The 69,200-nt window shown below is 37.3% G+C and overlaps 5 protein-coding genes and 1 non-coding gene across 7 annotated transcripts; 3 read left to right on the forward strand and 3 right to left on the reverse strand.

The window, feature by feature from the left end:
* On the forward strand, positions 19,044–37,734 carry LOC18783489 (protease Do-like 7). Of its 2 annotated transcripts, none has more exons than XM_007217022.2 (24): positions 19,044–19,574; positions 20,275–20,345; positions 21,401–21,535; positions 21,635–21,693; positions 22,909–22,945; positions 24,719–24,844; positions 24,953–25,042; positions 25,518–25,583; positions 25,685–25,741; positions 25,847–25,912; positions 26,439–26,546; positions 27,721–27,801; positions 28,175–28,224; positions 28,938–29,103; positions 30,030–30,542; positions 30,884–31,066; positions 31,144–31,249; positions 32,569–32,739; positions 32,830–32,909; positions 33,011–33,238; positions 35,125–35,340; positions 35,550–35,707; positions 36,361–36,472; positions 37,204–37,734. In XM_007217022.2, the coding sequence occupies exons 1-24, from the start codon at positions 19,292–19,294 to the stop codon at positions 37,378–37,380; spliced, it is 3,339 nt and encodes a 1,112-aa protein (XP_007217084.1). In that variant the 5' UTR covers positions 19,044–19,291; the 3' UTR covers positions 37,381–37,734. The 2 variants fall into 2 exon arrangements, with proteins under 2 accessions (XP_007217084.1, XP_020414945.1); XM_020559356.1 differs by having other exon boundaries at positions 19,152–19,574; positions 32,830–32,956; positions 33,028–33,238.
* LOC18783724 (probable aquaporin NIP-type) lies at positions 38,219–40,409 on the reverse strand. The gene is made up of 5 exons (XM_007216058.2): positions 39,983–40,409; positions 39,597–39,818; positions 38,773–38,970; positions 38,598–38,659; positions 38,219–38,425 (listed from the first exon to the last, which is right to left on the reverse strand). Exons 1-5 carry the CDS (start codon positions 40,127–40,129, stop codon positions 38,263–38,265), a joined length of 792 nt encoding a protein of 263 aa, XP_007216120.1. The 5' UTR covers positions 40,130–40,409; the 3' UTR covers positions 38,219–38,262.
* LOC18782767 (U-box domain-containing protein 4) lies at positions 40,511–43,475 on the reverse strand. Its single transcript, XM_007215464.2, has 2 exons — positions 42,743–43,475; positions 40,511–41,639 (listed from the first exon to the last, which is right to left on the reverse strand). The coding sequence occupies exons 1-2, from the start codon at positions 43,039–43,041 to the stop codon at positions 40,787–40,789; spliced, it is 1,152 nt and encodes a 383-aa protein (XP_007215526.1). The 5' UTR covers positions 43,042–43,475; the 3' UTR covers positions 40,511–40,786.
* On the reverse strand, positions 47,306–49,008 carry LOC18784069 (transcription factor bHLH83). The gene is made up of 5 exons (XM_007217773.2): positions 48,466–49,008; positions 48,116–48,223; positions 47,926–47,991; positions 47,765–47,830; positions 47,306–47,671 (listed from the first exon to the last, which is right to left on the reverse strand). The coding sequence occupies exons 1-5, from the start codon at positions 48,973–48,975 to the stop codon at positions 47,549–47,551; spliced, it is 873 nt and encodes a 290-aa protein (XP_007217835.2). The 5' UTR covers positions 48,976–49,008; the 3' UTR covers positions 47,306–47,548.
* Positions 54,613–56,610, forward strand: LOC18784462 (benzyl alcohol O-benzoyltransferase). The gene is made up of 2 exons (XM_007217471.1): positions 54,613–55,071; positions 55,666–56,610. Exons 1-2 carry the CDS (start codon positions 54,613–54,615, stop codon positions 56,608–56,610), a joined length of 1,404 nt encoding a protein of 467 aa, XP_007217533.1.
* On the forward strand, positions 56,665–56,738 carry TRNAT-AGU. Its single transcript has one exon. It is a non-coding gene; the product is annotated as a tRNA-Thr (tRNA).

Raw genomic sequence — 69,200 nt, forward strand, 5'->3', positions numbered from 1 at the left:
AACATATGAGCAAATTGATTTTCACTTGCAGCATTACAACAAAATAGGCCACCTAATAACATATCCACTTGCAGCATTACAACAAAATAGGCCACAGAACAGCATTTACAACCTTCCAAACTAACAGAACCTGTGTTCCAAAAAAAAAACAGAACCTGTTTTCCAAAACAAGAGTACATGTTTTCCAAAAAAACAGAACTTGTCTTACATATTTGATCACAAGCTATCTTCCTAACACAAGGCAACTTGGCTTCCAAAATAACATTATAACATAACTACCTAATCCAACTAGCTAATAAAGGTAAAACTGTCTCATGCTCAAAATAACCAAACCAGCTAATACAACACAAACCATCATCATTCCTTGCTTAAGTCTGATTCTCCCACAACCATAGGTCGTTTCCTCAATAAATAAGAATGTCAGTTGAAGCTTTAGTTGATGCAGGAAGGGCAGATCCAATTGCAAGAGAGGCAGATCCAGTTGCAGGTGTTGAGGATGGAGCAGCTGAATCAATTGGTGGTGCATTTGAACTTCCAGCCGCATTGGTGGCATTTCTCTTCAATTTTCCTTTCTGCACAGATCTTGCAGGCTTAGCTAGCCTTGTTTTTGTACTAGGACCAGCTTCACTTGTTTGAGTAGTTTGCTGGGATGAGACAACAAACCTGTTAGTTGCATCATATTCCAAAAACATTAACATTTATAACATTAATAAATGTTCATCCTTAGATGTTTATCTCAGCCTTCCTCTTTTTGATTTTTGTTTTTGGGGGGAGATTCCTATGACAAGTCCTTTTATTGTGGCCATTTCTTTCACATTGGCCACACCTTAGTGAGTCTTGAACTTTTGTAACCACATTGGCCTTGTTGCTACATTCACCTGCTTCCTTCCTTCTAGCCTTTTTTGGCCTTCCAGGTTGTTTGGAGTATAAAGGAGGCACGCATGGTGGCATATTAGTTCTCTCCCATAACTTCATCCCATTCATTGGCAGAATGAGGTTTTCATATGCCTTGAAATATGTCTAAGTGTGATAACATGCATCCACATAATCCATTACGTTGAGGGCCCCGTTGTAATTTATAGCTGCCACTCTATGAACACAAGGCCAACCAGCCAAATCCCATTCTCTGCAAGAACAGGTCCTCAAATCCAAGTCCACAATATACTGTGAAATCCCACCACTGCCAACTTGGAATTTTCCTCCACCTGACCACATAGTCACACAACCACCTGCTTTTACTTTATTAATCTCTACCTTCTTAAAAATCTTGGGCAAATTTCCTTTGTCCAATTCTTCATTTTGTCCCTTCTGCCTTGTATCCCCATCAACTTACACCTAACTATCTCAAGCATGGTCAATATTGGCTTATCTCTGCATGCTAGTATGAATGAGTTGAAGGACTCACACATATTGTTTAAAAGCATATCAGACTTCACATGAGTGCTGAAGTGTGATCGAGACCAATGCCTGGGAGGTTTTCCTGGTTCAGTCAGCCAAGCATAAGCATCCATATCAAGGTTTTTCAGCTCTTCCATCTGTCTTGCAAATTGTGGAATAGTTGTTGCTTTTGCAGCACCCCAGAATTTGTCAGACAAAGATTTCCCTTTGAATTGTAATCTGAAGTTGGTGAACAGATGCCTTGCACAAAACCTATGTTAACTATTAGGAACAACTTGCTCAAAAACTAGTAATAATCCTTTTTGCTTGTCTGATATGAAAGTGTATCCAAACTGGTTAACAATCTCTACATCCTTTACCAACAATTCCAGAAACCAAACCCATGACTCCTTGCACTCAGACTCAACCATTGCATATGCAATCACCCATGTTTCATTATTAGCATCTATACCAACTGCTACTAAAAATTGCCCTCCATATACACCCTTTAAGAACCAGTCATCCAATCCAATAATGGGTCTGCATCTAGCAATAAACCCTGCTTCACATGCACCTAGGCACACATATAACCTTTGAAACACTTGATGATCCAATTGTTCATTGAAATCACATTGAACTTTGGTTGTTGTTCTTGGATTGGTCTTCCTTAACTCTTCACAATAATCCCAAATTCTGGAGTATTGCTCTGTGTATATTCCCTCAATCTGCCTCAATGCCCTCTCTTTTGCCTTATAAACTTGTTGCCTAGAAACTCCAGTGTTATAATCCTTCTCCACAGTCTCCATGAATGAGTTAACTGGCCAACTTGGATTGCTCTTCAATGTTTCCATATATTTGGCACTCAGCCAACTAGACTTCACAGTGGGTTTCTCCCAAACTGCCTTTAGCTTTAAAGCCTCACTTATCACAAATACAACATCCCTATTCCTCTGTATAAATTGTTCTCTCACAGCCGCTCTAAAAACTTTACAATCGCTAAACTTCATCCCAACCTCAAACTCTGGATCTGCCATGTCAATTGCCAGATTGAACTCTGGCCATCTATCCGTCATTGGAGTGTCATCATCAGAGTCATATTTAGGCTGCACATTATCAAAATCATACTCCTCTGAATCCAGTTCAACATCTGCACCCCAATCCCAAGATTCAACCCCAGCATTTGTTGACTCTGGCTCTTCTCCAACCCACTCAGTTTGTTTGTCCACACATTCATCAAAATCGACATCATCATCATTATCATCACAACTGAAGTTAGGGTCTGCACAATCAAAGTCAAGACTGTCTGTTGACTCCTCCTCATCATGACAGACTGTGGTCCTTGTTCTTGCTTTTCTTGTCTTCATTGGATGACATCTTGATAAGTTACTCTTTTTTACACTTCCTTCAACAACCTCTTTCTGAACTAGTCCCTTAGCCACTGTATTGGACCTTTGGTCTTCTTTATCACGTGTCTTTTTTACATTTTTGCACTTCCTTTTACCAAAAGTTTTTGCCCTCCTTTTCCCAAAAACAGAACTGACTTTACTTTTCCCTTTGTCTACAGTGGCAGGAGATTCCCTATCAACAACTCTTTCTTTGTCTTTTTGCACTGCAGAAGATTCCCTCTCTATTGCCTTTTCTTTGCCTTTTTAAGAAATACCCTGTCCTGCACAAGATTCCCTTGGCTTTTGCGTACCCCCACCATTTTGTTCTCCATTTTGGTCTTCATTGAGCTCTTCTATCACCACATTAGTTTTTTTTTTGTTGCCTCCATTGTTTGCATTTCCCACCAACATGAACAATAGCCCCATAATTGTCATCAAGCTCCTCAATCACAACCTCTCTGTTAGGCACAATATCAGCTTCTACATCAACAAACATATTTGATCCTGATTGACTATAAAACCAACCCTCATTACTATCAACCCCATGATGTAGGAAAATGTCTATTAGCCTTGCCTCTGTTACAAATACAAGCATGTCTATGACATCTTGATCATCATTAAGCCTTGTTAGGCCACCATTGCTATAGACAGAGATACTATACCAGTAACTAATCACCCCATCATAGCCTAACTCCCCCACCACATTGTCTATCTCAGTCATTGACATTCTATCCTTGTCACAATAATCAAACCAAGCTACACTGCCAGAAGCATAACAGTTACAACAGATTTGACCACCATGGTACATTCGAATAGAAAACAATTCAGGATCACCTATTTATTACATGTCCCAAACATGGGTTATTTTCAGTTCAAACATAAAACACAGTATTCAAACATTACACAAAAACCATAATTGACTTTTCAATTTTTTCAGTTTAGGACCATTATACAAAAGTCCAAATTTTTATTAAACAACCTTTTTCACACCCTTCCACCTAACACTTTTGCATTCTTGAAAGCAGACGCTTAGAGTATTAAAGGCAGATATTGCACATGCTTAGCTTGAAGGACCACCTATATTCAAAATCTGCAAGAAAGCCATCTATATTCGACAAAATCTTTCATACTTCTCCCACTATTCCACTAAATCTTATAAAACACAACATTCAAACCAACTTACCGTATGATGGATGCGGAGCGCCTGGAGCCCTGAAATCCCAACTCATTTCTTCTCACTTCTTCGAAATCGTAGGACTCGCTGTCAGCTATGGAGATTTAGGATTTAGGTTAAACTAAGGTTGAGGACGAACGATAGTTTGGGGCTTTTACTTCAGTCGTCTTCTTGCAAAACATGCCCAATTTTGGGAGCGATGTTCAGTTTTTTTTTTATAAAAAAAAATTGTAGAAACCCAAAACTGCCATTCAGATGGCATGAGAGGAATGGTCAAATCACTAGTGGGGAGGGTCCCACGTGTGCCACGTCAGCAGTTAACGATTGACCGTCTGGTCAACTTAACAAAAGGATGAAATTGGACGATGTTCAAACCATCAGGGCATAAATTGATAAAATTGATATTGTGGGGTCCAATTCGAGAATGACCCTAAACCAACATGGTGTCTTTTGTCGTTGGCCCTATTTTATATGTAATTAAACGATGAATTTTTTTTTTATTGGTTGCAGTACGACTCTAATATAGAGCAGATGCGACTTGCTATTGAGTTGATGAGACATTAAAAAAATCAATTGCATGATGTGATACTAAGTGAAGCATCAAAAGTGATGGCAAATGCATCTCTTTTTACGGCGATGAGGAAGAAGATTGGTAACGTTGAAGGTAAAAAAAAGGATGACTTGGATGTCACCGTTAGACAAAATAGTGTTTATATTCAGAATATGGGAACTCTAAGACTGTTGATATTAATTTTGAAATTTTCATTACTAGTTTTATAATTTCTAGAAAAGTCTACTATGTTAATGTGTGTTTGAAAGTTGGATAGCAATTGGTAATTAGCATTTAATTCTTGTTCTAGGGAGTCATATGTCTTGCTTAATTGACTTTTAAATACACAAAAAAAAAACATAGCTGCAACCTAAAAATAGCATTGTAATCAGCTTTTCTTATTAATCAAAGAAGGAATTTCAGCAACCTAAATCTCATACCAATCACACCTATTCCATTGCTTTCAAACCCAACAGTGATATCAGAGCATTTACTTATCCTTCCATTTTCCTATCATGGCTCTAACCATCATCTAGAATCAAAATGCAGTCCTTGTGTTTGCGTTCACTCGTTTCGTGTTTGTTCCTGTGATGGTAGGGTAAAGTTCCCCATTGCCTTGAAAACCATTGTTTGGTCAACAAGTCAACTTTCTTTAGTGTGCGAGCGTGCCACAATGAAAAATCCTAGCGGACTTCGAAAATAGATAACTTGCACCCTAAGTTACTGATTTATAAACAAACAAATGTGAATTTTGGTGAGGAATATCTCCCAAGTAAGTTATTTTCTTGCTTCAGACTGGTGAAGACTTCACAATTTTTCACAGTACAATATTGGTAGTTCTGGCCAGAATAAATGATGAGAAAATGAACTGTTTTTAGGTAGAACTGCCTTTACAAAACTCAAAAGGGAAAAGCCAACTCTAGAAAGACGAAAAGAAGGCTGGACTTCCATTTCTGCCTAGATAAATGCTTCTGATCCGGGCTAGACTGGGTATGTCTATGCTGGCTGGGCTGCCAGCAATTTCAAATGTCAAGTTTCAGCTGTAAATCGATACCAACGTTCGAGTTTGGCAGAGCTTTAATCTATTTCAAGCCCTAGAAGGCTTTTTGAACGGACATAATTGTGGCCTCTTCAGTCTGAAGGGGGCAGAAGTGGCTGGATTCAAGGATTATTGAGCTGGAATTGCACTATGATACATGTTCTGCTTGATCAGGGCTCTCCATAAATTTGTTGAGGTTTTCATATTTGTAAAAACCTAGACTCTGCTTGTTTTGGCTTTTGCTGAACCAAATTTGTAACGAGAGGAATCTCATTTTGAATGACTTATTTCTCTAAGTCTAAACTGGAAGTTATGATCTATAGTCGGTTTCTTTTGTGGCTCAAATGAGCTTTTGGTTGCTTCAGTCTGTTTGAAGGTTCTCAGAGATCAAGTGATCATTTTGAGTTTTTGTCTGTGGTTTATTTTTTGGTTGTTTGATTTGAATGTCTCGATCTGTTCACCTCCTCTCATATTTATAGGAAATACTGGAGTGGGTATTTTAATCTTTTAAAATGGGCGGTAGATTTTCTAAAAAACAAGATCTTTATTTTTTAGAAAAGGGAAGTTATCTTTATCAAAAATAGACTATCAATAGTCAGTTTTAAGTCAATCACTTTCCTACTTTTCTTTAAAAGACAACCTAATCTCTTTGCTCTTGTGAGATTTCAATCTGCCGTGATGGTTAGTTTGATTTTCCAAATGAACAACCCTGCACCCTACTTATCTCTTTAAAAAATATAGACTGCTTATCTCATGAAAATGGTACCTGCTTTGGAGCAGAATTTTTCTGAATATAGAAAAAGGATTGTGATATTCTTTTGCCTGAAAAAGCTAGAGACTTTTGCATGTTTTAAGACCTGCCTTCATTAACTCCTTAGCAAGCCAGTTGAAATTGCTGACTTTTCAAAGTCAAGAAGTCACATGGATTTGCCTCTGTTTTGGGTTTTTCTCTTTTTCATTTGATCATGTCAGGCCCATGTTGAGTTTTGGAACTTGTGGGCTGATTTCTTTTTTTGTTTTCCGAAGCCCAAGTTTATTTTCATAGGTTGACAGTCCTGGGCTGGGTTGGGCGTGTAGGTTTTTTTTTTTTGGCCCAATCGTAAGGGGAGTGCTGGTGGCTATCCGAAATTGATATGGGCTTTTTGATATTTGGACTGGGTGTGCCAAATTAGGCCCAAACAATGCCCCCTAAGTTTGAATCGTTCTGGAACGGTTCCAGACTTAATGATTTGATCAGATATTGGTGCGCACCATTTTGTTCCGTTAGCCCACGTCTGCCACGTCTGCCTACTGTGAACTTTGAACAAACCCTACCTTCTTTCAGTTTGACTCCTCCTATTCCAGCTCAAAAATTTTAAAAAATTTATTCTCCAAATACTCGTGCCAAGGGTTAATCTTCTTCACGGGCTCCTGCTTATCTCACCGGAGATGGTGTTAAGAATCATGCCATAGAGGTCCGTAGCAAGTTTCACCCTTTTGCCCAAAAGAATCTGGACGAAAATGTCCTTCACCTTTTCGAAAACACCTTGGTTCTAGGCCCCCACTGGTTTGGTCATGTTCCTGCTGAAATGGCGGAATTGTTCAAGGGTGACGCTGAAGCTCCTCTGTGTTTTCAGAGTTCTTCTGCACTGGCATCCCATACTTGGGTCAGCAAGAACCTGAGACGCTCATTTCCTTCTAGTGAAGTGAGGAATAGTCTAGTGAAGTGTGCTGACTGGATTGACAGGCTCTTCCTCAAGTATGGAGCTCACTGGAAGAGGGCTAGCATATATGACACCATTCTTGAAACCAAGCAGTCGATAAATAGGGATGAGAACCTTCTGGCTGCTGCTCTGTGTTACTGGATTTCTACAAACTGGATTCCTAATTCTACCAGTACTTCGAGGTCAATGACTGAAGCTTCGTATTCAGCCCTATTGTTGGTGCATTGGAAATCTAACTGGAAAGAATAACAGTGTCTGATCCCTAGTGGTTCTTCCAAAACAATCCCTGCCCAAGAGGCTACATCAGTCTTTGATCCATCAAAATACAGTTTCTAAGGTGTGAGGTGAACTGAATAGATAGGATTGTTAAGGCAAGTACAAGCTCTGGTCAACAGATCGGCATTTGCTATATCCAAAGAATCCATGTTTTCAATCTCTTCTCCTGGGTGATCTGCTAGGAAATCTGCTACAGCTTGTCCTTTGACAGTTTTCTGAGGAGCATATCTGAAAGCAAATTCTGTCAAAGCCAGAGTCCATTTGCCAATTTTGCCTCTAAACATTGGCCTTGTTAGCATGTATTTGATTAGGTCTGTCTTGGCAATGATGTAGATGGTGAATGGCAGCATGTAGTGTCTGAGTTTCACAGCAGTGAAGTATAAGGCTAAACAAAGTCTTTTAATTGCAGAATACTTCATTTCTACTTCTATCAAAGTTCTGCTCAAATAGTAGACTGCCTATTCTTTTCATTCCTTATTATCTTGAACCACCAGACTACCAATGGATACTTCTGATGCAGAAACATAGAGTTTGAGCGGTCTGCCTCTCTTTGGTGGGGACAGAACTGGTGGATTTAAGAGGTAGTGCTTGATTTCCTCAAAAGGCTGTTGGTGATATTCCTTCTACTTAAAAGTCTGTTCCTATTTCAACCTTAGCAATGAGAAGAAAGACTGGATTTTTCATGTAGAATTGGATATGAATCTCCTTAGAAAGTTAATTTTTCCTAGAAGACTCTGCAGCTCTTTCTTGTTCCGATGTGGTAGAGTTTCTATGATGGATTTTGCTTTATTTTTATCAATCTCTATCCCCCTTTGGTGGACCAGGAAACTTAAGAAATTTCCTGCATGAACTCCAAAAACACACTTCTTGGGATTCATTTTCAACTTATGTTGTCTCATTCTTAAGAATGCCCTTTTTAGATTTGATAAATGATCTTCTCCTTCTGGGGATTTAATCACCACATCGTCTATATATACTTCTAGAGAATGCCTTATCATATCATGGAAGACAGAATTCATTGCTCTTTGATAAGTGGCTCCTACATTTCTTAAGCCAAAAGGCATTATAGCGTATTCAAAAGCACCTATATGTTTTAGGCACATGAAAACTGTCTTATGGATGTCTTCTTCTGCTACCATAATCTGATTATATCCTGCGTTGCCATCCCTAAAAGATAGCATTTGGTTATGGGCAGCTCCCTCTACATGCATGTCTGTCATTAGTATATGATATTCCTCCTTGGGAGATGCCTCATTCAGATTCCTGTAGTCCACACAGATCCTAACTGCCCTTGTTTTTCTCTTTAGAACTGGCACAATATTGGCTAGCCAGTCAGCATAAATGGCTGGTCTGATGAACCCTGCCTTGAGCAATCTTTCTATCTCTTCCTTGACTTTCAGTTCTGTTTTCATAAACATCATTCTTCTGGCCTGTTTGACTAAAAGGTAGCCTTCTTTGATTGGCAACTTATGTTCTACTAGTTTTCTGTCCAGTCCAGGCATCTCATGATAATGCCAAGCAAAATAGTCTCTAAAATCATGCAAAAGTGCAATGATTTCATTATTGAGTGGTTCTTTTAACAGTGCACTAATGAAAGTGGGCCTTGGATCCTCTTATGTCCGTAAGTTTATCTCCTGTAATGGATCTTCCACTTCTGGTAAAGAATCATCTAGTGATGCTGGTGCGAATTCTAAAACTTCATCCTGTAAACTCTTATCTTCTTGTTCTTCCGTGCTCTCATGAGTAAATTCTGCCATATTGATGGCTGGATTCTGCATAAAGAGCTTCCTTTCTTCCCAATATATCAAAAATCTTTTTGTAATGGATCGGATTGTTACAGCTCGATCATTTTCTTGTTGATTGAGACTAAACATCAGAGTCCTGGAGGTTTATTTCAAAAGGTCTATTCCAGTCTTCTAGAGAACTAGCTAGACCATCTTTAATGAGTCTCTGGGCCGTGACACCATGGGGCGGCCGTTCTGGTTGACTCCAAGGAAGGTGAAATGACCAAGGTCATCATGATAATACCTTGCCTCAAAACACATGACAGAGAGCAGAAATGGCCGTGGATCGGCCTCTACTATCTCTATGTAACCTTCTTCATTCCAAAGGGCTAGTTGCTGATGCAGAGTGGAAGGAACGCATAGGCTTTGGTGGATCTAGTCCCTGCCAAGCAATGCATTGTAAGTGGTAGAAGTGGTGTCTACCACAAAGAATGCAATCTTCAGCTCTTTGGTTCTAACTATGACGTCCATATCTAGGATTCCATTGGTCTTGGTGATGACCTCAACGAAGTTGGTGACCGTTAAGCAGGTTGGAATTAGATCTTTCTCTGTTCTGCCCATCTTGCTCAACAATTTGTGAGGTAGAAGATTAATGGCTGCACCTCCATCTACCATCACCTTGAGAATAGGAATACCCCCAAAGTTTGCTGTTATGAACAGAGGCCTAAGATGATTAGCCATCTCTTTGGTTGGTTTGGAGAAACAAAGTTGTTATGTAGGCAGTTTCATGGCAGTTTTGCTTGTTTTGACAGTAGGTGTTTGTTGTTCTGGTGCCTCCTATACTTCTGCCAATCTGCATGTAAAACTTTCCTGGGAGAACACGTCTCCCTCCAGAGTGTTTTCTTGTCCTTCTGCTGCCCTGAATTTTTCTAGTAAGATGAACACCATGTTGATGCCTAGATTACCCTACAACAGGCTATCTAGTTCTACACCAAAAGCCTCAGTTTCTTCATCCAACTCTTCATTGTACTCCGTATGTTCTTCCCCATACTCTTCTGTCCAGTCTTCTTGTTCTTCTGTTTCGAGAAGCCCAGTCTGGTCGTCTGCAGATGGTTCATAGTCCAATTGCTCCTTTTCATATTCTTCAGTCTAGTCTGATCCTTCTATTGGAATAGGTTCGGATTCACCTTGTACTTGTGGGGGTCCAGCCGATTGACTGAGGATGAGGGAAGATGGATAGAAGGTCTGTCTGGAGATTCTGTCTTCATCAGCTCTTGTGGCTGATATGTTGTTTGTTCTGCCTGAGGAGCTACTTATGGACTTTTCCCTCTTCTGGCAGAACTGGTCTCTGGACGTACCTGTGTGTTACTCCTGTTTTTTATGAAGAAGCAGTATTGCCTTTGAACTCTCCTTTTCGGCGTTCTGGTTAGCTCTAGAGTTGGTCTACCGCTTTTTCCAACGGAATACCATTTGCCTTCTATGATAGTTGCCAATGGCTTGTCATTTCCGAGCATCTTAATTGGTATTTCCTTTTTTGGCTGCTCTGTCATTCTTCTGCTACGTTAAGCAAGCCTAAGATAGTCTTTTTGTCTGGTTCTATCTTTAGATGAAACTGGAACTGGATTCTGTTGGTATAATGTTCCAATCCTGTCAAAAACACTAAGTGTGGGCTGATTCCGTCTGTCCATAGTCACTTCTAATTCACTTTCACACTTGCACTTGCTGCACAGCACTACCTCAGCCGAGATGGTTGCCTTTGGCCTTTGATTAGTCTCCCTTATGACTCTTCTGTCTCTGCTGGTGCTAGCCTCTGTCGCTATTTTGCCTCTCTTCTGCTCTAGCCAATTGAAGTTGACCATGTTGACTTGAGGTTAGAGAAAATGATCTGTTGTAACTAAGGGAGGTTTCTCCTCCAATTTTAGCATTACTGCTGTTATTCCTTCCTGTAGAAAACAACACAACTGTTGGTGAAATGGTTCCAAGAGTTGTGCCACCTGCAATACTGTCTGCCCTTGAGTTCTTCTGGCTTGGGCAACCTGTGAGGTATCTCTATTGCCTTCTATAGCAACATCTCATCAAACAAAGCATCAACCTTGGTTAGGTCGAAGGAATAAACCTTGTTATGTGTTGGTTTGTTTGGAACAAACCCTCTTGTGAACGGTGGTGGCTTTGTAAAAGCTTTGCAGCTTATGGGATGTTTCAATTTTGCCATTTCTGCCACTGCAATTTCTCTTTCCTCCGAACCCTCTGTGTCCTCTTCTGACTCTGCCTCAACCAGGTGGACTAACGAAGAAGGGGTTCTGTAATATGTGCCTTTGGAAGAGTTCATCTTCTGTTGTTCTTCCCTAAGCAGCTCCTCATATTTAGATGTTTTATCAGCTAGTTCTACCAGATCTCCAAACAGCATCCCATCAAATCTCTTTCTCATAGATATTTTAAGGGCGGCTTGAGCTATCTGGATGAAGTGTCTTTCTTCCATAGGTATTCGACATTTCATCTTGAGCTTTCTGAATCTGGTTATAAAGTCCTGAGCAGGATCATCTTCACTCTATTTGAGGGCAACAAGATCGCTAATGGTGACTTCTGGCTGGATCCTGAAATAGAAGTCATGAAACAGGTTTGAACAGAGTTAGGTGGTAGACTGGTGTATCAGGTGAAGGCTTGTCCAAAGAGAGAGTTTCCAAAAAGCCTCAGTTTTAATAGAGGGTTATTTTCTATGGCTGTGCACTGGATAGAGAACCTGCCTATATGCTCATCGGATGAAGCATAAGGATCATCTCCGTTAAACAAGGTGAAGTTTGGTGCCTTGAAACCTGGGGATAGAGGTATCTAATCTATATAAGCCGGATATGGCTTTCTGTAGGTAGGCCTTTCTCCTCTTCTGACATCAGGCTCCATCATCTCCCTGATCATTCTCTGTAGTGCCCCCATGTCATTCACAGCATTAACAGGGTGCGGATTTCGCCCCTATTCTGGCTGGATGTGGTAAATCCTATGCTCTATTCTATGTGGCCTGGGCAGAGCTTCCTCCCTGTGTTTTCCTCTTCTTCAAAATCTGGATTATTCCTCTAATTTGCCCTTGGTCTATTCCTGTCATTGTTGGCGAAAGGGTTGATTCCCCTTTTGCCTCTTCTGCCTCTTACTGGTGGAGGGAATGGAATGGGATCCATCCTTCTGGGTTTGTAAGGCAACACAGCTGGTGTCTCAGGCAGAAGTGCCAGGGGCTGATCACGTGGGGCCATAAGTTGTGGAATAGGTGGAGGTTCTGGCAGATTCTATTGGACCTGAACTGGTGCAGGGCCTTCTGGCCGAGCTGGACCTTCCTGCTCTTGGATGGGAGGGGCTCATCCCTTCTATCCAGCTTGGATCTCTCCATGCCCTTATATTCCAGCTATTTGTACGATGAGAGGGTTCTCTTGATATGGCCATGCCAATCCTAGTGGAGGGCTGTAAGGGAGGTCTAGTTGCTGGACCACAACATCAGGATTTGGAATTCCGGCCATGGCAGCCTCACGACCCTTGTTGAACTGCCTATTAACTTGTCATTGCATCATGACTGTCATGTTATTTAGAGTGTCCTGGCTCCTTTGTGCTGTAGCCTTCTGTCGGAACACAGCTTCCTGTATTCGATTCAATCTTCTAGAGCCAGACCTGGAACGTCTACTCTGGGTACTGCCATGGACTGATTGCCTGGCATCACTTTCTTCTGACTCTAGTCATTCTCGGAGAACTACTTAATCTCTTTGCATGGTGCAGCGTGGGTATTGGCTAGAACTTCCAATATTCATATACTTTTGATAAATTTCTCTAAGAATATGTATACTGAGAAGTCTCACTGGGGGTGCCAAATTGTTCACCCGTTTCGTGTTTGTACCTGTGATGGTAAGGTAAAGTTCCTCATTGCCTTGAAAACCATTGTCTGGTCAACAAGTCAACTTTCTTTAGTGTGCAAATGTGCCATTGCTAGTAATGAAAAATCTTAGCGGACTTCGAAAATAGATAACTTGCGCCCCAAGTTACTGATTTCTAAACAAGCAAATGTGAATTTTTGTGAGGAATATCTCCCAAGTAAGTTATTTTCTTGCCTCAAAGTAGTGAGGACTTCACAATTTTTCATAGTACAATATTGGTAGTTTTGGCCAGAATAAATGATGAGAAAATGAACTGTTTTTAGGTAGAACTGCCTTTACAAAACTCAAAAGGGAAAAGCCAACTCTAGAAAGACGAAAAGAAGGCTGGACTTCCATTTCTGAAGGGATAGATGCTTCTGATCCGGGCTAGACTGGGTATGCCTGTGCTGGACTGGCCTGTCAGCAACTTCAACTGTCAAGTTTCAACTGCAAATTGATACCAACGTTCGAGTTTAGCAGAGCTTTAATCTATTTCAAGCCCTAGAAGGCTTTTTAAACGGACAGAATTGCGGCCTCTTCAGTCTGAAAGGGCAGAAGTGGCTGAATTCAAGGATTATTGAGCTGAAACTGCACTATGATGCATGTTCTGCTTGATCAGGGCTCTCCATAAATTTGTTGAGGTTTTCATATTTATAAAAACCCAGACTCTACTTGTTTTGGCTTTTGCTGAACCAAATGTGTAACGAGAGGAATCTCGTTTTGAATGACTTATTTCTCTAAGTCTGAACTGGAAGTTCTGATCTGTAGCCAGCTTCTTTTGTGGCTTAAATGAGCTTTTGGTTGCTTCAGTTTGTTTGTAGGTTCTCAGAGATCAAGTGATCATTTTGAGTTTTTGTCTTTGGTTGATTTTTTGGTTGTTTGATTTGAATGTCTCGATTTGTTCACCTCCTCTCATATTTATAGAAAATGCTGGAGTGGGTATTTTAATCTTTAAAAATGGGAGGCAGATTTCTAAAAAACAAGATCTTTATTTTTTAGAAAAGGGAAGTTATCTTTATCAAAAATAAATTATCAATTGTCAGTTTTAAGTCAATCACTTCCATGCTTTTCTTTAAAAGACAACCTAATCTCTCTGCCCTTGTGAGATTTCAATATGCCGTGATGGTTAGTTTGATTTTCCAGATGAACAACTCCCTGCACCCTACTTATCCCTTTAGAAAATATAGACTGCTTATCTTTTGGATATGGTACTTGCTCTAGAGCAGAATTTTTCTGAATATAGAAAAGGGATTGTGATCTTCTTTTGCTTGAAAAAGCTGGAGACTTTTGCCTGTTTTATGACCTGCCTTCATTAACTCCTTAGCAACCCAGTTGAAATTGCTGACTTTTCAAAGTCAGGAAGTCACGTGGGTTTGCTTCTGTTTTGGGTTTTTCTCTTTTCCATTTGATCATGTCAGGACCATGTTGAGTTTTGGAACTTGTGGGCTGATTTTTTTTTTTTTTTAATTTTCCGAAGCCCAAGTTTATTTTCGTAGGTTGACAGGTCCTGAGCTGGGCTAGGTGTGCAGTTTTTTTTTTTTAGCCCAATCATAAGGAGAGTGCCGGTGGCTGTCCGAAATTGATATGGGCTTTTTGATATTTGGATTGGGTGTGCCAAATTAGGCCCAAACAATTTGATGGTGATTATTATGACCACTGGAGCATTCAAATTAAGACTGTATTTCCCTCTCAAGAATTATGAGAGTTAGTGGAAGATGGCTTTGATGCACCAGAGTTTGCGACAGCTCTTGCTACATGGACAAATGCAAAACAAAAGGAGTACATGAAAAATAGAAAGAAAGATGCAATGACCCTGAAATGCATTCATCAAGGAGTAAGCAGATCTACATTTCTAAGAATCATGGGAGCAAAAATTTCTAAAGAGGCTTGGGAAATTCTAAAGCAAGAGTTTGGAGGGTCAGAAAAGCAATTACAATCAAGGTTCAATCTTTATGGAGAGATTTTGCCAACTCATCCTTGATAGACAATGATAATATTCAACAACATCTCTCAAGGGCATAACATTAGAAAAATACCATGTAATTGAAATTACATCCAACAAAGTAATATTAATTTTAATTTTTCTTTTAGGTTGGTTAAAAATAACTTTGTTAATTAAAAAGACCCAAATTTTGTTAAACAGTCCCACGACTAATAATCCCCTTCAAAATCATGTCATTGGAAAATAGACTTGTAAGAAAATAGCTATTATATCTCCTTCCCAGATAGGCTTGAAAACTCACAACCTCAGAGCTTTCAAGTCTTCTTCCCACCAACATCTATATGTATAAATAGATCCAATCCATGCTCAACATAATCAACCATATCTCTTAAATTTATTGTTAAAATTTGATTAAGATATTGCTAGTCACATAATTAATTAAATTGACAGAAAGCGAGATTTGATTAAAAGTTGGGTTTATAAGATGTTAATTTTCTCACATATCCATTAGATATCTGCTTTTAATTTATAAAATCTCTATTATCATAAAGAAAATACTTCCCACTGTACTAGTAAGTAGGACCACTAAAAAAAAAAAAACTCACTTAACGACATAGTGGGCCTTCCTATTACCATTACACACTGAATTTGGTTGCATATATTAACTAATGAAGAATATGAAATTAAAGAAACATATATTATAGCATTAAATTAACCAGAAAAATAATATAAAACGGATACATTCATATTTTATCAGTTTCGCTCACCTAAGGACTTAAAAATGAGGAGCTGCGAGTTCTTCTTTACTAAAAGCCCTTGTAGTAATCCAATGACACATAATTAACCCTCACTTATACTCCTTGTCTTACTCAAATAATTCTTTTAATTATTCTAACCCAAAAAAGAAATTAGAGATACACGTTCTGTTAAGAAGGTCAATGATTTCCTAATGTTCACAGGATGGATTAGGAAACAAATATGTAATTATATGTTGTAGAATATTTCTTTTCCTATTGTAATTTAGATTCCTAGAATAGCTTAGCATCATTATAGGAAATCTCTTGTATAAGGTTACACTCTCAGACTCAATGAAATTCATTCAGGCAAATATCTTTCTTCCCTATTTTACACGTTCCCCATTCATCTTCTTCCCCTCCTCCCATTCCTCTCTTATTCTTTCTTCGTTTTGTTCAATAAGAAGAAAAAGGTTTTTTTTTAAACTGTTTTATGTTTTCTTTTTCCTCTTTTTTTCATTTATGAGGAAAGATTATAACTAAAAATAAATGGCCACCTGCATGCATGAGTATGAATAGCTCGTGGTGGCTATTTGGCATGACAAGAAGATGAATAGGTCGCGGTGACTATCTTGGCTTTATGGCCATGGCATGATCCCCTAAAGAATAAAAAATCAGATACAAATCCAAAAGGTCAAGCATTCATTGGGAAAAATCCACGGGTTTATGTTGGATCAATTTAGACCTACTTTTTGGGTTTACATAAAAAAAAAAAAAAGCTTTTTATCACAAATGGTTTATGAGATTTGCGAAATTATTACTTTTCGTCCTTAAGGTTTTTCTGTGACTCTAATGGTCCTTAAAGTTACCCTACTCTACACTAGGGGTGGCAATTTCGGATACGACCCGATACACGACTCGAAACCCGCACGAGAAATTAGCGGGTTCAACCCGCACGATAAAAAAACGGGTCAATTTCGAGTCAACCCGTTCTGACCCGTTTAATAAACGGGTGGGTTTCGGGTCAACCCGCTAACCCGCTATAATACCTATCTAACCCGTTTATTAAATGGGTCGTGTCACGGGTCGTGTCAACCCGTGTACAACCCGTCAACCCGTCTCTTCTCCTCTTTTTTTTTTTTCCTCTCTTCAGTTTTTTTTTCCTTCTTTCTTCTCTTCTCTCTTTTTTTTTCCTCTCTTTTCCTTTCCTCTTCTCTCTTTTTTTCTTCTCCTCTCTTTTTTTTTCCTCTCTTCAGTTTTTTTTTTCCTTCTTTCTTCTCTTCTCTCTTTTTTTTTCCTCTCTTTTCCTTTCCTCTTCTCTCTTTTTTTTTCCTCTCTTTTCCTTTCCTCTTCTCTCTTTTTTTTTTTCCTCTCTTTTCCTTTCCTCTTCTCTCTTTTTTTTTTCCTTCTCTTCAGTTTTCTCTCATCTCTCTTTTTTCTTTCTTACTTTCCTTCAATCTTCTCTCCTCTCTCTCTCTCTCTCTCTCTCTCTCTCTCTCTATTTTTTTCTTTCTTTAGCTTCTCTCTTCTCTCCTCTCTCTATCTTTTTTTTTCTTTCTTTTCCTTATATTTTCTCTACTCTCTCTGTTTTTTTTAATTAAAATTTTTTCGGTTGTGAGTTTTGTAACATGCATGTTATTCTTTATGAACCCGTTACACGACTCGAAACCCGCACGATAAAAGACGACCCGAACCTGACACGACACGTTTATTAAATGGGTTGGGTTCGGGTTGAGCATTCTTGACACGTTTATTATCCCGACACGACACGAACCCGACACGACACGACCCATTACCAGCCCTACTCTACACATCAAAATGGTCAATACTGTTAACTTTTGTTATATTTTAAGTTAAAATGCTGATATGGCACATTCCCCCTCTGCTCTCTCTCACTCTTCCTCTTTCTTGCTCTGTACCCGACCCCCTCCCCCACCAACCCACTTGGGGCAGCCATCATCTCCCTTGCCCCTTTATCTCTCTCTCTCTCTCTCTCTCTCTCTCTCTTAGTCTCTCTAGTTCTGGTGAGAAAAATAATCAATATGGTGCAGAACTTTTGGTATTTGGAGACTTTCTGGTTCCCAAATCAAATAAAACACAACAATATGGGAGCTGATAATAATAAAGTTTTCTTATCCCTTTAATTAAAAAGTTAAAAACCATAAAAAGGAAAATAAAATGGAAAAAAGAAAGAGAAAGGAATGACTCCAGTCCAGTCGAGGCTCTCCTCCCCAACCCCTACACACTCACACACCCTTCTTGCAGCAAACCTTCCCTTCAATGGGGGACCAAATCCATGGTAAAAGCCCTACACCCCATGAATTCAACATAACTTCTTGTTCAAAAAGATTGTATATTTTGGAGGGATTTGTTTTCATGGAGAAGAGAGTAAATCAGGGTTTTCAAATTTTTTTTCTAATAACTTTAATTTTCTTTTCTAAATATGTTATATCTTTTATTTAAAGCCACATGGCTCTATATGATTGGATGTGTGGCCATATATATGCAACGACAATATTTTAACAGAAAATGTAACATAAGTTAACGGCATGGACTATTTTGATTTATAGAGGGTAATTTTAAGGACCATTAATATCATAAAAAACCCTTAAAGACGAAAGATAATAATTTGGCTTTTTATCACAAAATGTCCTTAATGTTTGCGAAACTATCAGATTGCATCTTTAAAATTTTTTTGTATCACTCAAGACTATTTGTGATAAAAAGTATTAAAAAATTATTATTTACCATGCTGAGTTGAATAGTTTGACTTTTCTCGATGCCCATCTTAACCCCAATAATATCTCTTGATTATCTGTTCTTGAAGTAAATAGAGAAACAACTTTTACCCCATTATATATTGGCTCTGAATAAATCTATATATATAAAGCAAAAGACAGAGAATGGTGAAACATTCAAAATACCAGAAAATGCCCTTGGTTAATGCAAACATTTAGAATTAAAATTATTAATTAAAAGAGGATAATATGGTAAATTCACAATTTTTCATATTAAAAAAATTAAAATTAAAAGAAAATTCAGAATAGATCCTATTTTTATGGAACACAACTATCCATTATCTTTTTTAATTCTAAAATAAATTTAAATTTTTTAAAAAAAAGCCTCTCACAGGCGCAGAAGCGCGTGCAGAGAGGCTAGTGTTTGTGAATGACATAACATTATTCACAACATAAAAAAATCCTTCTAAGGTAAATTTCTTTGTTTGGTCAATGGTAAAATTTGATTGACAGTTGAACTCGGGTCATCGGGGAAATTTGGACTCGGGTCATCGGGGACATTTGGACTCGGGTCCGTTGCTATTTTTCTTTTTTCCTCGCACTCACACTCACACTCACACTCACACACGGTCAGAGTTCACTCACCCACGGACTTATATTCAAAGGAGCTTCTCAGGCAAAAGGACAGAGAAAGAAAGTAAACCCTCTCTTCACTTCATTGCCATTCATTCAACTCACTGAGTCAGCGAGCGAGTTCGAATGGGCGATCCTCTGGAGAGGCTGGGTTCGGAGGCCATAGGGCTTGAATCGAGCATCAAGGACGACCTCTCCATGGAGATCGATCCTCCTTTCAAAGAGAACACGGCCACAGCCGACGACTGGAGAAAGGCGCTCAGCAAGGTCGTCCCAGCCGTCGTCGTTTTGAGGACAACCGCGTGTCGTGCCTTCGACACTGAGGCCGCTGGTGCTAGCTATGCCACTGGCTTTGTCGTCGATAAGCGCCGCGGGATCATCCTCACCAATCGCCATGTTGTCAAGCCTGGTATTTTTGTGGTTCTCAGATTTCTTTTTCGTTTGGTTCCTGAGGAAGTGTGAGAGAAAGAAACAGAAACTAATGATTTTGAATGTTTAAGTTAATTGGAGTTCAGAAAGTTTCCTTCTTTAAGTTTCTTCAAGTTCAAGTGCTTGGTAATGATTGTCTAGTCTGTTAATTTTCTGCCTATTTGATAGCTGAAAAATGTGCGAAGTGAAAATAAAGGGATTTTCTCTTTGGGACAGGAGTAAAAGAGTAAATCTTGTCTTTCTTGGATTTGAAGAATTTTTAGTTACGGAAAGTATTGCTACTGTACGGTCAATATTTACCTTGTGAGAAATTGGATTGTTGCTTGTCCATGGTTATTATGTTTACTGAGAAAATGGGAGTTTGATAGTTGTATTTCGTTTTCTAATATTAAATTTGAAAATATCGATGGAAATGATTTCCACAATCGATACTGGTGCAGAACTTGGGTTTTTAATTCAACAAACTAATCTGGAGTCTCTGTAATTTATTTATTTATTTTTAAAATCAGATAAAAAAAATGTAAGAAAAAATGTCAAAACTTCAACTTTCAATTGTGTAATAATTGTCTGGACAGAACAACATTTAGTTCCTTTTCTTTTCCTGTCTTTTCAACTGAACCTGATATAAGGATCTTCAACTGCTTTGCTATCCTTCTAATTCTGTTTCTTTGGTACTGTAGGACCTGTAGTTGCAGAAGCCATGTTTGTGAACCGTGAAGAAGTTCCAGTATACCCTATATATAGGGATCCGGTGAGTGAATTCTTCTTTTATGTTTGATTTATGATCTACCATTGCACGATGGTTTGGAAATTTTTTCTTGTTTTACACCATTAAATAATCTCATATCCACCTGGTGTGATTTGGTTCCTCACTCCTCTGCCATTCTCTTACTTACCGTAGAAAATGAAAGATTGGTATTGCAGATTGATCAGTTTATTTCTTTAATTGATTTAAGATTTGTCAAATTTCCAATTCAGTTCTTCAAATCGTAAGACATCATTGTGATTTTGGTAAAGCAAAAATAAGATTATCTGTTTATATTGTTCCTCATACAAGTATGACCACAATATGCACATGCAGTGGCGGATCCAAGAATTTTCTTTCCCTGGGGCAAGAAACCAAGTCACTAAGAATGAAGATCAATCTATTCTTAAATGTAAAAAGACACATCATATAAACATATCCATGCACAAACTAGATACAACAAACTTTACACCTTCTGCCTAATTCCTCTATTGCAAGAAGCAAAGAGAAGAATGAGATATGAAATAGTGAGTCCAGAGAACAATAACATAAGTAAAGGAGTGGAGCATGTTGCCCTCCTTGCCCTGCCTTAGTCTTCTTTTAGGCGTTTTATTAAACAGCTTGCCCCCATATAGCAAAAAAATTCATGAAAACTTGGCACCTTGAACATGATTGAGTAAAGGCAAGTGCCTTCACTGGACCCTTAATGGATCCGTCAATGTGCACATGACATTTTCATTAGTCAGGAATCTACAATATTTTCCATTAATCAACAAGTAGTCTGCAAGCAATAGCACAGCAAAAGCAAAACACTAGTTTACTGCACGAGCCATTCTTTTCTTCAAATTGCATGTTATAGGCATTTGGAAGTTTTAGCTTGACAATCAAATATTCTCTCTCCTTTTCATAACAAGAACTTTGACAATATTGACTCACATCTAGCTTTAATCAAACATGTTGGCCCTTTGTAACAGGCACAAATACGATGTCTTTACATTCAATGTGTGTTACTGACATCTTGTGTATATTGGTAGCACTAATATATGTATATATTATTTCAGGTACATGATTTTGGCTTCTTTTGTTATGATCCTGGTGCAATACAGTTTCTTCATTATGAAGAGATTCCTCTGGCCCCTGAGGTTGCTTGTGTTGGTCTAGAAATCAGGGTTGTCGGTAACGATAGTGGTGAAAAGGTATTCATTCGTGAATTTTGTGCTTTCACTTAATGCCTCTTAATTGTTTGTCTTACATTTAAGCGACTTGTTCTTTAGTTGACTCACTTCATTTTTTAGGTTTCTATTTTAGCTGGTACTCTTGCTCGTTTGGATAGGGATGCTCCTCATTACAAAAAGTACGTATCGGCTTGATTAACATTTGCTATATTACTTTGTTCCTTTTCTTTTATTCTTGAAAACCAATGAAATGACATACATTATCCTATATTTATAGTATAGTTATGTTCAAAATAAGAATGTTACATGTAATGGTACTTGTTTGTTTTGGATAAGCAAAACTATTTTGAGGACAACTAGTGCATGAGATGTATACTAGACAGACAGATGTGTATAGTGAAAAGAAAGCTTGATGCTTTAGCATTTGATGGTCTAGGAAAAACCAGGGTTAACAAAATTAACAAACCAACACTCATGTGAAAGGAATATTCAAAAAGGTGTCTTTGTCATTCATGTAAGAGTGCATGGGATGCATACTAGGCTGATATGTGTAGTAAAAAGAAAGCTTGATGCTTTAGCATCTGATGGTCTAGGAAAAACCAGAGTTAACAAAATTAACAAACTGACACCCATGTGAAAGGAATATTAGAAAAGCTGTCTTTGTCATTCATGTAAGAGGCTCCAACCCCACTGATGCTCTCTTGGTGTTCTTTGTTATAAAATAAAAAAAATAAAAAAAACAAAAGCCCAAAGGAAGAGCTCTTCAAGAACTTTAACATTCTTGCATACCTAAATTTTTAAGCAGATTGTTGAACCATAGAATTTGGTGTTTCTAGTATGCCTTAGATGCTTACATCATAGTTTGGATTTCCTCAGTGACAGGACAATGCAAAAGTAAATCATCCTCTGTTTTGATCGTCATGCTTAACATATATAAGACCAACTACGGACAATCTGTTTTCTCCTCACTTGATTTTCCAGTGAATTTGTTCAAATGCAGCAGTTGATGGAAACAATAAAAGCCTTTGCTGGTACCCCCAGCTCTCTGAGTACTCTTAAATGGAAAAGTGCTTAAAATAAACTTTACAGTGCTACTTCCTTACTTCTTAGTGGAAATCTTGATTTCACCTAATCTGCAACCTCTAATTAAATGCAGGGATATGATTGTGAAAATTGAAACCAACCCAAACTACAGGGAGCAAAGTATAATGAGACCTTTTAATAAATTTCTTTCCAAAGGTTTGCCCAAATTAAGACAACATAACCGAGGCTGTTATATTATGCTAGTAACCTATGATAGGAAGTAACCTGAACCATCTGAGCGTTTGTTCTTCAGACTCCTTAATACAGGTTTACTGCTTTTTCTGGTTAATCATGATTGTGTTCTTGCGCAGGGATGGTTACAATGACTTCAATACATTCTACATGCAAGTAAGTGGCATATTTTTTATTTATGCTACCTTATAATTTCGTGTATTCCTCCTACGCTGGAGTAGTTTTTGGGTTTAAAGTTTTGTGACATTTCCATTTGAGTCTGCTTTAGAGTATTTCTTTTTGTAAAAAATGCTCCTGTGAACAATATATTCTGAGCGCCTCTCAGTGCTCTAAACATCCAGCTTTTGGACGGATTTGAATGATCGATATACCTAAGTGTTTGTATTCTTTCTAACCACTGAAAGTGGTTGGCGCTTATAGACGCTTAAATGCGTCACTTATATGAGCGTTCCTGTTTCTTTTGTAGGGTAGATATTTTGGGCTATACTTGGGCCGTATTGTACTGCTTTATTGGTTGTTGGGTGAGGATGAAGATATAAGGTACAACAAAGGGAAGGAGATTCCATTTACAAAAAGGTAATTAGAAGGATAATTTAATCAACAAGAGAAGAAGATTGATGAGTAGAAAACAGAAGTTTGTTGCTTCAACATATATTAGTCTTAATATATGGCAATTTCTGACTGGCTGAGGGTTTTTAATTGTATACATGCAATATTTTTTTAAGGGCTTTTCTTTTTTCCCACTTTGATACCTGAAGCTGTACCCATTTATCAATTCAGTACATGAAGAATAATTTGTCCCCATTTAGTCCCTCTATTAATTTTGTGTCTAATGAATCAAAATTTCATTAGAACGGTTAATATCTCTCGGGGGCAATTTTGTGTCTTCCTTTATTATTATTGAAGGCACATTTAATGAACAATACGTAAGTACCAAAATTGTGCCTGAGATTTGTTAACCATTTGTACGAAAGTTTGATTTGATATTCAAAAAATTAAGTTAGGGCTTAAATTGGAACAAATTATTGTTCAGGAACTTAAGTGAGGCAAAAGTGTAAAAAACCCTTTTAAACTAGGTAGTAGATGCTGTTATAAAATAAAAAGGAAGACGGAACATAATCTGAGGTGAGCATTTTTGCCTTTATAAATGCCCTTCGTCCTCCTTGCTGCATGTTGGCCATGTTTGCCCCAAGAAAATGTTTATAGTACTAGACAGCACTTCTTCAGAAAAATAAGCCAAAGCCCTATCTAAGGGTGATGTAACGTTAATGTTATCTGCTGAAAGTCTTGATTGCAAAGAATTTAGTGTCATGCTAATTTCTTTATTGTTATGGGAGGAGAATGAGTTCTTACCGGGGTACGTTAATGCATTAACGGTTTTTTCTTGAAACATTCAAGCCTTGTCTGACATTTCTGTCTCAGTTCTCTGGAATGGAACTTTTTCTTTCCTTTTTTATTTTACAACAAACTAGTGTATTTCCAACTCATGTGAGTTGGGAGAAATTTCTTTGGTCCTTTAAATGATGCTCGGGGGACATAGTGATTCCTTGTAAAACTTACACATGAAGTTTGTACGTAAGGTAATTGTCTTTATGCTTTAATTTATGCTACTGATAAATCTAAATAGAGTCCATCAAGGGCATAAATGTAATGTTAGAATCTGGCAGAGTTTAGATGTGAATATTACGTTGCACTGGCAGGGGATTTTTACAGATGAAGCTTTGAGATGTGGGTAAATATACATTTTTGGTCCTTTGTGACAATAAGGACTGGATCATGACTGATTCATATTGAACGACTTTGCATTTTTCTTTTTGTCTGGGAATGACTTAGCATTGTTGGTAGACAATTGGCAATGTATCTTTCGCTGCTAGAAGCTTCAGCTAAAAATTCACATTTATATTTATTTGTTAATTGTATTTGTTATAGGCTGCTTCTGGCACAAAAGGTGGTTCCAGTGGATCTCCTGTGGTTGATTGGTTAGGCAGGGCAGTGGCCTTGAATGCTGGTAGCAAGTCATCAAGCGCTTCAGCATTTTTTTTACCCTTAGAACGAGTAAGTGCATTATATATATCTCCTGAATCTTTATTGGTTCTGCATAGGGATTAAATAATTTAGTTTGTAACAATTATAATTTGTAACATGGAGTTATTCAAACTGCAGGTTGTGAGGGCATTGAAGTTTCTCCAGAAAGGCAGAGATTCCTTTGTCAATAAATGGGAGGCAGTCTCTATACCTCGTGGTACGCTTCAGGTTTGTGTTGGAATTATCCTGAAAGGGAATCACTTCAATTAAATTGTTTCCCAATTTTTAAGAGTTTCATAGACACAAGAGTACTGCTATTTTGGTGGGGAGTTAACCAAATTCCTCCTAGAGTGATTTTTACCTTGTAGGTCACCTTTTTTAGGTAACAGAAATGGTGTTATTTACAACTTATTATTTGTATGCAGGCATACAAAAACTGCCTACACTGAAATGGAGTATTGAAAACAATTTATTTAATTTTTTATTTATTTTATGGAGGGTAGGTAGGATAAATAAATACATAAAGATACAGGGAATTCTTAATTATAGGACCTGATTAATTTGAGTTTTTGATAAGAAACAAAGAATTTCATGTTGTTCAGAATTTTTCTACTGTGGTTTATCTTTGTTTTTTTTATTTTTTTTTATTTACATTATTTGAGGAATTATTATTTTGACGCAGCTTATGTAATTTATAATATAGGTGACTTTTGTCCATAAAGGATTTGATGAGACGCGCAGACTTGGCCTTCAGAGTGAAACAGAGCAGGTTTTTTTTTTTTTTTTTTTTTTCCATCTGCTTTTCCCATACTTCATAATTGCCATGAAAAGTAGGGTGCCTCAAATAACTTGTTGTTTTGATTTATTTAGTTAGTTCGTCATGCATCTCCCCTGGGTGAAACTGGGATGCTTGTTGTTGAGAATGTGGTGAGTATTCCTGTAGACTTTGAAATTGTATCAAATTTGTCCTTTTTTTCCCATGGTGATACAATGCTCACTTCTAGAATGCATATGATGCTGGACTTGTTTCAGGTACCTGGTGGTCCAGCTTACAAGTGTTTGGAGCCAGGGGATGTTCTTGTTTGCATGAATGGGGAAGTAAGTTATGCTTTTCATCTCACATTAACTTTATCATTTATAGAAATAAGCTGTTCTTAGATGACGTGCATAATCATTGCTACATCTGGTTTTATTCTTTATGCTTCTGACCACCACTTCATTTGCAAATGTCAGAATCACATTATAAAATTTACTTTTCCCACTTGCCAACCATCCATATGGGGCTACAAATCTATAAAAAAAAGTCTCATTGATGAGTTATGAGATTCCATTAACTTGATATTCACTACATAACACCATAGTATTACTTGTTTTGAATGGTTGCTCCTTTTGCAAAATGTTTTTTCAGATTCCATAAATATGTAATGAACATTTTTTGGGGTCCATATGTTTATTTTAGACGACATAAGCTAGGATTTAAATTTTTCATTTGTCTTTGTTTATGATCATTCCAAAGTAATTACTTTTAGGCTCTATATGATTGTGGGGGAAATAAACCTGAAAGTCTTTTCCTGCAGGACAGTACTTACACGAGTGAATCTTACATATTGAATTCTTTGTGCAGGTAATTACCCAATTCCTGAAACTGGAGACCTTACTTGATGACAGTGTTAATCAAAAGATTGAAATGCAAATTGAAAGGGGTGGCAAACCATTAACTGTAGATTTGGTGGTGAGAGTTTTTCTTGTTTGGTATTGGTGTTATGCTACAGAAAAGTCTCTTATGTTTGTCTAAATAATTTAGTGCAGTGGCCACCATTTGGTGCAATGTTCTGTAATTCTTAATGGAGGTGCTGCAAGGTTTCCCTCCTAAAACCAACTGCAAAAAGTTGTCCCTCTAACTCAAAATTAGTGTTTAACCACCTCGAAGGACTTACTGTCCATCTCTAGATATAGCCATTCAAAATTTATATATTCAATTTCTTGGATATGAACTCCTTGATGTTTGGGTTTAAGTTAAGTTTTGTTTCTTAAAATGGAGCCAAGTTTATTATTGTGTGTTTGATTTTCTTAATTGGTTGACTTATTTTGGTAATTTTGTGTAACATGTATTTGACTGCTTGGAACAACATCAAAAACAAAAATCATGGGTGACAGTGACACTATGAAAATAATACTAGGAGTTGAAAACTTATAAATCCTCATTAAAAAACATGTGGGGAAGAAAAAAGGAAAGCAAAAACGACAACAATTAGACTTGGAAACATCCGTAGTCTATTTAGATGAAAGCACTGAAACAGGTGGATCAGACGACTAGAAATTAAGGTAATTCGAAACATCCTTAGTCTATTTAGATGAAATCACTGAAACAGGTGGATTGGTCGTCTAGAAATTAAGGTAATTCATCCGTTAATGATGCTCTGATGGCGCTTTAGACATGGCTAGGTTAGAGGTGTTTTCTCTGACAATTTTTTTATGTCAGAAGTCAACTTTTTTGTGTAAGCCTTTGTCGGAAAGCATTTAGTTTAGATAGAGTTAATTTTCTTAGATGGATGCTTGGCAAATTGCATCTTGAGTTTTTATCTCTGAACTTTTGCCTCATTAACTTTAGATGTGAATGGCTGCTTCATAAAACAGTGGCCCTCCTGCCTCCCCCTCTTCTTCATCACAAATAATGATGAAGGAGAGACTAATTCCTAATTTCCTATATTACGCTGCAGACTCTTAAGACCTTTCATTTTCTCCAGTGGGCTAGCTTTGAACTTAAACTTATTGAGTTCTCAATTAACACATAATTTATTCATGTGCATTATCTGCTTGGTTGCAGTTTGGTGGTATTCCTTTATTTTGTTGCAGTGTTTTTATTGCTGTTCCATAAAGAAAATTTGCCATCTTGTTTATTACAGGTGCAGGATTTACACTCAATAACCCCTAATTACTTCTTAGAAGTAAGTGGGGCAGTGATACACCCTCTCTCCTACCAACAGGTTGGTGGATTTTGTGGCTTTTGTTTAGTATTTTTGAGTGATCCAACAATTTGGTGCAGTGTTATTGTTCTCTTAGTCGTGTTTGTTTGCATTTGTGTTTGTACTCAGTATTTGACATGCTGTTAACAAGCCAAGTGCGTTTCTTTTGCATATATTGCATGTTTATATTATCCTATATCCTATGTAGATAGTTGATTAAAGGGTGCATAAGAGGCCTTATTTGAAATATGTTGGACCTGCCTACTAAAATACTACTTCCTCGTGTTTTTATACCTTTCACCATGGATTTTCATCTTAATTTGCCTGACTTGCATTAAACCTTTCACTTAATATCATGATATTTTGGCTTCTAAAACACTTCTTTTTCATACAGGCTAGAAATTTTCGTTTCCATTGTGGCCTTGTGTATGTGTCAGAACCAGGGTATGTTCTCTTGATCTTGTGCTATATGTTTAGCTTATTGTTATTACTTGAATTCAGAAACTATGGCGTATGGGATAATGTTATCAGTTTTCTGTATCATCGGTTGCCATTTTTCCTAAAAAAATCAGTTGCGCATAATGATAATTAATGATTCCCTGTAACTTTTTCTGTAAGAAGCAAATGTATTCAGGGGTTTATCTATCATGAATTGTGTTTAAAGCAGCCAAAGAGGATTTGTTAATCAAATGTTAGGACTAGGCTTCCACCCCCCAATATTTATTTGTTTTTTTATTTTCTAATTTTTGCTAAGTAGTAATCCAAGTTATATATTTGAAAGGGTGAAACTCCATATAGCAAGTTGACTGAAGAAGGGATTCAACGAGGTGAGAATTAAAGACTTTTGTCTCTTAAACCTTCTATGCTAAATAGAAAGATCTCAAACATGGTTATTTGACCATAGGTAAAAAGATATGAGAAACGTAAAGACTTTTGTCACTGAATAAATGTACTGAAAACCTTTTCACTTCAACTTTGAAATTTCAAAATCATAGTTGTTACCAGTGTAATCTGTATTCATCACGTGTCATATGTTTTAATTCAGATATTTTGAAGGGTGAATTTGGAAAGTAGAATAGGCCATGGTCTTTCCTTCTTTATTTCGATTTGCAGTAGGCCTCTCGACATAATTGATCTGTTATTTTAAATTGTTGCAGATATATGCTCTTTAGAGCTGGAGTTCCTCGCCATGCTATCATTAAGAAGTTTGCTGGTGAGGAAATATCACGACTTGAGGATCTAATTTCAGTTCTATGCAAGCTATCTCGGGGTGCTCGAGTGCCATTAGAGTATATAAGCTACATGGATCGTCATCGAAGGAAGGTATATGTTGATTTAATCTGTGATAATCTTCCACCAACGTATGAAAATAGTTGCTCCTTCAGCTGGTTTCCAAAATTCATCTTTAAGATTATGGAAAAGCAACATAGAGTCGTTAGTCTGAGGTTAAGGGTCTAGTTCTGATTTCTGAAAGATAGAGTCCACTAGTCTGAGGTTTTTCTGATGAAACCCAGCAGAGGCTTGCAATGAGCTGCCCCATTAGAGTCATTAGCAAAATCAGCTAATTGAATTATTTTATTTTCTATTTTTGAATAAGAAACACAGAATTTATTGATGAAAAGAAAGAATATACAGGTCGGATGGAGAAGTTTATCATGCCCAAATTAACACCCTCAAGAATCACAAATTTTATTCAAATTGAAACATCCAATCTAAAAGAATTACACGAAGGGAAGATGCCCAAATAGAAGCCAAAAAAATTAATTCTACCCAAAATAATTCCACTTACCCCTCCTCTCTTCCAACAAATAAATCTTTTATCATATGCATTATGATAATGTATGGATTCTACAGAAATAGAAAACATTGGTTCACATTATTATATACAAGCATCCTTATCCTATTATTATGAGGGATCTTGTAGCTGTTGTGAAGTGATCTGCCTTTAGTGTTGGGTTTCTGGGTATTCTCTGGGAACTTGTTTCGTTTCTTTGTTTTTGCGTGGGTTTCGTGTTTTTGTTTCTTTTGTTTGCTCTGTTCGTGTTGGCTGTGGTGTGAGGATTTCTCATCCTCTTCTTTGCCCCACTGGGTTGTTTTAAATATATTTTACGTTTCTATTTATTAAAAAAAAAAATTTTATACAAGCAAGATCTCTTTCTTTCTCTTCTCTCTCTCTCTCTCTCTCTCTTTCCCCCTCCCCCTCCCCTTGGCTATTGGTTCTGTTTTGCTGACTGTTTTGGTGGCTGCAGTCAGTCCTGGTCACGGTTGATCGCCATGAATGGTATGCCCCTCCACAGATATACACACGTGATGATTGTACGGGCCTTTGGACTGCCAAGCCTGCCTTTCAACCTGATGCTATTCTGCTATCATCTGGTATCAATGGTCTCGGAGGTACAGGAAGCCAAGCAGGTCCTCTAAGTAGTGAGGTAATTTCTGTGGGACACATACATCGCGATAGCCACGAGGAATTGACTGATGGCGTCGCTAGTATGGAAACCAGTTATGAGCATGCTTCTGAAGAAGCACATTCTCGGGATGAATTTGATGCTGGAACAAAGAAGCGGCGAGTGAAGGAGAATTTTTCATCTGATGGAAGTGGTGTTGCTGACTGTTCTTTTCCCGAAACAAATGAAGGTGACCTGGAGGATCCAAATACCATGGAGAATGCTGTTATGGGAGATTTTCAAGCTGCAAATGTAGCAACTGCTAATGCTTCATTAGCTGAACGTGCTATAGAGCCGACTCTCGTTATGCTTGAGGTACCCATATTGGAGATTTTATATCATTTTAAGTATGCAAAGTCCTTTCTATTCCTTTTTTCCTTCTATTTATTTATTTATTGGTTTTTTTTGGGTTTTTTTTATTTTGGGGGGGGGGGGGGGGGTGGGGTGGGGTGGGGTTAGGTCACTTCCCTGAGTGTTAAGCTCTTTGTTTTCGAAAGGAAAATGGCATTATTCATTGTCTTTGTAGTATGCTCTCTCTCTCTCTCTCACACACACACACAGAGTCACAATTTTTCCAGAGGCAGAAGCACAATGGCAGAGAGATATGTTGTAAGGAAATCTTTTCAATCTTAAGAAGTGATCTCATATAATTGCAGGTTCATGTACCACCGTCTTGTATGCTCGATGGTGTACATTCACAACATTTTTTTGGGACTGGTGTAATTATCTATCATTCTCAAAACATGGGATTGGTTGCTGTTGACAAGAACACAGTTGCAATATCTGCCTCTGACGTGATGCTATCGTTTGCTGCTTTTCCAATTGAAATTCCAGGCGAGGTAAATCAATAACATGTAAGCAGATGTAGATAATGATAGTTAGATATTTTGCCTAAGCTGCCTACTTAAAATTTCAGGTGGTTTTTCTCCACCCTGTTCACAATTATGCTCTCATTTCATATGATCCTTTGGCCCTGGGAGCTATTGGTACCTCTGTTGTTCGTGCTGCTGAACTACTTCCTGGTAGGTTTTTCTTTTCACCTAATTTCTCTATTTTTAACTTTCAGTTTTCATGCATTGCATATGTGGTGTTGTTAAAGATTACAATTATATTATTGCTAATAATTATAATTTTTTTTTCATCTTGCATAATTATGTATCTAAATTGAAATTATTGTTAATTATTAAATTTATTTACCGAAAAGCGTTGATTAAGGATTTGGTTGAATGCTTTTCTATTATTTTAAACTTGTATAATTATTTAAGTGAAATTGGAGTTTAATTCTATTAAAGCGTTTGTTACAACACTTGTTTAGGTAATGTTGGGCAAGAATTCTCACTTCTATAGATAATATGGATATGTACTGGTTTGTCAACTTCCTGATTCATTATCCATTTCTACTTTTGTCTTGTTAGAAAGTATTGTCCTATGTACTACTAACTGTTAAAGTTTTTACGAACAGTGGTAAACCAACAAAATTTAAAACGGTATTAGAGCTTTAAACCCTGAGTTCGGATGCTTGCAACTCTGACCTTCCAATTGACATTGAATTCCATATTTTGGGTTCTCTAGCTCTGAAGAGAGGTTCATATGTGAGGAGTGGTAGAACTTATACTTTAAAAATAATAGATGAATAATGGGTTAAACTTTTGTGAATGGTAAACCAACGAAGTTTACATTTCTACATGGTTCTGTTCCTTTGGATCTCTATCTATATTTTGACTTTAAAAGGGACGTTAATGGGTAGTGGAGGGTTTCAGTCTCCATATAAAAAGCTATTCTTTTTGATTCTTGCCTAAGTATGGATTTGAGCAATTGTATTCGCACCTTCTTGATAGAAAACCATGGAGTCCCAGGAAAAAGAGGTTGCACTTAGCTCATAACACTCTTCTGTGTGCTTGCACTAATCCATAGATATGGTGCTTTGTGTACTTATTTTAGGGTGTTTTGTTACTGTTCTGTCATTTTAAAAGGAGCATAAGGTTGTGTTTCAGATTGTTGACTGTTTTTTTGAATACGAGCGATAGTCTAAACTAGGAGGGGGGAGGGGGGGAGGGTTGTTTTCTCACACACTCACACACTCACACACAGAGTACTGAGATGCCATGGGGTTCGAACTTGAGACCACTGGTCTGCAAGTCAAGACCCTTTTCTACTGGGCCAGATCCCGTTGGCTTGTTGGCTTTATATTTTTGTAATATCTTGAAGTTTTGAAACTTTGATAGTTTGAGTAATTTCTGGTGTCCCAGCATGTGGCGGTTTGTCTATTTTGTGTCTTTTCTGTTGTGTTCTACTCCATTAATGTGTTTAAACTAATATACTAAACTACTGTCTGAGGCAGATCCTGCGTTACGTCGTGGGGATTCTGTGTATCTTGTGGGGTTAAGTAGAAGCCTACAAGCAACATCTAGAAAGTCCACTGTGACCAACCCTTGTGCTGCATTAAATATTGGCTCCGCTGATTGTCCACGGTACAGAGCAACCAATATGGAAGTCATCGAGCTTGATACTGGTAACTGGAATTCTCATTGTTTAAACTTGAACTTGATTTTCAGTGTTGATTTGATTGATTTTTCATTGTTTTATGTTGTGCTGTGTTCAGATTTTGGTAGTACATTTTCTGGTGTGCTAACTGATGAGCATGGAAGGGTCCAAGCCATCTGGGGTAGCTTTTCAACTCAGGTTTATACTGTTTCCCTCAGCAAAAGAAAAAGTAAAAATAAATCCAGGTATTTCCTTTGACTTCAATTAATTTGATTTTTGTTATTGATTCGTATTTGCAGCTGAAATTTGGTTGCAGTAGCTCTGAAGATCATCAATTTGTTAGAGGCATCCCAATTTATGCAATCAGCCAAGTCCTAGAAAAAATCATTTCTGGTGCTCAAGGCCCTCCTCTTCTCATAAATCGTGTCAAAAGGCCAATGCCTCTAGTAAGAATTTTAGAGGTCGAACTATATCCTACATTGCTTTCAAAAGCCCGAAGTTTTGGTCTGAGTGATGATTGGGTCCAAGTACGTCTTCTTCCTGATACTAAATATTTCTTCTATCTACATCTGTGATTCATACCTGTTATTCTTTTATGTTGGCCTATGAAATCACTATGACGCTTTTGGAATGAATTTTATGTTGCTTTTATTATTTGCTCCATACCTGCTTTGTGAGTACTTGTTGCTTTGTGAGTGCTTTGTGACTTTGGCTGATGTGGTACAGCCCGTAGGTGTTAGATTAAGCACTCAAACAATAGAACATAGAAGAATATAAGAGATCAAAGGGACGAAAGAAAGGACCAAAATCAGGGAGCCGAGAAGGAAGAACAGAAATCACATAGTTTTAAGAGAAGTTTTACTCAATATCCAAATCTGAATTTTAAAGAACTACATGGGGGTATTTATAGCAAACTAAAACCTAGACATAATAGGATAAAAATCCATTGCTTAAACAGAAATCCTAACCCAAATAAAATAGGAAACTTAAAACTAGAAATCTGGAAATCTGGAAATCTGGAAAAGTAGAAATCCTACTAGAATTTGGAAAACTAGAGAATCTAGGAAACTAACAAATATATTAGGAAACTAATAAATTTAGGTCCTATGCGTCCTGCATCATTAGCCTTCTTACCCTTGCATACCCTTATCTTGCTTAACTCACGAGTATTGAATCTCATTCCATCAAATGTTCCATATCACATAGAGTTCAGTACGTAGAAACAAGTTTAACCCTTCTTGGGAGTATCATATAATCAGAAAATGTTGGAAATCACATTGCCACTAAATAAAACCTTATCTTGATGATGTCCCTTAATGTTACATTGGTAAGTTTTCGTGATTGATTCCTTAAATTAAGAACACATCACCATTTTCATACCTACTTCTGCAAGAATGAGCCTGGCTGGATAGGAGCGGCCATCCCTAGTTATTAGGCCTTTTCTCTTCCAACTGAGGTATGGAGAGTTGGAGCTGTACATGAAACCCACACTCAGTGCTTACTCCCATGTGTCCTCTTATTGATTGAAACATCAGAGAGTTTAGACTCTATACCTCACCAAATTTTGAACATTTTTAGTGACCTCCCTTTTTAACAATGACCTTTGATCGTGGATTCTGCAACTACACTGTGTTTTCTAGGGCCACACGTTGTATATAGCTGCTGCTGGATAAGAGGGACTACCTTCATGGATCTGTTGGCATTAAGGGTAGAACTTAGTAGAGGCTTGTTTGATGTGAAAACTTATTATTAGTGATTATTGGGGAATCGTCAAAGTTGTTTTCTTTTTTGTGAAAGGAAATTTGGGGTACTAGTATTACCTACTCTTAGTGTGGATTTCTTGGCATGTATGATCTCCTTGGAGAAGTTTTGATAGTACCTAATTCATTAGAAGGGGAGCCATATTTATAAATTGGTATTATCCTAGGAGGCAGCTGAATGTTTGACCGACTTGTGATCATAGTCCTGTCTTGTGATAGTTGGGGGGATCCTTGTCATCAGTCTTTAAACTCTCTTGGATGTTCCATGATAGAGATCAAGCCGTATCTCCTTAGGAAACTCTTCTCTTTTGAAGGTCCTTGGTCCTCTTTTAGGAGATATTCTTCTGTATGTGGGCTGTGTCCTCTCTGGCATATTTTTTTGAAATCAAATTTACTTGAGAAATCTTGTTAGATTGCAAGGGATGAATATAATTTTCTCCTACTCCCTGGATGGGGGCCAGTTTATTATAAACAGTTTGATTTGGTATGTTGATATCCTCTGATCTTTTGTTTTTACTGTTGAACTGAGGAGCCTTATTTCTGATCCATGATTGCGATTGTGCAATTTGCTATTCTTTTCTGTTCATTACTTGAATTTATATATCAACTATTGGAAAATCATATTTAGACTGCCATTATCGCTGTCGTTGTAGGCCCTTGTCAAGAAAGATCCAATTAGAAGACAAGTTTTACGTGTCAAAGGATGTTTAGCTGGATCTAAAGCTGAAAATCTGTTAGAGCAGGGAGACATGGTTTTGGCGATCAATAAGGAGCCAGTTACATGCTTCCGTGATGTGGAAAATGTCTGCCAAGCATTAGACAAAAATGAAAACAAAGATGGCAAGCTTGACATGACCATTTTTCGGCAGGTAAAATGAATTTAGTATTTTTAGACTCCTTTTCCAGTCATTTCAAAATGATCTTTGGGTTAGGGGAAGGCTTGAAAGAACATTTGTGTTTAGGGATGCCTTTACGTTCTTGTTATTATTATGCATTGATCTTTAATTTGCTTCTCTTTTAAATTACAAGGGAAAAAAAGCTTTACATCCTTTAGAGTCTGATCTCCATGGTTTTCCAGGGACGTGAAATTGATCTTCTCGTGGGAACTGATGTTAGGGATGGGAGTGGTACTACTCGTGTAGTAAATTGGTGTGGGTGTATTGTTCAGGATCCACATCCGGCAGTGCGTGCTCTTGGGTTTCTTCCAGAAGAAGGTCATGGCGTATATGTGGCAAGGTAGGAATTTTTCTTGAAGTTCTTATTAGCAAATTAAATTAAGGGTGTTACAATGGAAGTGATAAAAAGTAAAATTTAACAATGAAGTTAAATGTATAAACTTCAATACTTTAACCAGAATTCAATTTTAGAGTTTCAAGGTCAGAAAGGAGATATAATAAGAATAATAAAACATGCATAAAGAATTATAAGAAGAAAAAAAGTCTATTTCCGTGTCCCCCACTACATGTTTTAACTTTTTAGACATTTGACTGTATGTCAGTGTTGGAACTGTGTTGTACCCAGAGGACGTGCCCATGTCGATCCTTCATGGATTTGCTATTAGCTGATTTTTTACGGCCTGGTTTTTAGGTGCAGAAATGTTCTGAAGAATCAGGCTAATTTGGGTATCCGGGCTACTAGTCTAAAGCTGGTCAGGCATCTGTTATTTAGACTCTGGTATAATGGTGTTCTATGTACAGAGGATTATTCTAGGCCCAAATCCTGGATGTTTTACTCCCCAAACTGTCTGCCCGAACTTTGCGGAAGTCCAGGATTTTCACTTAATTACTTAGGCTTTTCTAAAAAGAAATTTGGTGATATTTTGTAACTGACTATGTTATGTTCTATTGTTCAATTTTCTCAATATGCTGATGGATTGTCAAATTTACCAGGTGGTGTCATGGTAGTCCAGTGCATAGGTATGGTCTATATGCTCTTCAGTGGATAGTTGAAGTCAATGGAAAACAGACTCCTGATTTAGATGCTTTTGTGAATGTAACAAAGGTACACTTCACTTTATATTTATATATGTGTTTTCTAGCTTATATTCCCCGTTACGAGTATGGAGTGGTAAACTGATAATTTACTGAACTGGTAAAAAAATAAAAATAAAATGATCGTGAAGAGAAATAAAGAACTTCATGTTTCAGTTTTATGTTGAAATATGTTTCTTGTCCATTGTTTTTCTTGTTCATGTGCCTTAGTCAGTCTGTTTGTATTTTTCTTCTTCATGTGATTGTAGAGGAAGCATTTGTTGGCTGGCTGGGCTGGGCCGTAGCCCGGCCAATCCCTAAAATAATAAAGAACTTAGAGGTATATAAATTTGGCCCCATTAGCTCTCCAGCCCTTACCTTCAGCCCAAAAATAAAATATTTTATTCTCGTTTTCCTTCTAAACTTTTGCTCCAAAATTGCTGCCGCTACTTCTTTCTTCCAAGTAAGTTTTAATTATTCTTGGGTTCTTTAAGTTTTTAGCAACTTTTGGCAGAAAACTTTCATTCAAAAGAGAAAACTTAGTCTGGAAGTCGAGCCCCCCGCACTTTTGAATCCTGGCTGCACCCATGCCTCCAGATTAGTGATCTGTGTACGGGTTTTCGTTACATCCAACGAAAGCCGTAGTTTCTGTATATATATCTTTTGTCACAGAATTACGAGTGGGTGTAGTATTTTAAGATATATATTGGATCCATGAGTTGCTTATAATATTTTGTAATGTTGCTTTGAAAATTGCATCAGGAATTAGAACATGGACAGTTTGTTCGTGTGAGGACAGTTCACCTAAACGGGAAGCCTAGAGTTCTAACATTGAAGCAGGACTTGCACTACTGGCCCACTTGGGAGCTGAGATTTGATCCTGATTCTGCTATGTGGTGCCGAAAGACAATTAAGGCGCTAGATTATACCGGCATATAAATAATGCATGTTACAGTTAGCGTTGGAAGCAGGAGGTAGAAATGCTTAAAAAGTTTCAGAAGCCCCTACAAGTCAGGGTTTCAGCATCTTGGCTCAGGGGCATCATACATGGTATTCAGGCAGACAGCTATCTGCATTATCTATTCAATCATTGTTTTTAGGGGTTGGTTATAGACTGGAACGATACCTATAGATGTGATGTGAATTTGTTTAAATGAAGAAAATAAAGGAAAAAATGGAAATTTGATGTCACTCAGCATTTGATAAGGCATTGTTTTAGGGCGTCTAATACCGTTTATTTTATTGTATAAATTACTTTTTTTTCACTCAGCATGGTCCTATTTGGTTGCTAAAGGCTTCTATTAGCACATAACCGATATTCTTGTTTAATCTAATTCTAAGGTACCAAAACAAATTGAAAGGGCATTTGCGTCATGCATGTTTATAAAGAATCTAGAGGGAACTGCAAAGAGTGGGGCTAGTTGGCCAAGGCAGTATGTGTTCTTTTAAACCCTATGTGTTCTTTTAAACCAGAGTTCAAACCTTGTCCCCGTATATTAAAATAGTTTAGAATATCAGAGTTCAAACATTCTCTCTGTATGTTAAAGTAGTTTAGAATATCGTTCTTGTAGGTTATCCCATGTGATCTGCATTAGCTTAACACTAACAAAGAAAATAAATCACATAATGACTTGATTTTGGTTAATTTATGAAATAACAATAGCTTGCCTGCAAACTATATATAATTCAACTAATTAAATTTGAAGACACATGATCTTTCTGCAATCAAACCTAATAAACTAGAAGTTGAAGTAATTTGAAATAATGAGGGTGCAAATTACAATTAGTTTGGTGCATGCAGAAACAGTCCTAGTCCTAGAGTCAACTGGCGAGTGGTTTGGACCTGATGAAATTATATGCAATTCCTCCTGCAAGGCATCCAGTTATTGGTCCCACTATATACACCCATAACCCTTTGTACACATGCTTCACAATCGCTGGCCCTAAGCTCCTCGCCGGGTTCATCGAAGCCCCTGAAACTGGCCTGCAATTTTTATCATATTTTGTGCTTTTAAATATCAAACTTAATTATCGACTCCCATATTAGCTTCTTAAAAAATATGATGTATAACTTCATTAATTTTGTACCTATAATAATATGTTTCATAGCAAGAAAGGAAGATGAGAGAGATCATGAACAAGAAAGGAAGAATTACCCAGCAATGAAGACATTTAATAGTATTGTCATTCCAACGGCAACCCCAGCTAGATCACCAATCTGTCAAAAAGAAAAGGAAGAAAAAAATGGAAAAAATTTAACTTTTTTTTTTTTTTCGTTTATATCAGAGAATTGGAATTAAAAATGTAAATCCAAAGCCCGTATATATTTACCGCTCTACTATCTGTGGAAGCTCCAGAGATGACAAACATCAAGAGGAAGGAGATGATAATTTCAAAGACCAAGGACTGGCCGTTAGATCCAACTGGAACAGTTCCAAAGTAAGCTTTTGGGGTTATATCAAGAAGTACAGCAATTGTGCCGCTAGCCATAGTTGATCCCAATAGTTGAGCTACTATATATGATGGGACCTGAACAAATACATTAGTGTGAATATCAGTAAAAACTTAATAGCACCCGAGAAATGACATTACACTTGTAAGGGGTTTGTAACTTGAGTGATTAAGAACATTTATCGTTTTTGTGTGAGTATTGCAAGAGTCTGTAAGTCCTAGGTTCAATATCCCCCTTCTCTCAATATCGTATGTGTGCGATTATTGATAATGAAATCTACATTTGAGTTTGACTAAAAAAAAAGAAATAAAGTTCAACATCTTGTAATCGGATAAAAGAAAAAAAATCAACGTCTTTCTCTTTTTTAAGTAATGTGATTTTAATTGATACAATTGACAGTACATCTTTTTTCAAGATGAATTCCCCCGGTATATATGGGAACACAATTTATTGGATTGTGATTAATTTATATTTTAGTAAATCTAGTAGATAAGAGTGAATTCCTCAATCTAACAGCTACAACCGTGTTTATTTACAATACTATTAGTTAAAGAAGTTGGCTAGCTACAACCTTGTTTATATACAGTACTACTAATTAAGGAAGTTGTCTAACTATAAACACGAGGCTTAAAAGTATATAATTACGAAAAAATGGGTAGGGTAAATAAGAAAAGATAATTAAACAGACTAATTAATAATTAACCTCCCGGAAAGATAACCGGCGAAGGACGCCGAAGGTGATGGTGACGGCCGGATTGAAGTGTGCCCCAGAAATATGGCCGACTGAATATATCATGGCCATGACAATGAGACCCCATGTTACACATACGCCAGGAAACGTGACGTTCCCATATATTTTGTTCACAGCCACCGAACCACACCCAGCAAATATCACAAAGTATGTACCAATCAACTCTGCAATCAACTGACGATCAAAAATCGATCGAAAAATTAGACACAATACAATAGTTCTGATATCTTGATAATGTGTGAGAAACTCCTCCTATTGTAGTTTAGACTATCGCTTATATTAAAAGAAAAAGAACTGTCGGCGTCTAATAGCTAACTGTCACGAGTCACGACTATTACCTTTTGAGGGAGGCTTGGGGGTGCAGCTGATGAACGAAAATCATCGCTTGTATTGGTTCCTGGGTTATGAGAGGTGCTTACAAGACCTTTTTCTATCTTTGAAATTTCTTCTTCAATTCCATCAGATTCTTGTGTCTCCAATGCCATTGTTCTCAGAAGCAAGGACTGATGCTGGTTGGCTCTCAGAAAATTGTTAAAGAAAGAATGGAAGGTTTTTTTTGCTATTTAGGTTGAAATTTTGTAAAGTGGTATATTATCATTAGTCAGTCGGTTTTTGGATATACTCGGAGGCGCTAAAAGAGATAATTAAGGAGATTTTGCAGACTTTGAAAGCGGATAATTAGCTTCACAGAAAAAGGGGATTTGAATAAATCATCAAAACCGGTAGAAGACGTAGGAATGAATAAAATAAGTCTAATAACGGGAAGATCCAGCTCTAGATTGCATTGCAAGCAAAGTCTTCCACTCTTTTCTGTATGATTCTAAATTCAACAATGAATTGAAATCAACACCTGACAGTGACAGAAATTGACGGAGATAATGTTGCTTTCACTAAATTATTATATATAAAAATACAACATTTGCTTTACAAACCAGCTAATAAGACATTTTCTACCTATCAGCCTCATACATTTTTCAGTTTATTGACACTTACCAGTCACTCGGCATCACAACAAAGGCCTGGACTGGCATAACTTTTACTAAATCATTCGTTTTTTTTTTTTCCTTTTTCTGGTACGCCATGGAAATTTTATCTCACAGGAGGCCGTGTAAAAAAGACAAAGCTAATTAAACCAAAACAAGTCATTTCAAAGACACTTCAGAGGTGCAAGTACTGATAGGCAGATCAGTTGGTGTGCATACCAGAGCCCTTTGCTGCAAATGTCTCAGGCTCTGCTCCATGCTAACTTGAACCATCTCGGCCAGCATTTTCTTCGCTTTACCGGACTGATCATCACCGTCAATCTGGGAGATAATGTTGCATACAATGTTCTCCAGTGTGTCTGCTTGAAACTCTGATCTTGGATATGGGGAGTCCCTCAATAAGTGCAAAAGCGTGTGTGCTTTTGTCTGAGACTTTGGTGTTCCTTGAACTGTGAGCTCGAGAAGTCCAGGGATCACACCATCTTTCAGAATTGCTTCTCTATATCTGCATCTGTCACTTTGGCACATTGTTAGCAGAGCACCAACCGCGTGCTCCCGACTTTGCAGCGATCCATTTTCGAGCACCTCAATCACTGCAAGCACTCCACCTTCTTCAGATGTCAATGCAGTTCTGCCCTCATCAAATCCCACCAGAGACTCTATCAGAGCACAGCATTTTTCAGCCGTCTTTGAAGATTTCTTGCAGGGTTTTAATAAAGTGACTATAGAAGGGATTGGTTTTGCTTCAAGAATGATGGTAAGGTTACTTGGGTGTGTTGAGAGATTGGAAAGAGCCATTACTGAATCAACTTTGGCTTGCGTGCTTCCATGTCTAAGGGTTTCCACCAGAAGAGGAATGGCACCAGAAGAACCTATGATTGGCTTGTTGACCGCAGAAGCCGATAGAGTGAGTAGAGATGCAGCTGCATACTCCTGCAGGTTGGAACTTTGTGACTCAAGGAAAGAAATTATTGGTTCTAAAGCACCAGCTTCCACAATCTTAATTTTATTCCTGTCAGATCAAATTCAAAGAAACAAAATCAGCAGATGAAAAACTAAGATTTACAAAATAGTGAACTCCTTTGTTCTTTCTTATTCTAGAAGGTATAGAACATTATATTTCTTCCTCACCAAACAAAAAACCCTTTATTATAATAAGATACCTTCAGGGAGAAGATATAAAAAGAAAAAGGGAAAAAAAAAAACGATAGAGTAAGAACCAAAGAAAAAGAACAACCACCCCTCGAATCTTCGTTGGCTCCTCGAACCATAAAGCATCCAATTCCTTTCAAAACAAGTCTATCATAAAGCAAGCCCTCCTTTTGTTTCCTTAATGTCTACGAGTTTATTCTTTGATGGCTTCCTGTTTGCCTTTCACTCCCTCATAGTGCACGTTTTTGGTTGCTACTAATTAAAAATATAATTCTCTTTAATCACATAGTGGATTTCATTTTAGTTTTTAGAGAGGCAACCGACAGTTTATTTTCTCTAGTCATAAAAGACCCAATACACAGTTCTTCTTCTATGCGAAAATTCGATCGTTATTAAAATCATTGTAAAAAGAATGTCCGCATGGAAGAAAATCTGTATATATACATAATATCAATATTTACTAAGAAATTTAGACCAATATCAAATTTCCTTTCTTTCTTTCTTGAGCCAATATAACCAGTTTCAAATTTGCCCTTATTTGGTGTCTCTCATGACATGAACAAATTTATTTTGACAAGCCCAAAACGTTTGATGATAAGAAAACAAAATCTGACCCACAACTTTAGCAAATTGTTTCCTCCACAATTTTCTCGGCTACCGACCAGATAAAAGAAAAAGTAAAGTGGAAAAGAAAAGAGAGAAAAAGAAAGAAGAGGAAAAAAGAGAATCCCCCGAATAAGATCCTGTGCGACCTATTATTTAATACTAAATTCAAATATTTTTCTTCCTGGATTGAGGAATCCGAGGAAGAAAATTCCAAAACTCCCAAAAAAATCAATTCACAAATTCCAAGAGATTTATTAGTCTCCAACAAATTCGAACAAAAAAGAAAAGACTTTTAATTAAATTTATAAAATTCAAAAGGAAATAAAAAAAGAGTTGGGTGGGGAATGTTTTACGTACGTCTCATCCTTGACGGCGAGATTGAGGAGAGCGAGGAGGGCGGACTCGTGAGACTCGGTCGAGTCGCGGACTCGGAGCATGGACACGAGCGGGCCCACCGAGGCCGACAGCTGGCGCCGACACCTGTGCGAGGTCTTGGTGAGGCGGCGGATTTCCTGCGCGCCTTGGAGCTTGGAATCCTGGTCGTCGGATTGGATAAGTTGCAGAGCGCGTTGGACGGCTGAGGATGGTGAGGAAGTGGGGGAGGACGATGAGTCTGGAGTTGAATTCAGACCGTCGGATGAAGAGCGGGAATCCATTGAATTGTAAGAAGAAAAGAGAAGAGGTGAAGAAATGGGTATAATTTAGTTTGGTGGTGGAGTTGGGAAAAACAGAGAGAGAGAGAGAGAGAGGAAATATCTGAGTTGGGGATTTAGAGGCTGAGAAGCTCAGCGAACCTCAGAGAGAGAGAGAGAGAGAGAGAGAGAGAGAGAGAGAGACAGAGAGAGTTGGCGTTAAGCAACAGTTCGAAACTTTTATTAAGACATGAGCCAGTCCTTGTCCGTGGGCTTGTCTTTTGAAGATTTGTCTACTTTTTTCTTTTTTTTGTTTTAATTTTTTGCTGGGAGCTCACTAGCTTTTGCCTTGTGTCTTGTTTCTATTGGCCAATGCCATTTGAGTCACCATACTGTAATTTACAAACTTGATTTGAGGATGATATTGTTTTGCTCGTTCGGGCACGTGTTCGTTTATGATTTGAACCAGGATTATTCTTGTCAATTGGATTAATCAAGTAATAATAAACTCTGTAATTATCAGATATTTACAAGAATTGTTTTGGAAGACTAGCCGACGAAGAGAGAGAGAGAGAGAGAGAGAGAGAGAGAGCTTGCTTCAGATCCGGCAATGTTCTCCGATTTTTGACGGATTTATGTCGATATGCTTTTTTTTTGGCAAATTTATTGTCTCTATCATGAATATAGGCTGGTTTTGAATGTGCCTAATCTTGCAGAGCTGCTTTTTCAGGTGTTGATGCTTGGTCATGGTAGATCTAGTATTGATTGGCGTGTTAGGGTCATGGTGTGACTAGGTATCACCATCTATATCATGTCTCAGAGAATTATTTGCAGTATTTGCTCTTTTTTTGTCAATAAAGTTCAGAAACTCTATGAGTTTTCTATGTTTTTCCTCTCATAATTTCATGAACTTAGTTGAGTTGTTGGTTGTTCTTAGTCTGTTTAGAAGAGTTTCGCCTTTATATAGAACGGAAAGAAAAAAAAAGTATATTCTTGAAGACAAGGGCGAAACCATGAATTTTTCAACGAGTTGGCTGGCTAAAATTGTTCATCGGTTCCACCGAATGCTCCTATCTCTCGGCAAAGATCAGTGAGTGTTCTGTTATGCTTCAGATGGTTCGCCATAGAATAGATCGACGTAGTTCCCGTTCTTTTCCGATGCACTTGCTTTATATCTTTGACACAACTTAAAAATCTAATGATCAATTTTTTTGTACTATAGTTTCTATAGTCTTTATAGATATAAAAGAATTTGTTGCCGTTTTTCTGTTGATGTTGTCATTGCCGTTTTTGCTGTCGTTGATGTTGCATTTGCCCTTGTCTTTGCTTGCTTCGTTTTCCGTTGTTATCTCTGCCGCTGTTGACCTTGCCTTTATTTGTCCTTGCATCTTTGCCTTGCCTTGCCTTGATTTGCCTTTGCCTTGTCTTACCCTATTTTTTAGGGTTTGGTTTTGCCTTTGTCGTGCCTTGATTTGCCTTGCCTTACCATATTTTTTAGGGTTTGATTTTGCCTTTGTCATGCCTTGATTTGCCTTGCCTTACCCTATTTTAGGGTTTGGTTTTGCCTTGCCTTTGTCGTGTTCACAGAGTTTGTGTTCTGCTTTTTCTATTACCGTGCTCATAAGGTTTCTGTGTTCTACCTTACCTATTGATGTGCTCACAAGATTTCTGTATTTTGCCTTACTTACTGTCGTGCCCATAAGGTTTCTGTGTTCTACTTTTATGTGCCCTATTTATTCGGGTTTGTCAGTTGTTTTACTCGTGGTTTATGACAAGGCCTTCTCTATAGTTGTTTGATTCATCAATATCGAGTATGGTGTTCTATGACTCACTTGTCAAGTTGAACATGTGAAATATCTTTGCTCCAACTTGAGGGAGAGTGCAGGCGAGTCCTTACTTAGTTAGAATTTTGGTTCCTTACTATGTTAGGATTTTGGTTACTTACCTTTTTATCTAGTCTTATTATAATTGAGATTTATTTCCTATTGTAATTTATATTTATTTTCTATTCTAATTTGGATTTATTTCCTATTTTATTTAGGATTGTACTTCTTTATAAATACCTATATATTGGAGAAGAATAAAGATATGAGTATATCTGAATATTTACCCTATTTTGTTTGACAACTTGTCCACGATCAATTTCAGAGAGAGATGAAAAAAGATTTTTGTTATCAGTCATATGCTTGCTAGCTTCGCTGTCTAGATACCACACATCATCCATACTATCTCCATGACATGCGAGCAATAAAGTTTATTTAGACTCTCAATTACCAACCTTGCTTTCATGCGTAAATCCAACTGCCCCATTTTGTTTTTCATCTTCTTGCTTGAACTGACACTCTCTCATTATGTGCCCAGGCTTGTCGCATTAATAAAACTTGAAATAACCACGTTCTCTTCCTTTTTGAAAGCCATTTTCTCTTCCTCTATATGATAAAGACGAACATGAATTTTTCTCACCTTCACTTGAATTGTTTGACGGGACTCTTCCACTTTGAAAATAACAGTTTCTTCCTCTTCCTCTTCCGCCTCTACCACCTTGACTGCGACCGCAACCACAGCTTTGACTAGAACCAATAGCTTGATTTCGATTGCCTCCCGTAGATGTAACTTGGGTCTTTAGAGCCTAATCGAATTATGTGGGAGGAGGATTCCTCAAATTTATTTTGATTTCATGGGCCTCCAATTTTTTCTTGCAAACTTCTATGGAAAGAGCAGAAATATCATTTGACTACTCAATGACAGCCACAACATAATCAAATTTCGGTGGTAAACTACAAAGAACTTTTTCAACAATTCTTGCATCTTTCAAAATCTCCTCATTTGACGACATTGTTGTAACCTTTGTGAAATACTTTTCAATGCTTTCACTTTCTTACATCTCCAACTTCTCAAATTCTGGAGTTGAACCTTCTTCACACTTTGTTTGCCTTGATAGGTCGTCTGAACTTTCTCCCATACTTCCTTTGCATTTGCAGCTTTGGAAATTCTCTCATACACTAGCATCTCAACTGTTTGATAGATGTGGAAAGGGTCTTGCTATCCTTTTTTCGATTTTCCTTCAATGCATTTCTTTGTGCTTGAGTGAGCGCCTGTTCATCTTCAGGCTCCTCATAACCGTCTTCAACCATATTCCACAACTCCACGGCTTTTGGCAGCACCTTCATATTATTGCTCCAATAATCGTAATTATCATCGTTGAATCGAGGAATAAGTGAAACAAAATTGTGTCCATTGCTTGATTTTGCATTTGACATATTGAAGGTACTTCAACTAGGCGTTGATGTCAATTTGTAGGAGGAAGAGAAATAAAACAATACAAATTTGTAGGAGAATAGGCTCTTTCATTATAATTACGTTCATCAAATAACAATGATAAAAGCCCTACTTAAAGACTTATCTTATCATAACTGTTTAACCCACTCTCATATCTTAGACTCTTTATCAGCCTACTAATACATGAAATTGACAATTTATTCAATTTATCAATACATGAACTTATTATATCAGAAAATAAGAAAAGACTCAACATAATAGCATATTGAAACTTCTTGAATGCAATAATAATGCATATTTGGTTTAGTTGTCTAACAATCAAGAGGTAGATGCTTCCTAAACCTAATTATCTTTCAGATTCTTATAAATTATAAGGCATACAAGAAGATGTTGAGAGGTCTTGGATTAGGGTTTGAAAACATTTATGCATGTCTAAATGATTGTGTGTTGTTTTATAAGGAGCATGAAAAAGGGACAAGTGTTCTGTGTATAATGAGCCAAGACATAAGCACAGTATTCGCAAGCAGAGAAAGAGGTTCCTCAATAAGTGTCGCATTACAAAATTACCCTATTGGGTTGTTTGACCGTAAGACTTCCCATGAGATTTGTGTTCTTTTATTTGGGCTTGAATGGCCCCTCCCGGTCCTCCTTTCTTAATCATGAGCCTACTCATGGTCCACTCATAGGACTTTGGTGTCCTTTCCTTTGGGCTCTAGTGGTCCTTGCCCCTTAGGTCATGTGAAATTTCTAGGGGTTTGGGGAAAAACGTTACCAAACATCTGTACCTTGTAGAAAAAGCCAAAATTTTATGTTTCACGAGAAGCACGAATTGTCAGAGTATGTAGATCGAAGTGTTTGATCCAAATTGAAACAAACTGGAGTTTTGCTGGAGAAACTTTCATGTAACGGGATAATAGTTTTTTGTGTCGATAACGTAATAATATATGGAATAATTTTTTTATATGTCATTGTGTTTATTGACGGAAAATAACAAAAATGTGTTATTTCCATTACATATAAGCTTTTTAACTCTATAAATAGCATATGCAATTAGATTACAATTTCAATCTCCATTATGTATAAGATCATAGAAGCATAATTGGGTCGCTTGGGTATAACCAAAAATGAAAACAAATGTTATTAATTCATTGCCGACTTCCATGTATGACAAAGCTTTTTATCCTTTGCCTACGCAGTAATTACTCTAACTTGTTTTTTTAATTATTCTTCTAATGCCTCCTTTTCAAGCCCTTTACTTTGAGCTTGAACTAGTGTCTCTCTGAGATGAGAGGATGGCATCAATGGCTTCCTTCACTTGAGAAATATCGGGAGCTTTCCCACCTTGAACCGGCCAAAATTCATCAGTCGCCAACACCTGAATTCAGATCTCACGATATAAGCCTCTGGTATGTAATTTAAAGACAATTACAAAACAAAAAAAATTAAAAGAGAAATGTCGATGTCACACCTTGACTTGCAATTGAAGAAACTTGACATAACTAATGGCTTTCTCTAGCATGGTTACCAAATCAACCTGCGCATAAATAACACAAGGCTAAGAATCACATATATATATATGATTGATGGCCTTATATGTCATGATCTACAAGTCAAGAAATTTAGTCCAACCTTGCAGCCATTCGGCACCAATTCTTGTAGTATCTTAAGGCGTTCGCTAATCCGCTCTCTACGATTCTGGAAGACAAACATTCTTTCACTATTAAATCCCATTTTAAAGATTTTACTTGAGTTGCAACGAACCAAATATAATATATGTATCAGAATCTGATCATTCTGTTAAAGTGAAACTGAAGCAAACCTTGGCTGCAATACTTTGGGGGTCCTTTGTGGGACTTGATGACTTGGGTTTGGGCTTCTTAGTACCACTATTAGTGCATTGCTTCTTTAAAGGTTGCATGGCCTCTCCCTGTGAACAAATTCCTTCTAGATCAAGACCATGATATAGATTTGGTACCAACTTCAAAAAAATATATATATAAGATTGATTGGATGATTAATTTCTCTTCGATATGTCTAAACTGTTGTTGTCATGATGTTAATATACACTTGATCTATAACGGAGATTGACAGTTTTACAACATGACATACAAGAGCTAAATTGTATAATAATTTGCTGAACAAATTAGGAGAAGAAAAGGGAGTGCTAACCGCATGCGGACGCTTGTGGAAGCCTTCTTGTGATTCGGGTTCCTGGAAGCCATCTGCAACTACAGTGGCTTCAGAGTATAACCACCCATAAGCCTCATCTCCATGGTCATCTTCTGAAGTGTTGGGCATGGAGCTGTAATTGCTTGCTGTCTGAAAACAATTGAAATCCCCCGAAAGCCGCGGATCGCTGACGCTAGCCGTGTGGTTCCACTGGTAATTACCATGATGCAAATCATCCTCACAATTGAAGTGCTCATCTTTGTCATTTCTGGTCTTCAAAATGTTCTGCTTACTGTTTTTCTCAAAACTAAGCAAAGATTCACTGTTCTGGAAGAAACTATTGTACCCACTATTTTTGAAGTTTATGACTGAGTGGGCTACCTGATGATCAGGTTGATGGTAATTAGATGTGGCCCTAAACACAAAACCATTAGAAAGATCAGATGAAACTTGAGGAGACTCATGAGTGCATGAGTCATGAGGCATTCTCATATCCTTGGCTAGAGCCATTGAGAAAGAAAAATAAAATGAGCTTGGAATTTCTATAAGCTAAACTGAACTAGCTCAAGTAGTTAATTAGCTAGGCATGCATATGCAGAATGACACATAGGTAGAAGCCCTATTTGTAGGGATCCAGACTGAAAAGATTATTATATAAATATTGTTAATATTATATATATATATTTTTTTTGGAGGACCTTTCTTATTGAGAGAGACGATAATATATTAAACTCACACACACACTACACGGATGCTAAGACTGAAACCAGGACCTTTCTTCGAGAACAATTGCTCTAAACCACTACACTAGTGGATTATTATTATATTATTGGTTATTGGTCTGATTGCATTATTATTTATTTAAACTAAAATGAATTATTAAAATGTGTGACACTGAAGGTAGCTAGCAAGTCTTAATTATACTGCTCATGGGAACAAGAAAAGTGAACAAATTAATTAATATTCTGGAGATGTATATGAACTTGCATACTAATATAATTAAATAATTAAATAATTAATTAATTTGTATTGGGATTGTTAGCTGGCAGAAATGAATAGAAATAGAAGAAGATTGGAAGATTAGAGGATGAGAAGATTGGAAGAGCAAAGCATGCAGCAGAAGGGTCGCCGGATCTTTCGCCATCCCACGTCGCTCAGATTCCTCTGTTACACCTCCGGAACCTGGACCACTACTTTTAACGCAGCTTCCTGCCTGCTTTCCTTCTCCCCACATCGGCACGTGGACTGGGGCTGTATTTTACATTCTCTATTCTCTACATGCGTGTTGTAGTTAGCTGGTGATTCAAATACAGTTATTGCATGGGCCATGGCTATTAGGGTTCTGTCAGGTTTTTTTAGCCGACGTGGGGCCTATTTGGTTTGCATAATGAGGTTCATTTCTAGGCAGGGTAGGTGTTGATATTTTGGATGTCATGTTTGAAATTTAAACAAGGAGTCTCACATGGTCTAATTAGACCACTTCTTTTCGTTGTTGGAACAAACTGAAAAAAGAAATCAACGCAACTATCTTCCCTATATAAAGAACACGCCTAGATAGTCCAGTGATTTGATGTGATAACGGTGTCTGATTTTGGTCACGGGACATTGGGCCATTTTATGAGAAAAACTTACCTAACACGGGGAGTTAGGTCAGCAATCCACCTCAATATCCTAAACCACTTATTTTGATTTGTTTTTCCTCTCTTCTTTTCCGTTCTCCTACTTAACTACACTATGAATCCTACACTATATTTTCATTCCTTTTGTATAGTATTAGGAATCAAAATTTCTTGAGTGTTTGAGTACTACCCTCATAAACAATACTAGGAGATTTCAAGGATAAAAAAGTATTTTAGTTTATAATGTGAATAAGTTGGCTAAAAAATGCATTTCCCATACATGAGAACAAGCATATCCATGCTTGTCAAGAGTTTTATTTTCCCACTTCTTCAAAAATATGTACATGAATATATTATCTAACATAATAATGCAATCTTATACACATTCTCGAGCCTCTAATTTGCGAACATGATGACCTAAGTTCATAAACTAAAGATTTTGAACCTAGGGGTTAGGATCCAAGTGTTCGGTCTCAAGTCCAAGGATCATATCAATAGCCGATGGTTCAATTACTGATCGATGGTTTAAGTCCAATTAATTGTCATGGTATTCGGAAATAGTACATGTTCAGGTTGAATTTTTGGAGTATAAGTGATAGTCTAAATTAGGGGAGAGATATTTCTCATATACACACACAACTATGATGCCGTAAGGATTCGAATATGAGACTTCTGGTCTACAAGTCAAGACCCTTTTTCACTGGACTAGATCCCGTTGACCGGGCGGAATTTAAAAATGATATTTAGGCTTTAAAATTTGATCAATAATTTCAATTAATTCCTCTATATAGATTCTCAAACCTCATCATAAGTCCCCAAAAGAAGTACTAGCATCGGAGTTTTAATCTCATCTTACATCCACTTCCCTTATCACACAGTATAAAACTTTGCAGGCAGACCAAAATGAGCACAAAAAGAGAGTATTAAGTACTTAACCAGTCTTTGTACCACTTTGTACCAAACTGAAAATTTTCTTGAGCCAACTCAAAGTTGAATCCAAATTAAATTAATCATTTCTTGAAGTCAAATAACATGTAAAGAATATTTACATGCACTGAACATTTCGCTGCTTGTCAAAGACAGTTGAGTATATATATTTATATCTTCTGCAACCCATTCAAGATCATCGCGATATATCCACATGCATGTTGTGTCTTTGACAAAAACAACGGAGGAAAAAGGGAAACCCAAAGCTGGCATTGAAAAAAGAGAAATTCCTTGTCTCAAGGAGAGATTGTGTTGTTCCTTACCTTGAAACCCTCTCTTTCTTTTTGGTCTCAATGAACCTCTCTTTATTACAACAGATCATAATCTCTTGAACCAATTAGTTAGTATTTAATGCCAGTTCCCCTTATGTCCTTGCTGGTTGATAATCAATTGTTTTTAGGATATTTTCTATTAAAAGGGACGATAGTATACTAAACTCACACACACTACACGGATGCTAAGATTCGAACCCAAGACATTATTTGAGGGAGTAAATACTCAAAACCACTATACTAGTGGATCCTTTGCGGTTGATATTGATAATCACTTAAAATTAGTACAGTCGTCCTAATTCCGGAACTGCTTAGGCTCTTAGTAGACTATATATTGAACCCACCTGGCAGTTTAAGTTCCTAATGATTCTTAATTATGTTTTAGATCAGAGCTGGTCCCAATCCTTGTTGAAGATTAAACTACCTTATCTTCATCTCTATCATATAAACATACCCGGAAATATTTAATATGCGAATTGTCTCACATGATAGCTTGACAAGATTAATAATGTTTTAGCAACTATCTATGAGGTTTAGAGCGCCTTTTTGAAACCTATATAAATTACAATACGCCTGTTTGAAGTTGAATATACGGCTGATAGTGAGCCAAATGCTAACATAAACATAAAAAGGCATGTTAATTCCAAATGATTAAATCTTATACCCATATATTAACAAACATATCAATGTTAGAAATTTCATAATAATTAAATTCTTAGTTCAAGATCACACAAATAATCAAGAAGAGAAAATAGTTTGTAGAAAACAACAACCAATCAACACAAGAATATACCAACTAACTCTTAGTCTAGTGACTTCTCTTCCCAATATTGAAAGAGGTTCACCTCAAAATGGGTAACGTCCCCGATCCGCGATCATGACAACAGTATACTGTGGCAAAAGAAATAAGATTACAATGAAGACGGAATAGCCCCTTCAATCACTAACTCTTAAGCAATCTCACTCCTCTCAACCTTCTCAACATAGAATTCCTATGGGCCCCGAAAAATCTTTGTATTATTCACTGGAGCCATCTGTGTGGAAAACAATTTTTTTGGCTCAAAGTGGTGACAAGTATGAGCTTATGGGCCTTTTGAAATCGTTGAAAATGAAGTTGAATTATTTGGAGGTTGTTTTAATTTAATGGAGATGTTAAAAATTTATTTGGAAAAATTTTGGGGTCATTGGGAGAAATGGAGGTGATAGAAAAGAGTAGAAGTGAATTCGGTAGAATTTTTCTGGAGATTGGAGGTATATTTTTAGCAAATTTTAGAAGTTTGGAGAAATTAGGAAATTTCTAAAACTTTAAAAAAGTGACACATGCTACAATCTGCGTAGTCGAATCATGATGATACAACACATCTAATGCCCAGACACGCTAACAAGGCCTGACAAGAGTTGTGCATCGTCACGTGATTAACCGAAGCACACTAACACATCGTCACTTGATTTACGACTTAGTTAAACTCTTATATTTTGAGCTTAATTGTACTAATCACGATGAATTCTTACAATTGTGTGCATAAACTACAAGGTTTGGTCTACAATTCCACATCGATTGAATTCCTGGTGTCAATAACAATGAAGACATGTAACCAAATATGGAGATATGCATGTCAGTGTCTAGATTGATATGCGAGAATGCTAAAGATGACCAATTGTTTTTTATGTATATGAGTTGAGTTTTGGGATCACCAAGAAGATTATTGGGTTACGTCTCATGGTCATTGGGTCGAGTCAATGGGTCACCAGATCAAGCATGGAACTGACTCGTTTGTGCATGGCATTTACTCATTTGCCCTCGTGGCGAATCTCAGAGTTAGAAGGACGGATTTGGGGGTCACAAGGAAGGGTCTAGGGCCCATAGGGGCGAGGTATTGTCAAGGGTGCGCGTGCAGGCCTTAGTATCACATGAACGAGTCTAATAGTCATTGTGGTGTCCTCACATTCGAAGATGAGATTAATTCTCGTTCGGGATTTGGCTTGTTTTTTGTCACAAAGTGTTTTCAGCGGGTTTCGAATTCCTGTCATTGAGGCATTAGGTAGCTCGTCGACTGGAAGTGACACTTTACCAATCACACCATACCTTGTAGTTGACACGCAAATAATTTCACAAAAATGAAACTAGAGAGCTTCTTGATCTCACCAGAAGTCAGCTATTATAAAACTTCCACGCAATAGTCTCCTAACAATACTTATTGTTTCCCATCATGTTAGTTGCTTTACCAAAAAAGAAAAAGAAAAAGAAAGATTAGGTTAGTTTGGGTGGGATAGAGAAGTTGCAACTACAAGAACTATATATTAGTGCAGGCATGCCACGTCAGAAATTTTAATACGATGAACAATTTTCTGAGAAATGAGCATCACTTTTCATATTTATTTTAATTAATTTCTATTTTTTGTTTGTCATCACTATGCATAAATTGCCATTCTAGCAGTACACCTAATATGCCTGCCGCTGGGACAAAATGGAATCCACCACGCCAGAATTGTATGGGCATTGAATACTTTTTCTGTTATTTTGAGTTCGTTTTATGTTGTTTGGGCCTTGGGCCCCACTATTGTACAACAAAAGAGAAAGTATATAACAAAAATAAAAGAAAACACCTTTTTCTGTTACTTACCTTGGCCCAACAAAATAAAAGTCCACACACAAATTTGCTAAAGTTTTTTTTTTTCTTTTTTTTTTTTCATTCTATCATCAAAGTAATGACCAACAAATTCTCTTGTGAAATTGCACATATGTATGTATGGCAATTTTTTTGGCTCTTTCCTCTCTTTTGTTAAGTTATCTGCAATATGGTGTGTATCTTTTTGTGTCTCTTTCTTCTCACGTGACATATAATGTGAGGAGAGAGATAGACACATAAGAAGAGAGATAGATACATGAGAAGATACAACGAGTTATATCCCTCTTGTTCATGTCCTGTCGGCACATATATTATAGGTCTTTAGTCCAATCGTTACAACTAATTGAGATTTGTGAGGAACTAAGAAAGGTCATCAAGAAAACCACAATTCATGAGTCATGACCCAATGAGTTTATTAGCTCTCCCCTCATAAATCTGTATATATTTTGATTTATATTGTTTTGAAAACAGAATTTAGTAGCCGCAAAATTGTCACTAGGAGTCAAAATAGAGCTAACCGTTTGTAATGACTAGCATGAGGAGCTATACTTCTCATCTGCACTATATAAAGAAGCTCCATTGCCTCATTCCCTCCAATCCAAACCATTCTATAAACAGGCCACTGCAGATCATCAAACAATGGCACCAATGCTCAAATTCACTGTGCAAGTCAGCAAACCAGAACTGATTCGACCAGAGATACCAACCCCAAGAGAATTCAAATATTTGTCCAACATCGATGACCAAAAAGGCCTAAGAAACCACATACCTTTTGTGCATTTCTATCCCCCAAGCACAGCTTCATCACAGACTCATGATCAAGACCCAGTTGGGCTGATAAAACAGGCCTTGGCCAGGGCTCTTGTTTACTACTACCCCGTGGCCGGGCGGCTCCGGCATGCTGATAAGGGCAAGCTCGTTGTGGACTGTTGTGGTGAGGGAGTGATTTTTCGTGAAGGCAATGCTGATATCAAATTGGCACAGCTGCGTGAAGCTGATGGTGGACTGAAGCCACCATTTCCTCAATGGGAGAGTTTGCTTGTGGATGATTTGTGGGGAAGTGTTCTTATCACTGATTCACCTTTGCTTCGCATGCAGGTTTGTGATGACTATTCAGACTCCATTGACCACATAGTCAATGGATTAAAAATTTAACCATATAATTAGCAGAGTATTCTAAATATCATATATAAGTATTTTCACAATTCAAATTCCTTTTAGGACTAGGCAGGAAAAGTCACTAGTTGACGAATATCTTTAGAAACGACACAATAATAAGTTGTTTCCTTTCGTGACGGAATGATTCGAATTTAGGACATCTTCCAACATTGAAAGAGACAAAATACGATTAGACCAGTTTTTCTATTCAATTATTAATGAGTGAAGTCACAAAGATCCCATTTACAGGCCTCACTTCTATTAAGATATGATTCAAGATGTAATTCATACCTGAATTAATCAAAAGAAAGAATTTGATAACTTGAAAGTGAAAGGGAAGTGTAGATACGTTGGATTCTTCACCTTAACTAACCAGAGCTATATGCATTTCATTAACTTGAAATGATCAAACACCTTTAAGTTGGTTTTGCTGCTGTAAGATGCTTGCTGATGATGAGAAAAAACGGTTGGCTCCAAAATTGGATCATTTCTGTTTTCTTGAAATTAATTAATTGTGTCATCAAACTTTTGCAGGTCACAAGACTTGCATGTGGAGGCTTTGTCTTGGCATACACATTGAACCACTGCATCTGTGATGCCTATGGCGCCTACATCTTGATAAAAGCCATTTCAGAATTCTGCTTAAACCCAACTCAAGCAGCTCCTTCATTGTTACCAGCTTGGGGAAGACAAGCCCTCCACCCAAGGTCACCTCCCACCATCTCCTACCCCCACCATGAATATGACGTCACATCATCATCCCCTCATGATCCTGAAGATCCTACCGCTGCCTACACCGAAACCGACTTCAAGTCTCTTGCTCAAACTTCAGTCTTCCTCTCTCGGGCCGACATATCATCTCTCAAGAACCAAACTTACTCCCAGAAAAGCCCTGCCTTTCACGCAATAGCGTGGTGTCTGTGGAGGGCAAGGACTAGAACCCTAATGAGCCCTCAGTCCACCACGAGGCTTCTCTTCCCTATCGACACCCGCTTTCAGTCCACTCCTTCCCTCCCTGAAGGCTACTACGGAAGCGCTGTCGTGTTCGCCTGCGCCATTGCCAAGGCAGGCGAACTAGTAGACAGCCCGTTACATTATGCTTCAAACTTGATATCACAAGTGAAGAAGGTCGTCACTGAAATTGAGTATAGAGCCTCGATGCTGGACTTCATCGAGATGAACCGGCGCAGAGAGTTCGTTGCGGATGGGGGGTTTGCAGTTTCGGATATGAGCAAATTGAGGTTTGTTGATTTGGATTTTGGGTGGGGAAAAGGTGTGTATGGTGGACCAGGAAGAGCTGGAACTGGGCTTGTTCCTGGGATGGTGACTTCAGTTATTGGGCACAAAAATGAGGAGGGTGTTGAAGGGGTTTTGGCTCTGGTTTCACTGCCTGCGGAGTATGTGGAGAAGTTTCGTAAGGAGGTAAGGAAAGAGATCGACTGTGGTAATTCTTATGCCAAACATATTTCTGTACTGTAGAGGATAAAGAAGAAACAGAATAAAAATGATTTATTGTTTGAGGTCAACCAACAAGCTCTCATAGCTCAGTTGGTTAGAGCACCCGTTTAGTAAGCGGGAGGTCTTGAGTTCGACTCTCAATGAGAGCACTTTATTTTGTTCAATTTGTTTGACTCTCAACGAGAGCATTTTATTTTGTTCTATTTTTGACTTAATAAAACGAAGTTGTAGAGCATTCTCTATCATTATATTTTATTTTGTTTTATTTGTTATTCGAGCAAATTTGGTCACCATAGTATCAATTTTGTCAATTTTATCCGTGTAGTTTTTAATTTAATAAATTTAACTCCTCCCAACCCCATTTAGTTTTGACCACATGCCCCATGTAGAGGGGTATTTTGATTCTTTCAAGTCAAATTCACCCAAATTTTAACCTAGGGATGCAAATTTTATTTGTTATTCAAGCAAATAAAGTTGTCCCTTAGAGCACTCTCCTATATTTCATTTGTTTTTTATACTTGAGGAAACGAAGTTGTACTTTAGAGCATTCTCTATTGCTATATTTTATTTTATTTGTTACTTTTTCTTAATAAATTCATTAAGTAAGGGTCATTTTTTTTTTTTAAATGTTTCATCATCTTATATACATAGATGAATCAACATATTATCCTTTATAAAATGGGTTGGTGTTGGGTTGAGCCGTAAGTGAGTTTGCGGGTTGAACCCAACCAAGCCCAACCCAACAAAGCTAGGCAACTCGAGCCTTACCTAAGTTAGGTTGAATTCATCATAGGTTGGGTTCGGTTAATTTGTTTTGAACTCAACTGAACCCGAACCCAAATTCACTACAAAACAAGGAAAGAAATAGTACCATTTTTTTAAGTAAACTAATTTATTTTAGTTAGTCACTATTATTTGTGTCCAATAATTTGAATATAATAAATTTTGTTGTGCTTGACACATGAATAGTAATAATGTAATAAAATATAAGAGGATAATCTTCCCCAGAATAAAATATTTACAATGGTAATTTAATAAAAATTATATGGATGGAATCTTTCTCACTAACCAAGGCTCTCTTCCCTTCCCTCTTTCTTTCTCCTTTCCTCATCCTCAATTCTTAGGCTTTTATATTTTCGTATGAACCTCAATCCCTTACCTTTCTTCTTTCTCACTTTCTAATCCAACTTCTTTTACCATTCTATCTTCTCCTTCTTCTCCATTCAATCTTGGAATTATCAATCCTTGGTATGTTGTTAGTTCATCTTGCCTTTCTCTGTTTCTCTGTAATCTTATATTCCTAACTCAAATATTTAGATCTGAACCACATCTCCCCTTAGAAAGATAAGGTTTTGTTTTTTGAAGTTTTCATGTGGGTTTAATTTCAGGAATGTTTTTGGGTTTTATTTCTATGTGGGTTTGATTTATGAGACTCAATTGGAAAACTTACATCTCTCAACCTTCTATTGAAATCCTTTTCAGATCAAGATTTTTTCTATGTGAATCCCAACCGATGCTGACATCAATGATGTTCACAGTGATTGTCTCTTTGACATCCACGTTGAAGCCCAACTGACGATGACGTCAACACCGTCAGTCTGAACTTTCATGTGTTCAAACGATGTTGGCCTAGAATATGTTGTCTTTGTCTTTGGTTTAATGTTTGAAGAACATTTGTTTCTTCCATGGCTATACTCTTTTTTATTTAATTTTTTTAAAATTAGTATAGCCGGGCGGCTTTACTCGGTGTTGCATTTTGTTTAAAGAAATAGTATAGCCGGGCGGCTATACTACGTTTTTCCTGTTTTCTTAAAAGAAATAGTATAGCCGTTCGGCGAAACCCCCTATTTTTATATTTTTTAAAGAAATAGTATAGCCGCACGGCTATACTTGGCAGAATACAAAAAGAAGATCGACTTCAGAAATGAAAAGCTACCATGAGAATTCTCATGCTTACTTGGCTGAATTTGTATGTTTTGACTGAAAACCGTATCAATCTTTGTTCAATTTTGTCTAACTGTTTTCCTAATTTATATATCAGATTTTTTCAGCTATTATTGCGATTTCAGCTAAGAATTACTGTACAATATAGCTAAACACAGATTACTATATACTACACAGCCACACACACACACACACAAAAATTCAAATCGAGTTGTAAACTGAAAACATTCTTTAGGACGATTGATGTATACTAAAAGAAATCCACTGCTAGCTCTTGCTCTAAATAATAATCTAAGAGAGGATAAAGATTCAAAAGTAAAATCTAGAAGGGGGGGAAAATAAGTCCACCAAGTTGCAACTATTGGATCAAGTGGATTTTGGTTGATTAATTACTTTCCCATGTGCACACACTAATTTTAATCACCTACAAAAATGTGAAGACATAATAACTTCTCAAAACAACAAAACAATCTAGCAGGCACTGTAAATGACTACACAAGTCAAAATTCCGACTAAATACTGTAACAATCAAAATCAGACTCAATGCAAAAATTCTAATTTTCAAATTACAAAATGTTCCCTGACAAGTTATGAAAAGAGAACGTCATTTCTAAAAAAATTTAATAACCCCACATTCTACCCTTAATAATAACGGAACAACTGAGCATTTCATGGGTTTGGGAGGAGAGGAAAGAGAGAAAAAGGCAGAGAAAGTAAGAAAGGTACTATAAGAACACAAAGCAAAGGGAATGAAAAAATGAACACAAAGCAAAGGGAAGCATCAAATGAAAAATTTGTATGCAGAAATCTTCAAATTAGAAAAATATTTATATATATGCATTCATATACTCTAGCAATGCCGTTAATTTGTATAAGAGGAAACTGGTTGAGTCCCAAGTTTGCTTCAGATGTGGCAAATATTATGAGGATGCTTGTCATGCTTTGTGGAGTTGTAAGTTTAGCAAGCAGTTTTGGAGGTGTACGAGGTTTGATAGGCGCTTTAAAATTAGTGGAGGCTCTTTTGCAGATTTATTAGATACGGTTATCAGAGCTTGCTCAAAGGTCGACTTGGAGAGGTTTGTTTGTTGTGTATGGAAGCTATGGCAAACACGTAATGATATGTTGCATGGGAAATCTGTTCCTCGCGTAGAAGATTTAGCGGAGAGAACTATGGAGCTATATGGAAGTTACAAATCCTGTTTGGTGCGGCCCAAGCTGTCTGGGGTGTCTCGGCAAATCAAATGGGATCGACCGCCTCTGCATACCGTTATTCTTAATTGTGATGGTGCTTTGGACCATGAAGGAGAAAGGAGAGGTTTGCTGGGTTGTTATAAAGATAATTAATGCAGGGAGATTCATATGTGGGCTTGCTGCTTTGAGTTCACCTGGGCTGAATGTATTAGGCACTGAGTTGGTGGCAATGAGGGAAGGGTTATTGATGATGGAGTTTAAAGGCTATACTCGGTTCGTGCTTGCAACTGATTTCAAAGAAGTAGTGGCGACGCTCAAGGGAGCTTTGGAGTGGCGGAGTAATTTGGGCAATGTGGTGGAGGATATTAGAAGATTAATAGTGTATCGTGGGGTGGTTGAGTGGTGCTCGCGCTGGCAATGGGGCTGCACATGCACTAGCCCAGTTTGGATTGAAGAAAGGTCTGCCGTTTTTTTGGGAAGATATTGCCCCCTTTTGGCTGAAGCAGGTACTAGAGAACGATAGGATGCAGACTTAATGGTGTTTTTTTTGTTTTGTTTTCCTCTGTTGTTTATTTAGAGGTGTTATTGTACTCTTTTTTCTTGATCAGATTTTCTTCTTTTGGGGGTTTGATATGACAAGGTTTTAATGAGACCACTCTTAGCTCTATTATAAGTGTTGATGCAAGTTCAATAAAATTCTTCTATTTGATGGAAAAAAAAAAAAGTATTCAGTACTCACGAGAAAAAACTAAATACATATCCACTTAATTCTCATCGAAAATGAAACCACCTGTCAAAATATAAACCAAAAATTGAAAAAAGTTACAATAATAGGAATAACTTATTGTGCATCATGATGGAATATCTTGTTAGCCTCCTTGTTGGTACGGCTATTTTTAGATGTTTGAGCAATGCCCAAAGAAGTTGGAGTGATGCCCAAATAAGTTGGAAAGATGCCCATGGAAGTTGAAACAACACCTAAAGGCTGTTCAGAAACTGAAGGAACAAAATGTCATAGGAAGCTAGGGGTTGTGTTAGAGTTTTTGATATGATTGAAGGAGGAAGGAAGAACACAGAGAGAGCAGTGAGCTAGACTGAATCAAAACAGTGTGTGTATTTTGATAAGTCTATATTATATATATATATTTTATGCCTCCTTTGCTTATTTATTTATTAATTTCTTGGATTAAATTGGTTGTTTTTAATTGGTTTTGTGAGATTTGTGAAGGAATTGTGAAATAGGAGAAAGTGTGCTAAAAAAAGGCAAGGAGATGAAGATCAATTAAAAAGAAGCCAAGTCATTCCTTTTGTTGCAAGGAATGTTGTCAAATTTCCTAGTTCAAGATGGTGCAAGTCTTATCAAGTCAAACAAGGAGAAATAAAGAAGACCTTATTTTAGAAGGAATCCTATTTTTATAACAATTGTAATTATTCCTTAGGTAGGATTTCTAGGAGTTTTATAAATAGGGAGTTTAGGTCATTGTTGAAAGGATCCATTACCCATCATCCATCCTCCTTCATCTACCCTAAAATTCCTACACATTCATACTCATAGCCGAAACACTCAAAGGAGAGAGAGAGAGTTTTAGAGAGACAAAGAAGACAACCTGGAGCTAGAGTTGCTGTCGTGCAGAGATCAAATCTTCAATTGGTTACTTCTTTCCTATGATATTATTTATCATGGTTTTTATTAAAGTTGTCATGAACTAATTTCTTCTTGCTAGGGCTACGATGTAGCCTAGCCATGAATACTCAATTACTTTAGTCAATGTTAATTCCAAGTATTTTTCCATGTTGAGTATCTATTACCATGCTTAATGCTTTGAATGTTTGGCCAACATTTAATTGTTTTGATGCTAAATTGACGACAGGAATATCCAATTTGGGGTTGCTTCTTGTAATCGATGCCATGAGTTACATGATTAGACAGGGATGTTTGTCATGACTTATGTGGTTGTTTTGTAGGTTTTCCAAGGAATTTAATGGGTTCTTATTATCTTAATTCCACTACTAGGGATAGAGTGGGTTGGTAATAAGAATACTTTTGGTATAACCAGGGATGGATTATCGAATAAAGTAGGGAAAATCAACTGTCAACATGGAGAATAATTAGGATTAACATGCTAAGGGAGTTGGGTAGAATTGGCTATGGTGAAATCGGAAGCTCTAGTGCTCTCATAACTTGAATCTCACTACTTTATTTTTCTACGCTTGTTTTTATTCATTGTTTTAGTTAATTAATCAATCAAATCTCATCATCAATTGTTCAAATAAAGTCTTGGGTTAATCACAATCGGCACTTGGTAAATTAAATCACTCTTCGTGGGAACGACACTTCACTCATCACTATATTACTTGTGCGAATTGTGTGCTTGCAATAAATATCACAACATATTTCTATTGCAAGCTCTGTACTCAAATAGAGCAAGCTCAGTGTGAGCAAATAACCGTATGAAAGAATAGCTGGATTCTCTTACATCACTGAGAATCACAGCCTAACATCCAAAACTGCTCTCTAGGATTTTTACACGTGGCTATAACCACTTAACATGACTAACGCCTAACACTTGTCTATCTTAGTGACAAAGTGAATACACCATTTAGCTTAGAGGCCTAATTACATTCTTATCAGCTCATCACTTACATTTCAACACTCCCCTTTAAGTTGTGAGCTGATTTCACACCAAGTTTCTCTCTGAGATAGCAGAAACGATCCTTAGCCAAAGCCTTTGTAAAGATATCTACCAATTGCTCATTTGTGGGACAATAAATCAGATCCACAGTTTCTTCTTACAAAGCATCTTTAATAAAATGATACCTTCGATCGATATGCTTGGTTTTCTGATGAAACACAGGATTCCTTGTAATAGCAATAGCTGAAATGTTGTCACAGTGTAGAGGTGTAGCTTCGGTTTGAAGTTCTCCAAAATCTTCTAAGACAAATCTCAACCAAATAGCTTGTGTTGTTGCTTCAGAGGCACTGATGTATTCCGCTTCAGCAGTAGAGAGTGCAACACAATTTTGCTTGATTGAGGCCCAAGCAAACACTCCACTACCAAAAGAAAAGGCATATCCAGAGGTGCTCTTACTCTCATCCACAGAACCACTCCAATCACTGTCACAATAGCCAATTAGGACTGCCTCTTTTCCTTTCACATACTCCAGACCATATTCTAGAGTTCCTTTTACATATCTAAGAACACGTTTTGCTGTTCCAAGATGTTTGCTATTGGGACAATGCATGAACCTTGCAAGCAAACTAGATGCAAACATAATGTCAGGTCTAGTAGCTATGAGGTACAGCAGACTTCCAACAATCCTTCTGTATTGCTCTTCACTTGCCAATCCACTTCCATCATCCTTACTTAGTTTCTCTGAGGTAACTAGTGGAATAGATACCGGCTTACACTCATTCAAACCAAATTTGAGTTGTTGCATATTTCTTCTGATGAATGAATATGCTTGTTGGTGTTTGAATTACACCCATTCCCAAGAAATGATGTAAGAGCCCCAGATCAGTCATTTCATATTTCTCCTTCATGTCCTTCTTGAAGTTTTCTAACATTTCTTGATCATTTCCAGTGTAGACTATATCATCTACATAAATGGATACTATCAAGATGCTTGCTTCACCTCTTGCTTTGACATAAAGAGTAGCCTCACTTTGGTTCTTTGTGAAACCACACTCAAGAAAATAACCATCAATTTCACTATACCAAGCTCTTGGCGCCTGTTTCAAGCCATATAGAGCTTTGTGCAGCTTGTAAACCTTGCTTTCACTACCCTTCACTACAAATCCCTCCGGTTGATCTACATACACTTCTTCCTCTAAGATGCCATTTAGAAAAGCTGACTTAACATCTAATTGATACAGCTGCCAACCCTTCTGAGCTGCAAGTGCAATCAGAGTCCGGATTGTGTCTAATCTAGCCACTGGTGCAAAAGTTTCATTGTAGTCCACCCCTGGTTTTTGTGAATATCCCTTAGCCACCAGTCTTGCCTTATTCTTTTGCACTGAACCGTCCAGATTTAGCTTAGTTTTAAACACCCATTTAACTCCAATCACTGGTTTATTCATAGATCTGTCAACAAGTTCCCATGTATCATTCTTTTCTATCATGTTCAACTCATCTTCCATTGCCTTCATCCATGACTCATCTTTCACAGCTTCTTCAAACTTTTCAGGCTCCATTGTGCACAGATTGCATTGTGCTATTTCAATGGAGTATGATCGAAGTTCTGAGTGTCTTCCAATCTGCTGCTTGCCTTGCTTGATTCTTCATGGGAGACTGAGTCTATAGGTATGAAACCAGAATTTCGATTTCCTACAGGTGTTTCAAATAATTCCACTTGAGAATTCCTAGGCTGCTCTTCATCATTCACCATCACCACAGAATTTTCAGTTGCTTCCTTCCAATTCCATATTGCTCCTTCATCAAATACAATGTCTCTTGACAGTAGAAGTTTTCTAGTGATAGGATCAAACACTCTATAGCCCTTCTCACATGTTCACTACTACAAAAAGTGAAAAAGACGACCAGAAAACAACGACGGTCTAAGTGAAAACCGTCGTGGTTTATAAAAAGACGACGGTTCTAAAAACACCGTCGTGTAATACAACCTTAGACAACTAAAAAATGGAGTTTCAAATGGCTGTTCAAAAACAACGACGTACATAATTAAACAACCGACGTCTATTTGAAACAGATTTCCTCAGTGTAAAATCAATGCCAACAAAGAACGGCAGAAGTTATGAATCGACCGACGTAGAAAGTAAAGACGACGATTTCAATAAAAACTGCCGTTTTTACTCATAAAATAACACGACGAGGTTTTCGTATAAGACGCCGTATAATTACAAACAAATCCACGGCTTTAAAATACAAAATATCGCCGTATTAAATTAATTTACAACGACGGAAAATATAAATATATCGACGTCATTCTCGTATAGTTCTACTACGTTATCTTTAAATCGTACAATAAAATTTATCGTCGTATTTATTCATTTTATACGTCGTACCTTTAATTTTAACGGTCGTCTTAATAAGAATTTTTGTTAACAATTTTTTTCTTTGATTTTCTTATCCTACGTCGGTAGATCTACTTAATGACAAGAATTGAAATAACCACGACGGTTTATATAGAACACCGCCGACATAATCAGTTTTGTCTGAGATCCCAAGGGTTACGAAATCTTACCAGATGGAACTCTGTTCCACATCATAATCTTAACAGATGACACAGATTTGCAAATATTGCGTCGTGTTAGTTTACAAATTCTAGAACATTAATTTCCCTCATTTTAAATTTCCTCGGGAAAGAAAAATCTATTTATCACGCTTTGGAATTGAAAACTAAAACTGAAAGAATACGGGAAAAAAAACTCCATTTATAATTTAAAATTAAAATCCACGTCGGTTGTAGTACACTTAACGACGTTTAACAAAATAATCTACGTCGGTAATTATAAATCTACCGCCATCGTAACTTAATATAGACGACGAGAAAAGACGACGGTAGAACAGAAAACCGCCGTTGTTTCATTTTCTTTAACATATCTTTCTGCAGGACTTGTGTAGTTCAAAGCATTGACAATGTCTTCATCATATCTCCCAGAAACTACTGATTCAATTGCTCATGCTTTAGAGGCCATCTGAAGCCATTTCTATTCTTTATCGCATTCTTGAAACCCATCTTCTTCTTCTGAAGCTCTACGGATAAAGGAAGAGGCTATCACAATAAATCCGACGGATCTTCTTAGGCAAGAAAATCAAGCAGAGGATCAGGCACATCTGATCTTCAGATTTCCCTGAGAAGCGAACTTTCCTTCGACAGCGAGTGGAGGCCAGGCTTGCATCTCTTTTGATGGAAAGCAAGGAGTATTCAGAAGCACTAAGTGTCCTATCAGGCTTGATCAAGGAAGTGAGAAGGCTAGTTGACAAGCTTCTTCTTGTGGACATATATTTGAAGCGAGTAAGCTCAATTTCTCTTTGAGAAAACATCCAAATTATTATCTTTGAGACATGAGAGACTGAGAGAGGAAGAACTTGGAACCTTAAATGTAAACCGAAAATGAATGAAAGCGACAAATTTATAGAATAAATTTTTAAAACCAACGGCGGTCCTTACAAACAAACCGCCGTTTAAATTGTAAAATCAACGTCGGTATGATCGACGTATATTACAGAAATCCACGTCGGTAAATTAATAAAAACGACGTGTTAAATAATATACCATGACGCGAGTTATTACTTATGTACTTTAATTTTTGAGTTTACTACGACGGTACCTACAAACTACTGTCGTATTTATTTACCACGTCCGAAGTTAAATGTACCGTCGTATTTTGTAATTTATACGTCGTAGTTATATGTAACCGCCATATTATTTTTTTGAAATGGTTTTATATGTAAGCAACTTTTCGTCTACTTGACTTACACATTTGTTGTTTTTATATTCTTATTTTATTTAAATCTGTCATCCAAAAAAGAAACTTTACATATTGCAGAATATTAATTTCCTTCGTTTTAAATTTCCTCCGGAAAAAAAACTCTATTTATAACGCACTGTAATTGAAAAATAAACTGAAAGGTCACGGGAAAAAAAATTCTATTCATAATTTAAAAATTAAAATCCACGTCGGTTATATTAAACCTAACGACGTTAAATGAAATGATTCCACGTCGAATGAAAAATATTGCGTCGTTTTAGTTAAAAACGACGTAGTTAAATGTAACCGCCGTATTATTTTTTTGAAATGGTTTTATATGTAAGCAACTTTTCGACTTACACATGCACTGTTTCCAAACCCGATTAAAAATTTCAATCTCCCAGAGAAACCTTTTCGTCTTTTTTCCTTGTCAGAGCATTGTCAGAGTTTCTCATCGTCTTCCTCTCGTCTTCTTCGTCGTCTCTGAACTTAAACATCGATCATCTTCCTCTTGCTTTCATTGCACGCAAAAGGTAAGCTTTCATTTTCACTATTTTGGTTACTGTTTTGCATGCTCATACGTTTTTTGTTTGAAAAATCTTTTTACCTTTTTTCTGGCCAAAATCATTTTACTTCTTTCCAAGTTTGATAAAATATACAGACAAAGAGAGAAAGTTTCCAACTTTGAAGACAACTACATCAACTAAATAAGACGACGGTAGACCACGACGGTTCGTCAGTTGTTCTAGCGTCGTCTGAAAATTGACAAAGTTGTTTTTAAAATAATAGTCTTTTTTTATATGCTTGTTTAATTGCAGGTTTGATTTCGCTGAACAATGGTTTTTGTTTTTCCCTTATTTGATAAAATATAAAGAAAAAGAAACTAGGGTTGGTATCTAATATAGACGATAAAATATAAATAATAGTTTACCACGACGGTGTATTACTATTGACGTCGTGTGAACATATATACCACGACGTTATATAAATAATGGTTTTAAACATTTATTACGTCTGAGATTATTTCATTGCGTCGTCTAAAATCATATCATACGTCGTATTTTTTTAATACCGTCGTTTGTGTTCTTAATGTTTTCCTGAAATATTTTCACTTGCAGTTTTGTCTGTTAAAATGGTTTCTCAACAACAAACTAAGGATTCTGGCTCCAAGAAGCTTGGAATGGTAGCTCCTCAAGATAAGTCTTCGAAGGAGATGAAGTCTTCGAAGAAGATGAAGTTTGCTTCATCATCTGCTGAGACAGAACAAACCAGCCAGACAACAATCTCAGATGATTCAAAGACTGGTCGAGGTATGAGCACAATGCCTCGTGTTGTGAAGAGAAAGCTTCAGAAACTGAGGCCAATTGTTGAGTACAATAAAAGGGGGAAAGGTGTTGGCCAAGCACATATTGAGATGCAGTCGTATATTGGTGTGTTGGCACGCTCCAGGATCCCACTTGTGGACAAGAAATGGTCCCAAATCCCCAAGGATATAAAGGAGCAGATTTGGGAAGCAGTTGACATGGCTTTTGTCGTAGGCCAAGGGGGCAAGACCTCTGTTTTAGCTTCTGCTTCCAAGAAATGGAAGGATTTCAAGTCTACACTAACGAGGCATTATATCCTTCCATACACCAATGACAGGGAGAAATTAAGCCAACCCCCTGAAACATATAAATTCATAGAGAAAGCACAATGGGATGCCTTTGTAGCTTCAAGGCTATCCAAAGATTTTGAGTCTGTGCATTCTCAACATGCACAGATTGGGGAGAAACTCGAGTACAATCATCGATTGTCTCGAAAAGGATATGCTGGATTGGAGGATCAATTGGAGGAAACCATGCCTGGGGTAGAAATTGATCGATCTACCTTATGGAAGAGAGCTAGACAGGACAAACATGGTAACATCCCTGATCCAAAGGTGGCAGAGAAAGCAAAATTAATTGTAAGCCTACTATCACTCTGTTTTAAATTTTTATTAAACTGTGAATTATTCTTATTACGTCGTATGTTATATTTTTCGTCGTGTGAATGATATTACCACGTCGAAAAGTTTTTAAAAACGTCGTTAAAGGTCTAAATAGGAATCACTACTATGTTTTCTGTAATTACAGCATAAGACGTCGGTGGTTCATTTTCGCGTCGTGTGAAGGATATTACCACGTCGAAAATTTTTTAAAAACGTCGTTAACGGTCTAAATAGGAATCACTACTCTGTTATCTTTAATTATAGCATAAGACGTCGGTTGTTTATTCATTTAGTCGTTTTAAATAAATAACCACGTCGGTATAACTACCGTCGTGATAAGTTATAATAACGTCGGTTTATACGTTATTGCGTCGTGTGAAATTATATAATACGTCGTTTGTACATAAATAACCGTCGTGTGTTTTTTTGTTTATCTTTTTTTAGGATGAATTGCAGAAACAAGTCTCGGAAGGCAAAGTCAGAGTAGATGGCAGCAATGATGTGCTGACCATGGCTTTGGGCCCCGAGCATCCAGGCAGACTGAGGGGAGTTGGTGCTGGTGTTTCCCCAAGGCAATATTTCAATTTGCCCAAACCACAGAGGGTGAGCTTTGACGACCGTTTGAAGGAGAGTTTAAGAGTTCTCAAGAGACTAAAAAGATGGAGGCTAAGGCAAGGGAAGAGGCCTTAAGGATGGAGGCTAGGACAAAACAATTGGTAGAGGCTGAGAGGGAGCATTTCCTGAGTCAGCTTTCCCAATTAATTCCCAATTTTGATCCAAGCATGCTTAAACCAAGAATTAGCCAAAGCCCCAAAAATCCAATGTCTGACAAAGCTAGCTGCTCTGGAGGTGATGTGAGATCCCTACATTTGGAGGATGATACTGCCAAAATGGGGAAACATCAGCCAGATGAAGAGAAGGAAGAAGAAAAAAGAGATGAAGAGAAGGAAGAAGAAAAGGAGAAAGAAGATGAAGAAAAGCATGACGACAAGGTATGTTCACATAACTTTGCCTTTTTTATTTGTTTTTCAAAATTTCAGACGTCGATATTTTTATTTAATCCGTCGTTTGTTAAAA

The sequence above is a fragment of the Prunus persica genome, chromosome G3 (genome assembly GCF_000346465.2).
Source record: "Prunus persica cultivar Lovell chromosome G3, Prunus_persica_NCBIv2, whole genome shotgun sequence".
NCBI classification, from domain to species: domain Eukaryota; kingdom Viridiplantae; phylum Streptophyta; class Magnoliopsida; order Rosales; family Rosaceae; genus Prunus; species Prunus persica.

What these genes read in the sequence shown, in the direction of transcription:
- LOC18783489 (XM_020559356.1), top strand. Translation starts at nt 19,292, where the DNA reads ATGGGCGATCCTCTGGAGAGGCTGGGTTCGGAGGCCATAGGGCTTGAA. An exon ending in GTGTATGTGTCAGAACCAGG is followed by an intron (nt 28,225 to 28,937) that starts GTATGTTCTCTT and finishes AAATTGTTGCAG; the next exon opens with ATATATGCTCTTTAGAGCTG. An exon ending in ACATGACCATTTTTCGGCAG is followed by an intron (nt 35,341 to 35,549) that starts GTAAAATGAATT and finishes ATGGTTTTCCAG; the next exon opens with GGACGTGAAATTGATCTTCT.
- LOC18783724 (XM_007216058.2), bottom strand. Translation starts at nt 40,129, where the DNA reads ATGGCATTGGAGACACAAGAATCTGATGGAATTGAAGAAGAAATTTCA. An exon ending in CTTCCACAGATAGTAGAGCG is followed by an intron (nt 38,660 to 38,772) that starts GTAAATATATAC and finishes TCTTTTTGACAG; the next exon opens with ATTGGTGATCTAGCTGGGGT. An exon ending in TTAAATGTCTTCATTGCTGG is followed by an intron (nt 38,426 to 38,597) that starts GTAATTCTTCCT and finishes TAAAAATTGCAG; the next exon opens with GCCAGTTTCAGGGGCTTCGA.
- LOC18782767 (XM_007215464.2), bottom strand. Translation starts at nt 43,041, where the DNA reads ATGGATTCCCGCTCTTCATCCGACGGTCTGAATTCAACTCCAGACTCA. An exon ending in CTCGCCGTCAAGGATGAGAC is followed by an intron (nt 41,640 to 42,742) that starts GTACGTAAAACA and finishes TTGATCTGACAG; the next exon opens with GAATAAAATTAAGATTGTGG.
- LOC18784069 (XM_007217773.2), bottom strand. Translation starts at nt 48,975, where the DNA reads ATGGCTCTAGCCAAGGATATGAGAATGCCTCATGACTCATGCACTCAT. An exon ending in TCCACAAGCGTCCGCATGCG is followed by an intron (nt 48,224 to 48,465) that starts GTTAGCACTCCC and finishes ATTTGTTCACAG; the next exon opens with GGAGAGGCCATGCAACCTTT. An exon ending in CCCAAAGTATTGCAGCCAAG is followed by an intron (nt 47,992 to 48,115) that starts GTTTGCTTCAGT and finishes TTTGTCTTCCAG; the next exon opens with AATCGTAGAGAGCGGATTAG.
- LOC18784462 (XM_007217471.1), top strand. Translation starts at nt 54,613, where the DNA reads ATGGCACCAATGCTCAAATTCACTGTGCAAGTCAGCAAACCAGAACTG. An exon ending in CACCTTTGCTTCGCATGCAG is followed by an intron (nt 55,072 to 55,665) that starts GTTTGTGATGAC and finishes AAACTTTTGCAG; the next exon opens with GTCACAAGACTTGCATGTGG.